We start from the raw sequence: 72,089 nt of genomic DNA on the forward strand, positions 1-72,089 counted from the left end.
ATGGAATTTTTGAACAAATTATAGGTCATCCAAGTAATTGGGAAATACAATATAGTTGGCGAAAGTTGGGGTGAATGGAGATACGTGTCGGCAAAATGTCAGGTGAATTGGGTCCTCCTGGCTAACAAATCTTCACATGCCTATAGGCGAATTATGATCGTCTATTAAGGCAACCTCAAAGAGTGTAGGTGAAAAAATTAAATTTACTGTGTGTCCACCGTATATGGTATTGGCGAAATCATCACATAGAAACATTTAATTGCATAAAACATATGGCGATTGGGTCGTGACTTTGACAGAAATTGATAATGTTCTAGCGACATGGCCAGACCCAGTCGATACAAAATATTTGTCATTTCCAATATGGCTAACATGAAAAATTTGCCATTGGCGAATATTCACCACTAAAGTAATCTCTGATAACAAGTCAACATATCAAAGAAATCAAACAAGTCCAAAATCAAAATCCAACTATGTCAAAACTTCACAAGGATTCAAATGCATCTCCAAAGAAAGGTGGCTCTCTTATGCCAATCTTAAAAAGATCCCTAAAGGATTTTGTTGGGAAAGATCAAAATCGTGCACCTATGTCTAGGAATGGCTCATCCCCCCATAAGAAAATTGACTCTCCAAAGGCATCTATTCCTACACCTCTTAAAAACTTGCAAGAACCTTCCATAGCATCCTCACCAAATAATACACCCAAGGATGAAGTTCCCCAAGGGATATCCATAATGACCATCAAACCTATTTCAAAGGATCCTATTCAAAGCCCATCTCCTTCATATCTAAGCATTGATTCCTTACAACATCCCTATAACGTTCCCTTGCAAATTGAAGTCCTCATTCATAGAACACTCGTTAAATGTGTCCTAATAGATGGTGGAGTTGGCTTAAAAATTTGCTCATTGAGTCTTGTTTGTGCTCTAGGTTATTCAAAAGATGCAGTTGATCCCCAGAAAAAGATCACATTCAAAACATATGATGAGGAAGAGAATTCCTCTAAAGGGATTGTGATATTACCCATTAGAGTGGGACCTTTACAAAAAGAGACAGCATGCCAAGTTCTAGACTTGGACTTACCATACAACATACTCTTTCGAAGACCATGGATACATGACATACAAGCTATTCCATCAACATGTCATCAATGCCTAAAATATCCATACAAAGGGAAGGAAATCACGATCTCAGCAAACTCAAATCCACTGCAGTTTTGTAGTAATCTAAAACCAGCTCAAGAGGTCATTGTTCCACATAACAAAGAGGCATCATCTTCAAGCACACAATCCAAGGAAAAATTATTTGCATCAATTTTGTCAAGCATGGAAAAACAAATGCAGTTAAGAGATCGAGGGAATGTAGAATATTCACTATCATGGAAAAACAAATAAGAGCAACTTGAAATTGAAAGGGAAGAAGCAGATGTAGATGTCAAACTAGTTCATGCGTATGCCGGAAAAACCTTAGGAACTAGCCCACTTGAATTAGAATCACATTCGGTTGACTTGGACTTAATCGAGGACGATCAAGAGCTACTTGCGAGAGGTCATTCTGATAAGAGTATCATTCTAGACATAGAAATGCATATTGAAAGCTCTGACATCTCTATCATGACCCCTAATATCTTTGAAACAACTCACCCTGAGGATCCTTTACCCTTAATCCATCCTAAACTTATGGACTGGGAAAATGAAAGAGATACCACCATTGATACCTTTCCTAATGACCATGCCATATCCTTATATCTTAATGCAATCGAACCCACAACAAATTCCACTAGGAATTTCGCTAATGTATCTTCGAGTCATGTGGGTGCCAAATCTCCTAGTCACAAAAATGAAAATAAAGAAAACAAAATCAGGTCTAATGCTGAAAACCATTTACTAGCAACATTAGATCAAGAAAAAGTAAAAAGAAAGGACGCATCTAACGGTGAAAACCTCCTCGAGGTACCGAAAGATGGGAGATTTGACACCTTACCTGAATTTAATCAAGAGAGGTCATCTATCCTAATAGAACTGATAGAGGCAGTTAACATTGGCACAACTGATCTATATCCAAAAACTTCTCTATCAAAACTAGCAAGGCAAAAATATTCGGAACTCTTCAAAAGGAGGAAAATCAAAAGATGGTCATATGTAGACATTCCAAGGTTGGATCCAGATCTTATAATACATCACCTGAATATCAGTCCAGGAGCAAGAATTAATAATGGAACATAACATGGATCGGGAGAAAGCATACTATTCATCACACCACAAGGTCATACAATTCCAAAAGTGTACAAATTAAGCTTCCCATACACCAACAATATAGAAAAATATGAAACTTTAGTCACAAGAATCAAAATGGCCATAGATGGAACATTACACAACTTTAGGTCTTTGGAGACTCTCAGCTCATCATCAATCAAATCAATGATGATTATCAAACAAAGGATGAAAAGCTAATGCCTTATAAGAAGATGGTTGATGATGTCAAGAAATACTTTATCGAAATAACTTCTCAACAGATTCCAAAGAATGACAACAAAGCAGCAGACGCCATGACAACACTTGCTTCTCTATTGCGGACACAAGAAAATCAAGAGCATTACAAATTCCTGGTAGAAGGGTTGTTTTACCCTACACATAATTGTCCTGATTCCCAAATTATTTGTCACCTTGTTGGACATGATTCCTCCTGCTATGGCTAAACTTACACATACATGAAAGATAATATCCTCCCTCTTGACTTGTCAAAGAACCAAAAGAGAAACTTTATTCACCAATCATCCCATTATACTATTGTCACGGATACCCTTTTTAAACGAGGTCTGGATGGTACTCTCTTAATATGTCTTGAGCAAGAAGAATCTGAGAAGGCCTTAAATGAAGTCCATAATGACATTTGTGGCACTCATTCAAGTAGTCTTACCCTTTCAAAAAAACTCATAAGCTTGGGCTATTATTGGCCAACTATGGAACGAGATTATTTTTTAGATAGCTAAAACATACAAGCAATGTCAGATCCATGGGAATTTGATTCATGCACCAACACAAGAACTTCATGCTTTGGCAACATCTTGGTCTTTCTACCAATGGGGTCTTGATCTAGTAGGCAAGAAGAATCCTTCTTCATCCAATGGTCACAAATTCATCCTTGTAGCTACAAAATATTTCACAAAATGGATTGAGGCAGTACCTCTCACAAATATCATAGAAAGAAAAATTGATGCATTTATCTTGAACTACATCATCTATCACTATGGAATATCCATTACCATTATCACTGATAATTGGTGACCATTTAAGAATTGGGATGTACAAAAGCTCGGTGAGAAATTCAAGATCCAACATAGATTCTCCACACCCTACTATCCACAAGGGAATGGGCAAGTAGAAGCATCAAACAAAACTATTTTGAAAATCCTCAAAAAGATAGTGAATGATGTTGGCAGAGATTGGCATATTCAATTGAACCCTGCTCTATGGGCCTACTGTACTAGTATCTACACACCCACTAGTGCCACACCTTTATCTCTTATTTATGGATCAGAAGAAATACTATCAATAGAAGTAGATATACCTTCTCTACGAGTATCATTAAAAGGTTTTATCCTAGATGAAGAACAACGAGTATCTAGATTCTAGGAGTTAGAATTGATCCATGAATGAAGACAACATGCCTTTGATCCTTTAAAGGTATATCAGCAAAGAATGTGCCACAGTTATAATCACAAGGTCAAACCGAGAACATTTCAAGTTGGAGAACTAGTACTAAAAGAAAATCCATGCAACTAGGTAGATTGCGAAAAGAAAAGAAAGTTTGAACCAAACTGGTTAGGTCCATTTGTGGTCACAGCAGTATTTGGGTTAGGAGCATATCAGCTATCAACACAGGATGGGGATCAGCTCAAGGAACCCATCAATAGCATGCATCTGAAGAAGTTTTATGTCTGAAAAAACAAAAAAATCCAAAAACAGTGAAAAAACGGAAAAATCCAAAAACTGGAAAAGCAAAAAAATCCAAAAAACAGTGGAAAAGCAGAAAATACAAAAATAGTGAAAAAAAAATCAAATATGAGAAAAAGTTCAATAAAAATAGATGGTGAAAACCTGGCAAACAGGCGCTATCTTTCAGCTAGCTCTTCCATCTATTGGTTCATGCATCCTTCTACTTGCATTCCTTTCCATTAGTGTTGTTCATATCCATGAAAAAGCCTTTGTACATATGCAGGCATCCTAGGTGATTTCTCGTCATGGTTTGGATCATTGTATATATCATAATAAAGTTTGTTTCTAGACTGGGGGCAAAATCCTAAACCTAGCTAGGGGCAAAAAAAAAATTCAGCGTTTTGAGCTTAATCAAATAGGTAGAACAACAGTTAGAAAACACTTGTCAAGCGAAAAACTGAGACACGTCCAACATTGAACATAAGATCACATTGTCAACCATTAACTATCACATATCAATCTAAACATGACAAACACATATCAATAGATGATATATCTTGACTCATGATTTTAACACTTTGACAATATTGGTTCAACTATTTTATCTTGATTTTCACTATCATGATTTCTGAGTGACTCCAAGATGTCTTTGACTAGAGGAACAAGGAAGGAACATGATATTTTTCTTGTCTACTATATGTAAATTAATTGTTAATATGTGCAAAGTTGTCTTAAGACATGATCATCGGAGTATCATGGAAGACATTTTGGACTTGCATATAGAAATGATTAATACTATCTATTTTATGCAAGCAACACTCATGTCATCTTGGTTCAATTATACCTCGATGCTTTTGCTAACTCGCAATATCAAAACCTAAGAAAGTAGTGCTCATGTCATCATGGTTCAATTATACCATTGATGTTTGCACTCACTTCCCACATTTTAAAGGCTCAATGATGAAACAAAGCAATGACCACATGACCGGTCCGATCACCGCATTGAATTTCATTCGCATTTGCATTTAGCTTGCATTTCATTCTTGCATGGGATCACAAAATCTCATCTTATCCAAGGCCAAATCTATCGCAGGAATCATAAATGTATAATTATAGGTGTATACGCAATCAAAATGGTGGCTCCCCTCTCTACAGATATTGTCAACCCAAAGAAAATCTTATGCTACTGCCTCAAATATGCCAACATTAGCTTATCTGAATCTTCCTACAACATGATATCAACAAACTGTCAGTTCTTTATCCAATCAATCCTATCAATCAATCTCCTCTGATCTATTATATCATGTCTTATACAAGATGAATCCTTCCTGGAACTAGATGTTTTGATCAAGTCTTATATAGGATACATCATTCCTGAAACCAGATGCTTTGATCATCTTTGTCTTATACAGGAGGTATCATTCCTAAAACCAGACTAAATCTTGATCTTATCAGTCTAATCCATATTATCAATTCAATCAAGCTTTATCAATCATCACATCCAGAACCACATCATAGTGATCAAAGAACTCGCACTTTCATCAAACACAGTTGTAGGATTCATCCAATAATCTATCAGGAAATCAATTCTGCAAAGATCCAAAAACTCCAAAGGTCAATTATCTCAATTGATCTCCCAAGGGGGCATCATCGTATCACAATTTAGCAATCAATGGATAGGGCATCCTATTGAACCAACATCACATCAACATCATCACATTGAGATTATTCTTTGAATCAATGCGTCATCACACATCGCTTCAAATAGGGGCAAAATGTATATACCTAAAAATGGTCTAAAGATAGTTAATTAAATACATAGTTATTTGATTAATCCCCCTTCCCAATTAATTGAATTCACAAGAAATTTGATTAATTTATCTATTCATCTACTGGTAAATAAATCTACATGATGTATTTACATAGTTCATTTCATATCCCCCTTTGATTAATTAATTCTAAATTAATTAATTTCCCCCCATATAAATCAATTCTTCTAATCCCTAATTAAAATTTAACAAAATCTAGTTTGTTGAGATTAATTATCATTTTCCAAATTATTTGAATTTCTAAATTCAAATGAGCACATGGATCCTAATTTCTAACCACCTAACCTAACCATCCCCCTAACCTAATCATCCCCCTAACCTAACCCATTTCACCTAACCCTATTCTATCTTGTACATTCTAACCTCCTTATCCTAACCTCCCATGGTGTGGATGTTCTCCCCTTGAGACATGGCACTTTTGCCACATGTCTTCCCCCTTGGACACTTGCCCTCTCATGAGCAAGACTCCTTGACACTTGTCACCACAGAGATGACAAGTGTCCCTTCCTCCAACTTCCTCTCCAACCTCCTCCAATTTCACCCTTGATATCTTCAAACTCAATATTTACCATTGATTCCTTCCACCTCATCTTTGGCCTTGGAATTCTTATAAATATCCCCCATTTTGGACCAATAAGGATCCTTTGCATTCATATTTTTAGCATCATTACTATAGGCAATTTGCATTTCAATTATCTAGTAATTAGAATTTTGGATTAATCATAGCATGTTAATCTAGTTTCTTAGATCATGCATTTCATATTATTTGCATAATCAATCATGATCAAGTAACTACTCAACTCTTGAGTTGCCACTTTGGAGGTCATTGCTCCATTGAGAACCAATCAATCCAACACCTTCAAGGTCCTCAAAAATAGAGGAAAATGGGACATTTCAAGGAAGGTTTATGGTTTGCATCTTAAATTTAGTGTTGAATTAAGCTTTCCATTATGTTTTTATTGTCTCATTATATGTGTATGCCTTTCTATATACCACATTTTTAGCATCATAGTAATATCTTTAGGGATCCGACCTAATCATGAGGTCTTAGGTTTTGTATAAATAATTGTAAGATCTTATCTAGAAGATGTATGAGTGTATGTGTGAGTGTGTGCGAATATTGAATATCATTGTGAAGAGTGAAAATAAGCAGATCCTTGTGTGAATCACACAGATATTATTTGAAGGTTGAAGGAAAGGTTATGAAGGTGTTTGGCACTCATAGTCAGAGCTTAAACCAGTACTGAATCCAGCATTGTAGATGCTATACTGAAGGAGTACATTGTTATTGGATTTAACCGTCCAATTGTAGTCAGTGTTGGTATTTTGGATATGTTGATATGGTTTTGTCATTGATGTCAACACTTGTCAACATTTATCAACACTTGGAGACTCTTGATTATGTTCAATGGCAAGTCAGTGACTTATGCATAGTCACCAGTATTTGGTTCACTGGTAGGTTATATTGTTCACCGGCACTTGGAATGTCTTGGAAACTACTTGGTTATGTCAAAAACATTGTTTGGACACTTTGTTATGGTGATTTTTTCATTGGTCTATTCAAGTTTGCATATTTTTTGTTACTGGAAAATAGGTCCAGGTTATGCACCGGCAAGCATATCTATTCCAAATCAACACAACATGTTGTGAAGATGATTTGTTATTATTGTAAATGCATTGAGCCGACATGATGCATCAGATATTGATTCATTTGTAAATGATTTTATTGTAATATCTTTAGTGAGCCAACCTACTCAATTGGTCTTAGGTTATGGTCTAAATGTAAGATCTCATTTATGAGACTGATATGGGAATGTAAGTAAGTGCGAATAAGGTATATGCGAAAATAAGCAGAGCTATACACGTAGACATCATTTGAAGATTGAAGGAAGGTTTTGAGAAGATAATCAGAGCTTAACCGGTACTGAATCTAGCATATGAAGATGATATTTTGAGCAATACATTATCATTGTATTTAACCATCCAATTGTAGTCAGTGTGACTCCCATTTTGTGATTGAGTAGTGAGCTCTAGGCAGCTGGCCTTTCTACATGTGCAGACTCCATATTGTACACACATACTATCTGCAGTAGTATCATCTAATTATGGGTAAGGCTTCCCACCATGGTTTTTCCCCTTACAGGGTTTCCACATACAAATATCTGTGTTATGTGTTGTGGATGTTATTGTCTTTTTGTTTCATGCATTAATCTTTACTAGTACTGCAATTAACTGATAAACTGTCTACTAGCATAAAGTTTGGTTTATCAGTATTAAGCATTAAGTTTTGGTTAAGTTAATTTTGGTTTGAATTTATTGGATAACTAATTCACCCCCCCCTCTCAGTTGTCTCTGGGACCTAACAATTGGTATCAGAGTCTAGTCCTCTTTTTGCAGAAGTTTAACAACTTGAGGAGATCCAATGTCTACTAACTATTTCAGGATGGACAGTCCTAAACTTGATGGAACCAACTATGGGATATAGAAGATCGGTATGGAGACACATTTGAATTGCATTGGAAAGGATATATGGGATGTTACAAAGAATGGTTATACTGTTCCTACTCAAGGTCAACCTAATCCACCAACCTTGACTAAAGATAAGGAAAATGATTGCAAAGAAAGAGAAGCACTTTTGAGCGCATTGTCAGATCAGCAAATCATGGGATTATCAGACAAATCTACTGCTAAAGCTATTTGGGATAAGTTGGAAACATTGAATGAAAGTGATACCACAGTCAAAATTCCAAAACTTGAATGCTTTCGGGTCAGGTATTAAAATCTGAAAATGGAAGAAGATGAAAGAATTTCTGCTTTGATGGAAAGAGTAAATGAAATTTTTTGGGGTATACAATATTGTGGAGGAACCTTAAGTGAAGATGAAATTGTTTCTAAAGTTTTAAGATCTTTTCCACCAGCATATAAAATGAAAGTTACTACTATAAATGAATTGAGAACAATGCCTAATGCATCAATATCTAGAGACACTTTGGTTGGAAAACTTTCAGCATTTGAACTTGAGGAATTTGGTCATGTTGCTACAATAAAGACAGATCTAGCTTTTAAAGTATCATCATCATCTGATAAATCTGATTGGAAAGCCTTCTATGCAAGAGAACTTGAAGAAATCAGAAAGGAGAATGAAGAACTGGAAGAGCTTGAAGCACTATTTGCAAGGAAAATGCCTAAAGGCCCAGTTGGAGGTAAGTATAAAGGTAAAGCACCCTTTAAATGTTTTAACTACAATAAGATTGGTCATATGGCTTCTACATGTCCTGATAGACATGCAAGATTAAGAGAAGAAGCTAAAAGAACATATAAGCCGAACCCTGAATATCAGAGATACAAGTTTAAGAAGAATAGAGACAAATCATGTTATTATGTTGATGAAGGAGTTACTGATGATTTTGATGAGGAACTGATAGACAATGGATGGGCTTTTGTTGCTATAATAGAAGATCAACCGACACCTACTGTTCAACCGGTAGAGCAAGCCCTAGCAGCTAAAATTGAAGATAAGGATGAATGGATCATTGACTCAGGATGTTCACATCATATGACTGGTGATAGAAGTAAATTCTTAACCTTTTAGGAATACAATGGAGGTCTAGTGAGATTTGGAGATGATAAAGCTTGTTTGATCAAAGGAAAAGGCACTATATCTTTTGATGGTAAGCATAATACTTATAATGTTTACTATGTTGAAGGTTTTGAATCATAATCTTTTGAGTATTGGTCAATTAGTTGAAAAAGGATTTTAGTTACAATTCAAGAATGGTAAATGCAAAATCTTAAATAGAACTGGTTTGGAAATTGCAACCGGTAATCAAACTAGAGGTAATATATTTCATTTGAATAGCTATGAGAAAACATGTTTGATTGCTCATATTGATGAAAGTTGGTTATGGAATAAGAGACTTTGTCATGTAAATTTTGATTGCATTGTGAAAATCAGTACAACTAAGGCAGTAAGAGATTTACCTAAGATTGTTAAACCTCACAATCTGGTATGTAAGGAATGTCAATTTGGAAAGCAAGTTAGAGCATCTTTTAAGAGTATACCAGATAAATCCAATAATGATCTTGACTTAATTCATACTGATTTATGTGGTCCAGCAAGAACTAGAAGTTTACAAGGAGATAGGTATTTTATGCTAATCATTGATGACTATTTTAGATTGTGTTGGGTTACTTTTCTTGGGGAGAAATCCGAAGCTTTTTGGGAAATTCAAACTATTCAAGGTGATGGTAAAGAATGAAACCGGTAAGAAAATCAAATGTTTGAGATTAGATCAAGGAGGTTAATTCACATCTAAGGAATTCAATACATTTTGTGAAGTGAAGGGGATCTGAAAACAGTTATCAGCACCCTGGACACCTTAGTAGAATGGAGTTGTGGAAAGGAAAAACATAACTATCTTAGATGTAGCTAGAAGCATGATATCAAAAGTAAACCTACCTCACATATATTGGAGAGAAGTAGTGAATACAATAGTTTACACATTCAACAGAGTTCAAATCAAAGGTGAAACTGGTAAGACCCCTCATAAATTATGGTTTGGTAATACTCCCACTCTTAAATATTTGAGAATATTTGGAAGTAAATGCTATATTAGAAGATATGAGTATATTGGAAAATTTGATCCTAGAAGTGATGAAGGAATATTTCTTGGTTATTCATCTAAGAGCAAGGCATATAGATTTTTTAACAAGAGATTGCAGAAAATTGTTGAGAGTGCAAATGTGAAGATTGACGAACAGTTTAGAGGAAATTCAAGGTCAATGGACTCTGAACCGACAATAGAAATACTAGCAAATGAACCTACAATGAGAACACTAGTATAGAATGTTGATCCAGTTACATCGACATCATCTGAGGATTCAATAGTCACTGAAGAACAACAACAAGTAAAAACACCCCGGTATGTAAGATTGAACCACTCTGAAGATCAGATAATTGGAAACAAGTATCAAGGAGTTATGACTAGAGGAAGATTGGCAAATGAAGAGGTATGTCTTATTTCTCAAATTGAACCAACATCAATTAATGAGACATGTGAAGATAAATATTGGATTAAAGTTATGGAAGATGAATTGGAACAAATTGAAAAGAACAATACATGGACATTAGCTCCCCCGCCTAAAGGCAAAAATGTAACTGGAACTAAATGGGTTTTCAGAAATAAACTTAATGAAGATGGTAAGGTAATCAGAAATAAAGTGTGTAAGGAATATTCATAGAAAGAAGGAGTTGATTATAATGAAACCTTTGCACTGGTAGCTATAATTGAGGCAGTCAGATTATTCTTGGTTTTTGCAGCTCACAAGAACTATAAAGTAGATCAAATGGATGTTAAATGTGCATTTCTGAATGGAGATCTTGAAGAAGAAGTTTATATTGAACAACCTGATGGATTTTCATTGACAGATGACAAAGATATGGTTTGCAGGTTAAGGAAAGCTTTATATGGATTAAAGCAAGCTCGTAGAGTTTGGTATGCTAGATTGGACAAATATCTTTTGAAGCTTGGTTACACTAAAGGTAATGCTAACAACAATCTATATTACAAAGTGACTAATGATGACATCTTGGTTATTGAAGTTTTTTTTGATGATATAATCTTTGGAGGAGAAGATGGATTATGTAAAGAATTTTCTAATAAAACGCAGCAAGAATTTGAAATGTCTATGATTGGGGAGATAAAATTCTTTTTAGGAATTACTAAAGAAATTTGGTATGGAAAACTCTAAACCGGTAAGCACACCTATGACTACAACTGATAAATTATCATTGAAGGATGAATCAACACCTGTTAATCCAACTAGATACAAGTCTATGATAGGAAGTTTACTGTATGTGACACAAACAAGACCTCATATTATGAATGCAGTATGTATTGTCTCAAGATTTCAGAGTAATCCTAAAGAAAATCATGAATCAGCAGTAAAAAGGATTTTCTGGGACCTAACAATTGGTATCAGAGCACTACAAATCTTGGTTTATGGTATCCTAGAGATGAAAATTTTGATTTATGTGCATATACAGATGCAAATTGGGCAGGAGATGTAGATGACAGAAAAAGTACCACCAGTGGAGCATTTTTTCTTGGTAGTAGATTAATTTCTTGGTTGATCAAGAAACAAAGTTGCACATGTTTATCAATAGTTCAATTAGAATATGTTGCAACAACAACCAATTGCACACAGATATTGTGGATTAAGCAAATGTTGAAGGACATAAGGTAAAATGCAAGGAACCTATATAACTATTTATTGTGATAATATGGCAGCAATTGATATATCTAAGAATCTGGTATTTCACTCAAAAACTAAGCATGTTTCTATCAAATTCAATTTTCTGAAAGAGAATGTTGAAGCAAAAGAAGTGAAATTGGTTTATGTGAATACTAAACAGCAGATTGCAGATATTTTTACGAAGCATTTTCCTAAGGAGACTTTTGAATATCTCAGAGAGCAGCTTGGGGTTCTACCCCCACCGATAGAGATAGGCAATTGATGTTTGTCATCAACCAACAGAATTAACAGAGAAATCTTTTATTCTGCCTTTGTTGAGGAGAGACACTTCTCAAGGGGAGTAGTTGGTATTTTGTATTTATATTTGGTTTTGTATTGCTTTGGCATTTGATATCAAAGGGGGAGAGATATCTATGGAAAAACACACACATTATCCATTGGGGGAGAGATTGTTACTTTGGAGAGAAATTGTTGGAGAGATTATTACTCTCTGTATTTGTATTTTGGTTTTTGGTTAATGATCTCTTTGGGAGATTGTTGGTTTTTGGTTTTTGGCATTTTTGTTTTGGCACTTTGATGGTTTTTCCATCTTGTGTTGCCATCAATGCCAAAGGGGGAGATTGTTGGTATTTTGGATATGTTGATATGGTTTTGTCATTGATGTCAACACTTGTCAATATTTATCAGCACTTGGAGACTCTTGATTATCTTCACCGGCAAGTCAGTGACTTATGCATAGTCACCAGTATTTGGTTCACCGGCAGGTTATATTGTTCACCGAAACTTGGAATGACTTGGAAACTACTTGGTTATGTCAAAGACATTGTTTGGATACTTTGTTATGGTGATTTGTTCATTGGTATATTCAGGTTTGCATATTTTCTATTACTGGAAAATAGGTCCAAGTTATGCACCGGCAAGCATATCTATTCCAGATCAACACGACACATTATGAAGATGATTTGTTATTATTGTAAATGCATTGAGATGACATGATGCATCGGATATTGATTCATTTGTAAATGATTTTATTGTAATATCTTTAGTGAGCAGACCTACTCAATCGGTCTTAGGTTATGGTATAAATGTAAGATCTCATTTATGAGATTGATATGGGAATGTAAGTAAGTGTGAATAAGGTATATACAAAAATAAGCAGAGCTATACGTACAAACATCATTTGAAGACTGAAGGAAGGTTTTGAGAAGATAATTAGAGCTTAACCGGTAATGAATCCAGCATATGAAGATGCTATTTTGAGCAATACATTATCATTGGATTTAACCATCCAATTGTAGTCAGTGTGACTCCCATTTTGTGATTGAGCAGTAAGATCTAGGCAACTGGCCTTTCTACATGTGCAGACTCCATATTGTACACACATATTATCTGTAGTAGTATCATCTGATTATGGGTAAGGCTTCCCACCATGGTTTTTCCCCTTACAGGGTTTCCACATACAAATATATGTGTTATGTGTTGTGGATGTTATTGTCTTTTTGTTTCATGCATTAATCTTTATCAGTACTACAATTAACTGATAAACTGTCTATCGGCATAAAGTTTGGTTTACCGGTTTTAAGAATTAAGTTTTGGTTAATTTAATTTTGGTTTGAATTTATTGGACAACTGATTCACCCCCCCCCCCCCATCTCAGTTGTCTCTAGGACCTAATAGTCAGTGTTACTCCTATTTTGTGATTGAGCAGTGAGCTCTATGCGGTTGGCCTTTCTGCATGTGTAGACCCCATTATTGTATTCACTTACTATCTGTAGTAGTATCATCTAATTGTGGGTAAGGTTTCCCACCATGGTTTTTCCCCTTACAGGGTTTCCACATCAAAATCTATGTGTCATGTGTTGTGGATGTGTTTTTCTTTCGGTTTCATACATTAAGTTGTATTGGTATTGCTATAACTATTAATCTATTTTACCGGCACTGAGTTTTAAGTTGAAATAACTGGTTTTGGGTTATAACTTATTGTGAACTGATTCACGCTCCCCCTCTCAGTTGTCCTTCCCGATTCCTAACAATTGGTATCAGAGCCTAGTCCTCTTTTTCCAAAAGCCTAATATCTTGAGGAGATCCTATGGCAGCAAATATCTTTAGGAAGGATAGTCCCAAACTTGATGGAACTAACTATGGTATATGGAAGATCATAATAGAAACACATCTAAACTGCATTGGAAGAGATATATGGGATGTTACAAATAATGGGTATGTTGCTCCTACTCCGAATAACCTTAATCCACCAACCTTGGCTAAAGACTTGGAGAATGACTGCAAAGCAAGAGAAGCACTTATAAGCACATTATCATATCAGAAAACCATGGGATTATCAGATAGATCTACTACAAAAGCTATTTGGGATAAACTGGAAACATTGAATGAAGGAGATTCCACTGCCAAAATTGCAAAATTGGAATGTTATCAGGTCATGTATGAAAATTTAAAAATGGAAGAGGATGAAATAATTTCTGCATTTATGGAAAGAGTTAATGAAATTGTTTTAGGAATACAATGTTGTGGAGGATTTTAAATGAAGATGAAATTGTTTCTTAATTTTTAAGAGCTTTGCCACCAGCTTACAAAATGAAAGTGACAGCTATTAATGAGTTGAGAATAATGCCTAATACATCAGTATCTAGAGATACTTTGGTTAGAAAAATTTCATGATTTGAGCTTGAAGAGTTCGGTCCTGTTGCTACAGTCAAGACTGATATAGCCTTCAAAGCATCATCATCATCATCTAACAAATCTGATTGGAAAGCACTTTATGCAAAAGAACTTGAAGATATCAAAAGAGAAAATGAAGAACTTGAAGCATTATTTGCAAGGAAGATGCCTAAAGGTCCAGCAAGAAGTAAGTATGAAGGTAAAGCACCTTTCAAATATTTTAATTAAAATAAAGTTGGTCATATGGCGTCTAAGTGTCTTGATAGACATTCAAGACTAAGAGAGGAGGCAAAAAGAACATATAAACCTAACCCTGAATATCAGAGATACAGATTTAAGAAAATAGAGCTAAGTCATATTGCTATGTAGATGAAGGTATTACAGATGACTCTGATGAAGATCCAACAGATAGTGGATGGGCATTTGTTGCAATAAAATAATATCAACCGACACCTATTGTCAAATTGGTAGAGCAGGCACTAGCAGCAAAAATTGAAGAAAAGGATGAATGGACCATTGATAGTGGTTGCTTGCATCATATGGCTGGTGATAAAAGAAAATTCTTATCATTTTGGAAATGTCATGGAGGTCTAGTAAGATTTGGAGATGATAAATCTTGTTTAATCAAAGGAAGAGGCACTATATCTTTGGATGGTAAGCACAATACTGACAATGTTTATTATGTTGAAGTTTTAAAGCATAATCTTTTGAGTGTTGGTCAGTTAGTGGAAAAAGGATTTCAACTACAATTCAAGAATAGAAAATGCAAAATCATGAACAGAACCGGATTGGAGATTGCAACTGGTAATCAGACTAAAGGTAATATCTTTCATTTGAATACTAGTGATAAGACATGTTTGATTTCACAGATTGATGAAATTTGGTTATGGCATAAAAGACTCTATCATGTGAATTTTGATTGCATTATAAAGATCAGTTCAACCAAGGCAGTAAGGGATTTACCTAAGATTGTGAAACCTAATAATCCGGTATGTAAGGAATGTCAAATGGGAAAGCAAGTTAGAACAACATTTAAGAGCATTTTTGATAAATCCAATAATATTCTTGATTTAATTCATACTGATTTATGTGGTCCAGCAAGAACAAGGAGTCCTCAGGCTGATAGATACTTTATTCTAATAATTGATGATTATTCTAGAATGTGTTGGGTTACTCTTCTTGGGGAGAAATTAGAAGCTTTTGGGAGATTCGAGATATACAAGGCAATGGTAGAGAATGAAACCGACAAGAAAAGCAAATGTTTGAGATCTGATCAAGGAGGGGAATTTAAATCTAGGGAATTCAATGCATTTTGTGAAGAGAATGGAATCAAAAGACAACTATCAACACCTTGGACACCCCAAAAGAATGGAGTTATGGAAAGGAAGAACAAAACTATATTGGATGCAACAAGAACCATGATGATGGAAGAAAATCTACCTCATATGTACTGGAGAGAAGCAGTGAATACATTGGTTTATACTTTCAATAGAGTTCACATCAAAGGTGAAATCGGTAAGACCCCTTATGAATTATGGTTTAGTCATATTCCTACATGTAAATATTTCAGAATATTTGGAAGCAAATGCTATATTAGGAGAGATGAGTCTATTGGCAAATTTGATCCTAGAAGTGATGAAGGAATATTTCTTGGTTATTCAACTAGAAGCAAGGCATATAGATGTTATAATAAAAGACTGTTGAAAATCATTGAAAGTACTAATGTGAAGATAGATGAACATTTTAGAGGAGAATCAAGATCTATAAGTTCTAAACCGGCAGTAGAAATGATTATAAATGAACTGGCATAGATTGCACTGGAATAGAATGAAGAACCAGTCACATCAGCATCCTTAGAAAACTCAACTGTGACTGAAGAACAACAGCCTATAAGTGGAAATCAAAATAAACCCAGGTATGTAAGATTAAATCATTCAAAAAATCAGATAATTGGAAATAAACATCAAGGTGTTATGACAAGATGAAGATTGGCAAATGAAGAGGTATATTTAATTTCTCAAGTTGAACCAACATCAGTTGTTGAAGCATGTCAAGATAAATATTGGATAAAAGAAATGGAAGGTGAATTAGAACATATTGAAAAGAATAATACTTGGACATTAGTTCCCCATCCTAAAGACAAAAATGTAATTGGAACTAAATGGGTATTTAGAAATAAACTTAATGAAGATGGTGAAGTAATTAGAAACAAAGCAAGATTAGTTTGTAAAGGTTATTCTCAGAAAGAAGGAATTGATTATAATGAAACCTTTGCACCGGTAGCCAAAATTGAAGCAGTAAGACTATTTCTTACATTTATAGCTCACAAAAACTATAAAGTTTATCAGATGGATGTAAAATGTGTATTTTTGAATGGAGATCTTGAAGAGGAAGTTTACATTGAACAACCTGATGGATTTTAATTAACAGGTAAAGGTATATTCAAATGTCAAACAAAATACTTGAAGGAACTCTTGAATAAATTTGGAATGGAAAACTCCAAACCGGTAAGAACTCCTATGACTACAACTGATAAATTGACATTAAAGGATGATTTAGCTCCTATAAATCTGACAAGGTAAAAATCTATGATTGGAGGGTTACTATATTTGACACAAACCAGACCTGATATAATGAATGCAGTGTGTATTGTTTCAAGATTTCAAAGCAATCTTAAACAAAATCATGAAACTACAATAAAAGGGATTTTCTGGTACCTACAAGGCACAACAAATCTTGGTTTATGGTATCCTAAGGATGGCAATTTTGAGTTATGTGCATATACAGATGTAAATTGGGCAGGAGATGTGGATGACATAAAGAGTACCACTAGCAGTGCATTCTTGGATCAGCAAGAAGCAAACTTGTACATCATTATCTATAGGAGAAGCAGAATATGTTGTAGCAGCAACTAATTGCACTCAGGTATTATGGATCAAGCAAATGTTGAAGGATATAAAGATAAAATGCAAAGAACCAGTAATTATTTACTATGATAATGCAGCAACAATAGATATATCAAAGAATTTGGTATTTCACTCTAAAACAAAGCATGTTTCTATTAAGTATAATTTTCTAAAAGAAAATGTTGAAGCAAATGAAGTGATATTGGTTTATGTCAATACTAAAGAGAAAATTACAAATATTTTTACAAAGCCTTTTCCTAAGGAAACATTTGAATATCTCATAGAGAAGCTTGGGGTATCACCCCACCGACAGAGACTTGAATGATGAAGATTTCCATCAAACCGGCAGGGACTATCTGAAAAATCTTTTTCCGGTTTTGATGAAGGAGACCTACTGCTCAGGGGGAGTAGTTAGTTGTATGTTATGTTCTGATTTTGATTATTGACTACTTTGGCATTTGATGTCAAAGGGGGAGAGATGTCTATGTAAAAACATTGTACTTGGAGAGATATTTTTTGGTTTTGGTTATATTGTTTTTGTTTTTGGTACAAAACTTTATATTGATCTATTTTGGGAGATTGTTGGTATTTGGCATTTTGTTTTTGGCACTTAGATGTTTTTCCATCTAGTGTTGCCATCAATGCCAAAGGGGGAGATTGTTGGTATTATGGATGAATTTGTCATGTGTTGCATTGGTTTTGCCATTGATGTCAACAATTATCTTTCTAGAGGTCTACATTGTTGATTTGGCACTCTGGTTATATTGGTTTGTTGTTGAACCGGCACATTGTGGTCCCAGTATGGATATTGGCTTATGCACAGTCACCGGTATATGTTTCATCGTCAGCTTATATGTTTCACCGGCAGCTCAGGAAGTTGATGATGACTTGTTATCATCTATAAATAATTTGGTTATTTCAAAGACATGAATTGGATGTTTACATTTGGTGTTTTTCTTATTGGTCTAATCGGGTTCACATATTTGCCTTTACCGGTAGATAGGTCTAGGTTATGGACCAGTACAAGATATCATGTTCCAGATCAGTACGACACATTCTGGAAATGGCTTATTGATTGGATAATGTGCAAATGTATTGAGGTCGACATATTGTATTGCATTAAGACTTATTTTATATGTGTAATATCTTTAGGGAGCCGACCTCATCATGAGGTCTTAGGTTTGTATAAATAATTATAAGATCTTATCTGGAAGATGTACGAGTGTATGTGTGAGTGTGTACGAATATTGAATATCATTGTGAAGAGAAAAAATAAATAGATCCTTGTGTGAATCACACAGATATTCTTTGAAGGTTAAAGGGAAGGTTATGAAGGTGTTTGGCACTCATGGTCAGAGCTTAAACCGGTACTAAATCTAGCATTGTAGATTCTATACTGGAGTAGTACATTGTTATTGGATTTAACCATCCAATTGTAGTCAGTGTGACTCCTATTTTGTGATTAAGTAGTGAGCTCTAGGCGGTTGGCCTTTCTACATGTGCAGACCCCATTATTGTATTAACTTACTATCTATAGTAGTATAATCTAATTGTGGGTAAGGTTTCCCACCGTGGTTTTTCCCCTTACAGGGTTTCCATGTCAAAATCTTTGTGTCATGTGTTGTGGATGTGTTTTTCTTTTTGTTTCATGCATTAAGTTGTACCAATATTGCTATAACTGTTAATCTATTTTACCGGCACTGAGTTTTTAAGTTGAAATAATTGGTTTTGGGTTATAATTTATTGACAACTAATTCATCCCCCCCCTCTCAGTTGTCCTTCCCAGTTCCTAACAAGTTGTTCACATCATATGACTGGAGATAAAGGGAAGTTTCTATCTTTGCAAGAATTTGATGGCGTTCTAGTTAGATTTGGAGATGACAAAGCATGTATGATTAAAGGAAAATGAAATATCATTGGATGGTAAGAATAATATTGACAATGTTTATTATGTTGAAGGTTTAAGGCATAATCTTTTGAGTGTAGGACAATTGGTGGATAAAGGATTTCAATTATAGTTCAAGGATGGAAAATGCAAAATCATTAACAGATCTGGTTTAGAGATTGCAACCGGTACATAAATGAAAGGTAATATATTTCATTTGAATTCTGGTGAGAAGACATGTTTGATTACACAGATTGATGAGAGTTGGCTATGGTATAAAAAGCTATATCATGTGAATTTTGATTGCATTGTAAATATTAGTTCAACTAAGGAAGTTAGGGATATACCTAAGATTATGAAGCCCTATAATCCGGTATGTAAAGAATGTCAATGGGTAAACAAGTCAGAACCTCTTTTAGGAGTATACAAGATAAATCAAATGATGTTCTTGATATTATTCATACTAATTTGTGTGGCCCTGCTAGAGATACTAGTAAGCAATAAAACTTAAGAATGAAACAAAGAATCAACACAATGCAACCATACCACATAACACCATGATTTGTACATGGAAAACCTAGTAAAGGGAAAAACCATGGTGAGAAGCCTACCCACAATCAGATTATACTTCTACAGAAAGTATGTGATACAATAAGGGTCCTGCACATGTAGGGAGGCACACTTCCTAGAGCTTACTTCTCATTACAAAGGAGTCTCACTGACTACAAAGAGGTTATAACCACCTCAATATAATTGGAAAATAGTTGAGAAGAATGAACTACCAATGATGGAATCTACCATGCTTGATTAAAATCCTGGTTAAGCTCAATACCGAAGGCTTTTGACCTCTTACATAAACCCAATTAGATCACCTATGATCGATCTCCTTCGCATATGATATTTCATTCCACGACCATGATCATGATCTACAATGAGATCTTACATCAATTTATACAAACCCTAAGGCCTAAACCAATTAGGTTGGCCACCTAAAAGATATTACAATAATATCATTACATACATCCACATTACAATGATATACCATGTCGGCTTTAGACCAAAACAACATTAACCAATCCATAAATCATCTTGGTAATGTGTAGAGAAGACGTAACATGATACTGGTCCATAACCTGGAACCAAATATATTCACCATGCCAAAGCGATGTCTCTAATTATTCAAGGCACGAACAAAGATTACCTTCTACATCCTGAATTCCATCTAGAAGCCACACCAACACCACTTATGCATCCTTTCAAAGATTCCCAGTGTAAGCTCTGTCAGTAAAACCTTAAACCCTTACTGATATAGGCTTACTAGCGTGTATGATAGCATTTGATCATCAAGTCAATACCAACTGATACTCCAGAAATATCAAACCAAACATATTCCATTGATCCAAACATGTCGGTAGTATCCAATTGATAGTCTCTTCTATCGACAACACTAGTTCTTCTACCAGTAACCAAAATCTATCTGTCGGTAACCAAAATCTGTTTGTCGGTAACCAATCATAACAGATAGTGTTGACATCAATGACAAAACATCAATGCAACAAATAATCAATTCCTTCATATTGCCAACACAAAGTAGATGAGCTAAACAAAAGTCAAATCAGAGTTTATGAGAAGGAACCGGCAGTGGAAATGATAATATCTGAACCGGTAGCACCTTTACCAGAACAGAGTGTTGAACTAGTTACTCCAATAGTATCAGAGAATTCCATAGTGACTGAAGAATAGGAAAGAGGAACAAAGAGTCAGAGGACTCCTAGGTATGTGAGATTGAATCATTCAGAAGATCAAATCATTGGGGATAAGAGAAATGGAGTGATGACAAGAAGAAGACTGGAAACTAATGAGGTATGTTTAATTTCACAAGTTGAACCGATATCAATAATTGAGGCATGTAAAGATGAATATTGGTTGAAAGCTATGGAAGAAGAATTAAATCAGATTGAGAAAAATAACACATGGACTTTGGTTCCCCGGCCTAAAAATTAAAAAAAAAATTGGAACTAAATGGGTTCTTAGAAATAAATTGAATGAGGATGGTCAAGTTATATGGAATAAGGCTAGATTGGTTTGTAAAGGATATTATCAGAAGGAAGGAATTGATTATGGAGAGACTTTTGCACCTATAGCTAGGATTGAAGCTGTAAGATTATTTCTTACCTATGTTGCTTATAAAAACTACAAGGTTTATTAGATGGATATTAAATGTGCATTTTTGAATGGGGATCTTGATGAGGAATTTTATATTGAGCAACCTGATGGTTTTTCACTATCAGATGATACAAACATGGTTTACAGGTTAAGGAAATCTTTATATGGATTGAAACACACACCTAGATCTTGGTATGCAAGGTTGGATAAATATCTTTCGAAACTTGGTTTTACAAAGGGTAGTGCTAACAGTAATTTATATTATAAGATCACTGATGACAATATACTAATTATTGAAGTATTTGTTGATGACATTATTTTTGGAGGTGAAGATAAGTTATGCATAGAATTTTCTAAGAATATGGAGGAAGAATTTGAGATGTCTATGATTGGAGGGATGAAATTCTTCTTATGTTTGCAGATTACTCACACTGACAAAGGTATTTTTATCTGTCAAACTAGATATGCTAAGGAATTGTTGAAGAAATTTGGTATGGGATATTCTAAACCAGTAAGTAATCCTATGGTTACAAGTGAGAAATTGACAAGAAAAGATGTTTTTGCACCGATAAATCCTACAAGATACAAATCTATGATTGGAGGTCTGCTTTATTTGACTCAGACTAGGCCAGCCATTATGAATGTTATTTCTACTGTTTCAAGATTTCAAAGTGATCCTAGAGAAAATCATGAGATTGTGGTAAAAAATATGTTTAGATACTTCCAAGGTACATTAGGATATGGTTTGTGGTACCCTAAGGATGATGACTTTACTTTATGTGCGTATACAGATGTTGATTGGGCTGGAGATGTTGATGAATAGAAAAGTACTTCTAGTGGAGCTTTCTTTCTTGGAAAGAAGTTGGTTTCATGGATCAGCAAGAAACAATCATGTACTTCTTTATCTATTGTTGAAGTTGAGTATGTTGCTGCTACTACTAACTGTACATGGGTTTTATGGATGAAACAAATGTTAAAGGATATAAAGGTGGATTGTGATGCATTGGTATTTATTCACTGTGATAACTCTAGTGCTATTGATATATCAAAGAATCTGATATTTCATTCTAAGACAAAGAACATATCTATCAAGTACAAATTTCTGAAGGAAAAGGTGGAAGCAAATGAAGTTAGACTGGTTTATGTGAACACTAAAGAGAAGATTGTAGATATTATCACTAAGCCTTTGCCCAAGGAATCATTTGAGTACCTGAGAGATAGATTGGGAGTTTTTGCCCTTCCGGTAGAGACTTGATTGATGCGGTTTGGCATGATTCTAGTATGCATTATCATAGATACTATTCATTTCAACACTAATGTGGGGATGCTACTGCTCAAGGGGAGTAGTCAGCTTTGTGATTCAGTGGTTTATATTTTTTCTTTCATATTTTTGTCATATTTTTGGCGTTGATGTCAAAGGGGGAGTGATATTGATGTGAAAAAGGAAGTGAAAAAGAAAAGGAAATAGGGATAAATATAGAGCTTTACAGAGATATTATTCACAAGCGGAGTTTGGTCTTTATTTAAGAGCTATATGTGGGAGATTGTTGGTTGTCTTCCATTGGGGGAGACTTGTTTGGCATTTCTTAGTACTTAGATGTTTTTCACATCTAGTGTTTCCATCAATGCCAAAGGGGGAGACTGTTGTCTATTTGGCGGAATTGATTATGTGTTGCATTGATTTTTTGTCATTGATGCCAACACTAGTTGTTTGGATGCTTTATCAGCACCCTTCTGGTCCTGGTAGGTTGAGTGGTTTATACTTAATTTGGATCCAGCATAATTTGGTAGGCTCCGGTATGATTTGGTTATGGGATTGGAATTTTCATGATACTCATGCTCATATTCAGTAAGTTGGTTTTGGTCTAGTGATCAAATGCTATCCTATTTGCTTAGAAGCTTGGTTTCTAGTTTTAGTGAGGGTTTCACCGGTAGAGCTTTTGATGAATATCTTTGATGAATTTCATAAGTGGTGCTAGTGCAACTTTTGGTGGAGTTTCAGGATGTTGTTGGTGATCATGTTTGAGACTTGGTGGATGGAGATCATTGTTGTAGCGTGTGGACCTATACTGGGTCCCAGTTGATCTAGGTTATGGACTAACTTTAATGTAACGTGTGGATTGGACCTCTTGATGTATTTTTGGGATGTCTTATGTGTTGAATATTATTTGTTTGGTCTAAGGCCGACATGGTTTATAATTATGTAATTGGTTTATTATCTATTGGCCAACCTAATTGTTATGGTCAAGGGTTTATATATATAGATGTAAGATCTCATTGTAGATCATATAGTAGAGATATATGGTTATGGGAAAGGAATGTAATGTGTGAATAATGTAATATCATTCAGACAAAGGATTTGGTTGATCATTGGAGATTGAATTGGGTTTATGTAAGAGGATTTAGTCCTCTGGTATTGAGCTTAACCGGGATTGTACTCAAGCATATGAGATGTTATCTTTTGTAGTTCAACACTTCTCTGGATTGTAGTCTGGATTTCCATGTAGTCAGTGAGGCTCCTTTTGTGATGAGAAGTGCGCTCTAGGCTGGTGGCCTTCTTGCAAGTTTAGGCCCCTCAATTGTAATTCACATACTTACTGCAAAAGTATTATCTGACTCTGGGTAGGCTTCCCACCATGGTTTTTTCCTTTACTGGGTTTTTCACGTATAAATCTTGGTGTCATGTGGATGGTATTTATTCTGTGATTATTGTTTATGCTTAATTATTTTAACTTCTATTCTGGTATTAAGTTTTTGGGTTCTGGTATTAAATTTTAAATTGTTAATAATTTCGGTAATCTATGACAATTGATTCACCCCCCCGTCTCAGTTGTCTTCCGGTTATTTGATTTTTCTAACAATTTTCTCTGTCACATTTTCTTCTATGCAAGGTTCACTAGAATCATTGTCATCACCAACAATTGTATTCATAAACTCAATCAATAATTTTATCAATAATTCTAGAAGAACATCAACAACATTTATGGGAACAAGGTTGTTTCGGAGAAAATACGTTACACAATCCTGTTCAATGTTATCTTAATCATAAGAGGACACAGTGAGATAAAATTCGCCAACACTTTTTAAGCTATCTATTCTCCCAAGCATCTCAAGCACTTTGTCTTCATCAAAATATCCTTCCTCTGAAGAAGTGAGGGAAACAATAACCATCTTTCTTGCTATAGCACTTTTTTGTACACTTTCCTTCTCTAGTTTTTCTTCGTCACTTTCAGAAATAACAACCTCTATAGACACATTTAGCTCTTGACATCTTAGAAGAAGAAGAAAAATAAGCAAAAACTTCTCTAGATGATTTCCTTCCTCTCTTTCTTTTCGACACATTCTCAATCTTGCTAGGTCTCGTTTCAAAAAAATTACCTATAATCTTATCATATGTTCTAAATATTTCTTCATTCACTTCTTTTGGAATAGATTAAGGAATATTTCCATGATACTCACCATACTATCTAGGATACTAAATACAATGCTGGCGTGTTGTCATTTATATCATGGATGTGATTTAGTTTGGCATGCAATTATTTGATCCAATCCGGAAGTTTTCTTCAAGTATATGGTGTTCCTTGTTATGCAATGTATGTATGTTTACTTCATGCATCTTTGAGGTTTGGTATTTACTCTGATCAGAAGATGCTTTGGGTCTAGTCTTATCCGGATGTGTTGAGAGAAGATTCTTTGAGGTTCCTTTGAATTCAATCCTATCTAGATATGGTAAAGGCGTATTCTACAAGTCATTTTGTGATTCAAGTTGGAAGTCGACATCACATGGAAATATTTTGGTTTCTATAGCGTGTGAATAGTCCCATCTCACCCCTTTCGGTTGAGATGACTATTCAAAACAATTGATGCAGATATATACAACCATCTATGATGCATGTTAGAAGTATGGTTGTTGAAAAATAGTTATTTATGTATAGTGTGTATATGCAAAAAAAATTGTGGATGTAAATATCATTGTGCGGATTATGTACAATGAATGTATAAGACACTTTTGTGCACTTCAAAGGAACTATAATCTATGCTTATGTTAGATGAAAGTCTAACAAGTCAAATTTTGTATATTCTAATATCCAGAAGTGAGTTGTTTATATTTGGGCAGTGAGCCCAAATTGACAATGAGCCACCTCTTGTACGGTGTAAATGGTTACATATTGCATCATTCCTGAGAGAACACTCTCTCTGTGGTTTTTCCCATATTGGGTTTTCCATGTACAAATTCGGTGTTATGTGTTGTGTGTTAATTTTCTTTACTGTATTTAAATTATGTTATGTGATTGGTTAGCTAGAAGTTTTAATAAGTTAAAGGGAATACTGATTCACCCCCCCTCTTAATATTTTGGATATCTAGCATACAAGCCATTGGTATTTCATGGGGGTGTCTCTATCAATCATTTCTATCCTACTCCATTAGTATGCTTACTATTGGAATCCAAGAACACTGAGAGGGGGGGTGGATCAGTGTTCTCCCGGTATGATTAATTTTAACCTTGTTAGCACAACAACTTAGCAATTGGTAAGCATAAAAGAAAATAACAACAAGTAATAATGCAGCCACAAATATGAACACCATAACACCACAGATATATCCGTGGAAAACCTCAAAGAGAAAAAACCATGGTGGGATTGGAGACCCACAATATCTATCCATTGATCAAATGAATAAATATTACATATAAGAGGCTTGCACATGCAAGAAGGCACACTTCCTAGAGTGCACTTCTCATCACAAAAGGAGTCTCACTGACTATAGAAATCTTCATATTACACTCCAGAAAAAAGATTGAACTGCAAGAATAGTATCTCCTATGCCTGAGTACAGTTTCGGTTAAGCTCAATGCTAGAGGTCTTAAACATCTTACTCAAACCCAATTCAATCACCTATGATCAACCAAAACCTCTGCATATGATTATAACTGTATCCGCACATAGATAATCCCATAACCCATCCGTGACTGTAACCATCCTATGATCTACAAAGAGATCTTACATCATATTTATACAAACCCGAGACCTAAACAATTAGTTCGGCCACCTAAAAGATAATACAATAATCCATTACATAAAACCCGCAAACCAATGAGAATCCAAGTCGGCCAAAGACTCAAACAACATTAATCAAACAATAAATCCAACTGGTAATGCATTGGGAGCATTCACCAACACAGTACATAAACTGATCCATAACCTAGGAGAATAATACAAAGTAGCACCAGACCTAAAATAGGTTGTCCTAAGCCAAATGCAACACCACCGATCAACTGGAACACAAACATGATAACCTTCAGCATCCAAAGAACCTTCTAGAAGCCGCACCAACACCACTTATCAAATCCATCAAAATATCTTCAACAAAGCTCTATCAGTAAAACCCTTACCAATAACCAAGAGGCTTACTAGAACATATGATAGCTTTTAGATCACCAAATTCCAAACCAACTGAATGTGAGACGCACATGAATGACCGAACCAAACCAATTCCACCAATCTGAATGTATCAGAGAATACCAAAGATAGTCACCAGATGAGCATCACAATCCAACCACTCTACCAGAACCTAGTAGATTTAACCAAACAAGCTAGTGTTGACATCAATGACAAACATGAATGCAACACATAATCAGTTCCTCCAAATTGCCAACACTTACAACTTTGAGGCACTTTTTTTCTTATGGCATATCATTAACTTAAAATAGGTTGCTTGATGCCCTCTTTTGTTGTTCCTTCTTCATCAAATTATATGGTTGCATCCCTACTGGTCTCTCAATAGTTATAGTATGCCTCTATCTATATGCCTTCCTCTTTGGGAGCTAGAGGTAAGAATGCTCACTTGAGTAGACCACTCCTCCCCCAAAATATTTTGTAGCAATAAAAAGAGGAACTAGATTTGCTTCATTAGGAAAAGGAAAACAATCCAATGGTAGTAAATACTTAAGTGAACTATCTATATCTCATGCTTTGCTCGGGCACCTTCAATTCCATTCACTGCCCCAAAGGGAATCAAAGGAAAGAGACTTGTTACAACATATATACCACATACACCTCAGGTACGCCCTGCTCCACTTGTAGAGCCCATTCTTACATCAGATTTAGAAGTGGTGACATTTCCACCTATTAAACGAAGTGTTCCTATTTAATCCCAAACATCTATTCTAGGTTCACATAATCACCAAAACCAACTTGTGCGTCATCCCCAATTTTTTTTATGTAAATATTCTTCCTTTGTATCAATATGAGGATATAAGGACTTAGCTTTAGGATCAATTATGGGAGAAGAAATGTAACATAATTCCAAATCAATTTGTCATTATCATGAAATTATTTACCTCAAACTGATGAATGTCTCAATTCTAGAGTATAACAAAAATTATGCCCATTAATCATGAGCCTTGCGAGTTCACTCTTAACTACCACTATCCTAATTTGATACATAGAATTGATTTATTCCTTACAAAAATGAACTAACAAAATATACACCTATAAATTGTTCACCTTCACCTTTTAGATATCTAAATTTATTAAATTGATGTATAGAGACGCCAATTAGGAGCTTATTGATTTGATGGATGAAGGGGTTGTCTTGGGTAAAAACCTATTGCACCTAATCAATAACAATGAGAAATATCAAAGACAATAATTATTTTTGGTCTATATGATGATACAAATTTGGCTCTTTAGATACTCTTTAGGATTGGTGCGATCTAATTATTTTACTTTTTAGGGGCTTATATTCACTTTTTGTAGTTAAGTGTATAATGAATGTGTATGCAGGAAAAGCGGGTCGATAGAACTCAATATATGAAAATATTCCAAAAGAACTTGTCCACACACACACACAGTACTTCTTGGTGAAAGCTATGGAGTAATGAAGTATCACTCAGCTTCCCAAGGTTGGTCCCATGGTTCTCTATCTTACAATGTCCCTCAAACCAATATTTTTGCTCTCAGATCACTGAGCAAAATGGTTTAGGGATGGCAAATGCAAGAACGAGGGATGCTTTGATAGATTTTAGAATGAAATGCATCCTAAGCTATGCATGATCTTAGAAATGCAATAAACTAGATGATAAGATGACAAGGTTAGTATGAGTACTATCCTAACATGATATATTAGTCCATGATTGAGCTAAATGATAAAGAAAGTATTCTAAACATGCATATTTAGACTAATTCCTGATTTCAAAGAGGCTAAAATGATGAGCATAAAAATGATATATGAAAGCTTGAATGTATTTGAGCATAAGTGTGATACTACAAATTTGGAGGATGATTCAAAATGGAGGAATGAGAACTCTATTTATAGCAAAAATAGGGCAATGGATGGTCAGGATTGAAAGAGTTGATCAATGGTTGAGTTTGAAAGTTGGGGATCCATGTTTGTAATTGGCACCAATGAAATGGTGACAAATGTCAACATAGGGTTGGGTTGAGAGAAGGGGTTGGAGGCATTAAATGTCTAAGAAGACCTTAGGGTTATCTAGAAGGTAAGGGTCAAGTCTAAATTAAGATTATCCATTGGATTAAGAGTTAATCCAACGATAAACCCTTGTGCAAATGATTAAGAGATAATCATGGTCAAAGCATTAAATGCTTGATGAGACCCTTGGGTTGGATGAAGGTTGAGTTAAAAGAAATTCTTTAACCATTTAAGAGGGTTTGAGTTAACCATTAATGGTTATGAAGACTTTGGGGAATTAAGTGGTTGAAGGCTTGAAGCCTTTAATGGTTATCAAAGACTTTGAGGAATTAAGTGGTTGAAGGCTTGAAGCCTTTAATGGTTATCAAAGACTTTGAAGATTTGAGAAGTGACCTCCCCTTGCTTAGTGATGTGACAAAGTTTAGAAGATGGGTTAGGCTAATTGGAAGCGATTAGAAGAGTCTAGAAGGGATTAGAAAGGGGTTTAGGAAGGCAAGTGGGAGATGTAGGATTTTGCAAGTGGATGGAGGGATAATAGGATTTAATTGAATTAAATGATTTATTCAATTTGGTTGTAATTTGGGGAAATTAAATAAATTAGATTTATTCAATTTAGGATAACTATTTAATTAAATTTGAATTTAATTAAAAGTGGATAGGGGGAATTTAATTGAATAAAATGATTTATTCATTAAATGGGTATAGTGAATTTAATTTAAATAAATTGAATAATTTACTTAATTAAATAGAGGAATGCGGGTAATTTAATTAAATTGGATTTAATTAAATAGAGACATGAACATAAAATATTCATTTGGGAATATAGTCATTTTTATATGTCTACAGAATGTTTTTGAATACCATGACATAATAACATATTGAAATGTGTGCTAGTCTGTCTCATAATAGCTACTAAAAGGGGGTGAGAAAAATCAAATTTGAATTCAACATGATTTCATTTCAAATATGATTCTTCCACTCCTTATGATTATCTAAATAAATCATCTCTACTTAAAAATGGTGTGTAGAGATAAAGTGGTGATCTCAAGGTAACAAATGTATGTAAATTAGTGCAATGGAGTGAAATAAGGATAGATAGGGATTAGGTTGTGGAACAAATCTAACATAAGAGTATGCCACTTGTCAATATATTATTAAGTTAAGACATTCTCATCAAAGTAGGCCCAATTACTCTAATCAAAATGTTATTATGTCGAGATGCATTGTACAATGGCAACAAGGGGCGGTGTAGTGGCATGAGTGTGTTAACAAAAATCGTTACCATCAACTTTAAGTTTGACAATGATTTATATTAATATTGAATAATAAACGTAATAGTTAATAACAAAACTAATCTCACCTTCCGCCTACAACTCTCCCACCTGCTTCACATTTGAACCTGCGTCCCTAGATGACCGCCCCCTCTGGGGAGTCCCCCCTCCCCCGCTGGACCCAACACCCGATTCTACGGTCGGTGCACATGCTACTGAGCTTGTTGCGGGGTCCCCACGGCCTGCGAACCATTCAAAAGAAAATGCCAGCCTTCACACCCCTTCCACTTCACCAAGTCTAACTGATTCTAGCCTGAAAGGGGATGAAGGGAATATACCTCATCCCGGACTGAAAACTACTATCGAATAGGCAGATGCGGATCTTGTGAAGGAGAATCCCAAGTCTAGCTGGAAGAACGCCCTCCTTGGGTCAACAAAGTCGACCTCTCAAGATGTTGTGGCCACCTTCTCCCAAATGGAAGACAGAATGGAGATCAATCTCCTAGACAACCTAATGGACAAAATTGCCTCTTCCCTTCACTTGGCAATAGCTGGTTGTTTCTTCTCCTTCCATCCATCTATTGACATGGTCAGGCGCTGGGAAAAATCTCATTGGAAGCTTAAAGGAAGCCTGGAGGTTTCAGCTATGTCACGGGGACTCTTTCTCTTCAAGTTCAACACTGACGAGGATCTGATCTATGTTCTTTCGGGGTCTTGGGCTTATTTAAAGCACTTCCTAACCATGGCTAAATGGAAGCCTGGTTTTGACCCCTCCGCAGAACTAAACCGCATGGCTCCAGTCTGGGTTAGGCTTCTTGGACTCCCTCTGGAATTCTAGGATGAACAAGTCTTCTACTGGATTGGAAACTCATTTGGCAGCTTTGTTGCAGCGGACTTGATCACTCTCAACAAATCCAGGTTGGTGTATGCTCATTTTTGTGTCAATGTCACTATTAACAAGGCTCTCCCAAACTTTATCTCCCTAAAATCAAAATGGGGAAAATGGTCCCAGGATATTGTGTACGAAAATGGGACCTTGTATTGCCAGAAATGCAATAACTAGGGGCATTCATATACTGATTGTAAAGCCCCCATCGCTGCGGAACCCAAACTCAAAAATAAAGCCATCTAGGCTGAACCCATCAACCCTAGTGACCCTTCATCCTCGGCTCCCCTTGAGCTGACTACTGCAAATAAAGTTTCTGATGATTAGCCACACATAGACAAGATCCTTGAGATCTTAAAATCCCCAGCAGACCTAGTCAAAAACTCTAGTTTTCCCCTGGAAGAGGGGGAGATCCCGCAGGAGATGGCCCTCATCTCGGCTCTGGCCAAGCCTCTTTTGAATGGAAATAGCTTACCCACCTCTTCAACCCCTCTCTCTCTTGTAACAGGGAATAGAGATGCACACCCTAGAAATTCCTTGGTAACTCCGCTGAAATTTTCCCATTCGGGCTCCCCCCGGATGGATAATGAAGAATGGATAACCTAGAAGAAGAAAATCAAGGCCAAGAAAACAGATGTGGGGGGTAACAAAAAAAAAGTAGGTAGACCCTCAGAAAGAGTTCTGAGGCACAAGGTTATGGCAAGGGACATTACAAAGGGCAAACAACTGACCCTGGATGAACTTAACAAAAGCAAGAAATGAAGTTCCTCTCTTGGAACATAAGGAGTCTGAACAACCCCCAGAAGCAGTTCGCCATAAAAAAACTCATTCTTGAGATGAAAATTGACATTTGCCTCATTCAAGAAGTCAAGATGCCCTTTCAAACTTTTGCTACAGTTGCTGGTAAAATTTGGCCTGGAGCGGATTATTTGTATGTTGATGCTTTGGGTGCTTCTGGAGGTATTGCTACCCTTTGGGACCCCACTAAAATGAAAGGCAAGCTTTTCGCTAGATCCAAAAATTTCCTAGCAGTTTCCCTTCATTATGGGGAACAATGCTGGCAGATGTTCAATATCTATGCTCCCAACTCAAGACCGGGGAGATGACTCCTGTGGGAAGAAATGTCTAATAGCATTATGACTAACCAGAAGGACCAGTTTATGCTTGCGGGAGATTTCAACTCCCCCCTCTACCCATCCAAAAAATGTGGTGGTTTGGAAGATTTCTCTAATAGCATGGGCGACCTAGCCAGTTTCATCAATGCTACAAACCTTACGGATATTGATCTGCAGGGTGCACCCTTCACCTGATCGAATAATAGGAAAGGCAAACATCTTATTCAAGTCAGGCTAGATAGATTCCTGATTTCTACCAATTGGGACATTGGAAATAACTCTTACCTGAAAACCCTCCCAAGGACTGCATCTGACCACAACCCCCTTCTTCTCCACTAGAAAGACAGACCCTACTAGGGCCTCCCCCCACTTTCGCTATGAGATCATGTGGGCCTCCCACCCGGATTTCAAGGAAATGGTAAGATGTTGGTGGACCACCCCAATCCAAGGGACTGCCATGTTCAAAATTATGGAGAAACTAAAGTTAATTAGCAGGGAAGTCAAAGGGTGGAATAGGACCACTTTTGGAGATATCTTCAAAAGAAAGAATAACCTGGGAGCCAGATTAGAACAATTTCAGAATATTATGGCTATCGGTAACCCCCCGGACCCCATTTTGAAGGAGGAGGAAGATTGCCGCAAGAGCTGGAAAGATACCCTCACCATGGAAGAAGTGTACTGGAAACAAAGATCTAGGATCTAGTGGTTGAAAGAAGGGGACAAAAATTCTGCCTTCTTCCACATATCGACTTCAATCCACAAGAGGAGGAACTATATTAAAAGCATTAAGGATGATACTGGCCAAGAGATCTCTGAGGACTCTCTGCTTGGATAGAATGTGGTGGACTTTTTCACCAGACTATATGCAGATGGTGGAAGGGATAATCCGCTCTAGGATTGCCTTGTTAGTAAGTTGCCGATGGCCATCAATGAGGATGACAACCGACAACTTTTGGCACCCATCTCAATCGATGAAGTCCACAGGGCTATCTTTGCTATGGGAGCCTACAAGACACCGGGCCCAGATGGTTTCCCCCCGGTGTTCTTCCAGGACTTTTGGGACATTGTTAGTTATGATGTTACCAAAGTTGTTCAAGATTTCTTCAAAATGGGGAGATTGCTGAAAAATATCAGCAACACCTTCATTGTCCTCATCCCCAAGACCTCTACCCCTAGCTGCTTGAAGGAGTATCGACTCATAAGCCTCTGCAATACCATTTATAAGATACTCTCCAAGGTCCTTGTGAATAGGATTAAACCCTTCCTAGAAAAATTTATCAGTCCATCTCAGAAAGGCTTTGTCCCGGGACGCCAAATTTTGGATGTTGTCATTGCAACTCATGAGATAATCCATTGCATGGATAGGAGCAAACTGCCAGGTATGGCCTTTAAACTTGATATATCAAAAGCTTATGATAAGGTTAATTGGGAGTTCCTTTTCAAAGTGCTTCTAAAACTAGGATTTAACCAAAAAATAGTGAATATGATTCGAGAATGTGTGACCATGTTTCAATTCTTAGTACTAATTAATGGGACTCCTAGGGGATGCTTCAAAGCTGAGAAAGGTATCTGGCAGGGTGATCCTCTATCCCCTTATCTGTTTATCATGATATTTGAAGTCTTAAAAAAAAATGTGACCCACTTGGTCACCAATGGTAGGCTTCAAGGATTAAAAGCGGCATCCACACTCCCCCCCTCTAATATTCAACAGTTCATGGATGACACTTTCCTTTTTGGTAGGACTTCTGTCATGGAGGCTAAAGGATGGAAGATCCTTCTAGCGGCCTATGCTAAGGCATCGGGACAATGCATCAACTATGAGAAGAGTAATCTCTACTTCTTCAACACTCCAAATGACCTCCAACTCAAAATTCTCTCCATCCTCGGATGCAAAGTGGAAACTCTCTCGAGGACCTACTTGGGTCTCCCCCTCACGATCAAGGAAGTCACCCCCACTTTCTAGAACTCTATCTTGGAATGAATGCAGAAAAACTTGCGGGATGGAAAGGGAAATTCCTCAGTAGTGCGGGAAAGTTCCAGCTTCTCGTAGCCTCCCTATAGGGAATTCCAGTGTTCTTCCTCTCCATGTTTAAAATATCAGGGACCATGGGAGAAAAACTTGAAAAAATCCAAAGAAAGTTTTTATGGACTGACTTAGAGGAAAAAAAACCCCTTGCTCTAGTTAATTGGGATATTGTGTGTCTACCCAAACCTCTGGGAGGTTTGGGCATAAGAAATATTAATGCCCTCAATAAGGTGCTAATTGCCAAGATTGGATGGACCCTAGCTAAAGGTGAGGCGGACTGGTGGAACATCATCAAAGCTAAGTACTTGGACCAGGAGCATTTCTTTTATAATTTGAATACAACTGACCTTCCCCAAGGTTCTAAGTTGTGGAACAATATCCTGAAGAACATAGTGATGGTTAGAGAGGGTCTGAAATGGCAGCTGGGAGACGGTAAAAAGATAAGATTTATGGGAGGATTTTTAGACGGAGGACAGGATTTTGGCCAACACTCGTTTCCATCAAATCATGAATCAGTTGCAGATTATTTGGTCCCAGGAAGGGGCTGGAAGGACATTGTCACCTGCTGTAATAGACCTAATCTGGTCCCCCTAGCTCAAGATCTGCAACTCATATTGTCGAAAACCAAAATCCCCTTGGCCCCAAATGAAGATAGCTTCATCTGGAAAGAGACACGATCGGGCTATTTCTTGGTCAAATTTGCTTACAATCAGCTCCTTAAGTACCCTGTGGACGCGGAATGCTGGAAGAAAGTTTGGAACCCTCAACTAATCCCTAAAATTAATTTCTTTTGGTGGGTCCTCATGCATGGTAAAACCCTCATGCTTGATAACCTAAAAAAGAGGGGATTCCATCTCCCCAATAGATGTAGCTTGTGTAAAGCTAATGAGGAATCTATTGACCACCTTTTTGTGCTCTGTCCCATTGCGACTCATATTTGGTCTATCACTCTTCAGAAATACGGTCTTTGTTGGGTCTTCCAGAAGAATATAATTTTTTTTGCTTTTGATTGGACCCCCCCTCCCATCATCCCCTCATCATTCAACTCTGGAAACAAATTCCATCACACATCTACTGGGCCTTGTGGAAAGAAAGAAATAACAAAATTTTCAGAGACACTAAGACCCCCTCGGACTCTATGGCTCACATCTTCTTTAAGAGGATTTCTGAAAATTTAGAAAACAAAAAATGGAAAATCCCCCCTATCTTACCAATGAGGCGGATAAGAAGATCATTGTTTGCTGGAAGCTCCCCCCTGGCTTGGATCGCGTCAACAACAACACCAAGATTAAGAGATGGATGACTAGATGGTCAACCCCCAGGCTTCACTGGTTTAAATTGAATTTTGATGGCTCTTCTCAATGCAACTGTCAGGCAAGTGGTGGAGTCATCAGGGATCATCTCAGGAACATGGTTGTAGCCTATGCTGGCAACCTAAGGGATAATACGGTCACTCAAGCTGAAGGAATGGCCCTCCTTTGGGGTCTGAAAATGGCTAACTCCATAGGAATAAAACACCTAGAAATTGAAGTAGACTCTCAAATCATTATTGAGTCTATCAAAGGAAACGCTTCAGCGGGATGGAGAGTGGAACCTATTCTGAGGGACATTAGGTGCAATCTGGTCAAAATGGAGGACTTCACAATATGCCACATCTTCAGAGAAGGAAACAAAGCTGCTGATTCCATGGCAGCTGAAGGAAGGCTGCGGAATGGCTTACGATGCTGGAGGGACTCCAATCTACTGCCAATCACCATTAAGGAAATCTTGGAAAAGGAAAAGGCCTTTTTCAAGGAAAGAACAACCCCTTCCGCTCAATGAGGAAGGAAACCTTTTTGCAATTTTTAAATTGGTGCGGAGATCCCGCCAATTTCTACCCTAGACAGCCACGCATCAAGGGTGGGCTAAGTCACCACTACCACATGGGATGGATTTATGATGAAAGTACAGACATCGTGAATGATTGCACTCTAATTATTACCCGGAAGGAGCCAACTGGTGACAATAAAGGCAGCATTGGGGATCTGTCAACTCACATTGGCCTGAATGAAGGCTCACATGCTCCGAGTAGATCTTCAGCCATCGATATCTACAGGATCTTAAGGGATAATAATCACTTTGATTATTATAACCATTTATTTCAAATCCGGCACACTTTTCTCATCCATTCCGTCTTGAGTTTGCTTCGGCTCTATGTTCTAGTTTTTTGTCATTCTCAAACTGTGAAACTGGAGGATTCTAGAATGGGGGGGATAGGCTCAAACTAGAACCCAACAAAGTGGATGAGTTCAAAGCCAAACCAGTGGCCTGATTTGTGTGCACTGAAGGTGGTATTGACAAATTCATGGAAAATATGAAGGGCAATGATGAGAGACTCTCCAAACAATTCGTGACTTCCTGGGAGGACAGAAGGGTGACCATGGGGGGAATCTCTTTCGAAATCAATGAAGAGGATATTGCTTAGGTGACGGGCCTTTCAATGGAGGGCAGAAAATAGAAAATGTAGAGCCGCATTGCGGACTCTACCAGCCTCAACCAATTTTTCCGCCATGGTGAGAATCCTATCAAGAGGGCTGGAGGATTCAACAGGGAGGAGCTTCCCACCCGTGGGACGAAGTCTGCTACATCGTGATGAAGTATTTCATGCTGGAGGGCAAGTATGGCATTTTCTACTACTACCATCTCCCATTCCTGAACCATTTGAGGAACAAAGACCTCATTTCCATTCCATTCTTTTTACTGCATTCGATGGATGCTAACATTAAAGATATTGCTAAAGCTAAGAAGAAAGGGAAAGATTTTCCCATCTTGCATCAGGGCCTCATGCTCTGCCTGTATAACTTTCACCCTACCCTCTGCCTGCCCTGTTCCATTTCTATGCAGAATGTCAGCCCTTCGACCCATCCCTTGGCCATTAATGATTCAAGCCCTCGGTGCCCGGAGTTTGGATCCTCCAGCAAGAAAACCAAGAATCACTCCCCGGAGGATGTTGTCATGTCCCCTCTTTAGTATGACATGTCACTTTACGTGGGTTTGCCTATTCCAGACTCTCGTAGGCAGATGGTTGTGATGAGAGAGTCATTTTGGCGTTTATTTGGTGATTGGATGGCTCATTATGCTCTTGGAGACATTATATTTATTATATTTTATTATTTAGGGCCAAAATGTTATTGAGGTGCACTTTTTATCTAAAAAGTGCAATGAGGTTTTAAAAGACTATTATGGATACTTCTAGAAAGCTAAGAAGGCTTCTAGAAGATTCTATTATGGATACTTCTAGAAAGACTAAGAGGCTTCTAGAAGATTCTATTATGGATACTTCTAGAAAGTTATGGATACTTCTAGAGGAAGATTCTAAAAGTGTATAAATAGACCCCATGGGTCTCTCATTTGGCATCGAAGTCTATTTTCTCTAGTGCATCTACTTGAGCATTTGTGGAGCTTGAAGGTCTGCAAATATCATTGATCTTTGGGAATGATAACTCCCTTAGATTAGCATAAATGAGGAAGTGAAATATCTTCTAAAGGGTTGCATTATTGGAGATGGTACTCAGCCATTTCATGTTGGATTTCAATTGAAGGTTGATTTGAGGGCTTGTAATTGGTGAATAAGGGTTTTGAATTCATCCCAGCTCAAAATTTGGTACTGCAGCCGCACAGTATGACCCAAGTACGGCCTGCAGCAGGGACAGTATGGTAGTGACAGTAGGGCATTCTTGGGACAGTCCAGTCCTCCTTTCATCAGCATTTCATAATCGGAGTTCAAGGAGCGATTTCCAGGTTCCATTGCATGGTTTTTGTTGTCAATTTTTATGATAGAAGTGCACAGTTGTAATAGTCATATATGTATTCAGAAAACAGTCCATTGTAATCAGACATTGCTATCTTGTAGTTGGATTGATATAGTAGAGAAGGTGCATTGCAAGGTCATTGTTCATGTGTGATAGTTCATACATTCTCTTGTCTTAAATTCAGTGCTCATGTGTAAGAGTTTGTAACAGTCATACATTTTTAGAAAATTAGTCTACTGAACAATGCAATCAGAATTTGGGAAATTCATGATATATTAGCATTGAAGTCCTTGCATGAATATTTAGAGTTTCATTATTGTTTATTGTGTTACATTTCAATATTGGTATTGTTATCTCAATTGTACTTGATGCTCAAAACAACTATCATATTGAAACACTACATCACAAACAAAACAATTCAGTGCATGCTAAGTGTTTGACAAATTGTCTCAGTTCAGATTTGGGGTTTATTAGTGGCCTTTATAGTAAGGGTCATTACAGTGGTATCAAAGCGGTGTTCTTGCCATCCTATTGGGTAAGAAACATTTATGCATCCATCAGCATTGGGGCATCACAGGTACTACACACGCAGAAGAGCAGCACTACAGGGTGAATAGGAGTACAGAAACATTCTTACCATGGGTGAGAGACAGTCACAGAGTCCACCTAGAGTTCCCAGGAATGAGGATGATGAGGCTAGGGACTTTTTCAGAACCATGGCTACTGGACAGCAGGAGATAGTCCAGTCATTGCGTGCTTTGACCACTATGATGGAGAGAGTGGTTCAACCCAGAGTTCAGAAGCAGGGTAGAGTTACACATGATCATGACAATAGGAGTGTAGCAGGTTCACAGGGTGCTCCTAGGCACAGGTCTTGGACAGCAGATAGACCTACTCATCCTATTTTCCTTAGAGAGGAGGCTCGGGAGGCAGGAGAGGGCGATGTACAAGATGAGTTTCAGGATGATCTTAGAGCTGCTACTGCAGAGTGGCAGGCATTACCACCACATGTACATGAGTTACTTAATTTTGATCGTTACCTGAATCAGAGTAGAGAGCACATGAGGAGTACTCAGCAGAACAGGAGACCTAGAGGCCATGACAGTGAGTTGCAGTGAGCTGCTAGCAAGCTCACTTTACCTTCCTTTGATGGTAGTGGATGGATGACAGTACAGGCATGGATACATAAGTTGGATACCTTCTTAGCATTGAGGCCCATGTCGGAGATAGATGCCATCAGATATGCCACCTTGCATTTGGAGGGCACAGCTCATGACTAGTGGTCACATGGTATGGTTACTTTACAACACAACCAGGTGACTTCATACCAGGATTTTGTAGACAGATTGGTGGAGCATTTTGATAGGAAGGATCCTGAGATATTCTTTCGTGATCTTGCATAGTTGAGACAGATAGGCAGCTTGGAGATGTATATCAGTGAGTTTCAACGGTTGTCAGTTATGGTATAGGATGTATCAGAAAGACGGTTGGTCATACTATTCACTGAGGGATTGCCTGAACCCCTCAAGGGTTGGATCAAGGCATTTGAACCATCGACATTACAGGAGGCCATGAGGAAAGCTCGCAGTATGGAGCTTACAGCACCTTCTAGCAAATTCACCCCTAGGAGTTCTACTTCTTTTAGAGATAATAAGAAGTTTGATAAGGAGAAAGGGAGGAAGGTTGATACCAAGGGGAAATCCACCACACCCTTGGATACTGAGGCACTTAATGACCTACACAGGAAGAAGCTATCCTTCTATTGCAAAGGTCCTTATGACAAGGAACATGACTATCCGTTGAAGCCTAAGGGGAAGGCCAATAGAGTTATGTGGGCATACTATGAGGACTCAGATTCAGATAGCGCAGTACATGAGGATGAGCACAGTGACATAGAGCCAGAGGTAGAGGCAGAGGCTACAGAGCCTAAGGATGAGATGGAGTTACATTTGCAGTAGGCACGCTTGTCCAGTATTCAGCAGGAGGGGTCCTTTAGATTGCGTGGGGTTCTAGCAGGACAGAAGGTGATTACCCTAGTTGACATAGGTGCTACGCACAATTTCATTGATGCATGATTGGTTGAGCGTCGTGGCATTGAGACAGAGGAGTTTGAGGGTCTCCAAGTACAGGTTGTTGATGGTTACACTCTTAGTGTAACAGGATGATTAGAAACATGCCTCTACGCTTGAACAATTATGAGTTCAAAGCGGATTACCATGTAGTTAACATGGGTGACCTAGACATTGTATTGGGGATGACTTGGTTACATTCATTGGGTGAGGTCACTCTCAGACTCAGAGACATGGAGATTAAGTTTGAGGTTGATGGGAGACAACATGTATTGAGGGCTATCAGAAATAGTGATGTTAGAACTATTTCTTTCAGGTGCATGGAGAGGTTGGTTAGACACGATGGGATTGGATGGGCAGCCATGTGTACTCTCATGCCTACACAGGAGGAGCATCAGAAGGCAAAGTATCACCCTGACATTCAGAGATTGAGAGAACGGTATGATAGGGTGTTCAGTGACATTCCACCTGGTGCACCACCTGACAGGGGAATAGAGCACATCATTGAGTTAGAGGAGGGTGCTAAACCCATGATGATCACACCATACAGGCATCCTAAGAGACTCAAGGATGAGATTGAGAAAACCATCAAGGAGCTGCTTGAGATGGGGCATATTAGACCGAGCAAGTCTCCTTTTGCTTCTTCAGTAGTGTTGGTGAAGAAGAAGGATGGCTCGTTACGTATGTGCATTGACTATCGGGTGTTGAACAAGAGGACTATTAAGAATAGATACCCTATCCCACGGATTGATGAGCTGATAGATGAGCTTCATGGGGCATGCTACTTCAGCAAGATAGATTTGAGATTAGGATATCATCAGATCAAAGTTAGAGAGCAGGATGTGGAGAAGACGACATTTAGATGTCATTGTGGACACTTTGAGTTTGTGGTCATGCCATTTGGGTTGACCAATGCACCAGCTAATTTTCAGTCTATGATGAATAAGGTCTTCCATCATCAGTTGAGGAGATTTGTATTGGTTTTCTTCGATGACATTTTGGTATACAGCAGATCATGGTAGGAACATCTTGAGCATCTGGAGACAGTATTAAGCATATTGCAGAAGGAGTCCTTGTATGCCAAGGAGTCCAAGTGTGATTTGGGTATGATTGAGCTCTTGTATTTAGGACATATTATCAGTGTAGAGGGAGTAAGGATGGATCCTGATAAGATCTGTGCTATAGTAGAGTGGCCTATTCCTGAGAACTTGACACAGTTGAGAAGGTTCCTGGGCCTATGTGGCTTCTACCGCAAATTTGTTAGTGGATACTCACGACATGCAGCCCCTATGATAGATTTTCTAAAGAAGGGGGCCTTTGTTTGGACACCGGAGGCACAGACTTGCTTTGACAGGTTCAAGGAGATCATGACCTCATGCCCGGTGTTAGCCTTGCCTGATTTCTCGAAGCCATTTGAGCTTCAATGTGATGCATCCAGCGATGGTATAGGTGTTGTGTTGATGCAGGACAAGCACCCTATTGCATATGAGAGAAGGGAACTCCGTGGTCCAGAGAGATCTTTTAGCATCTATGACAAGGAGATGTTAGCCATCATGCACGCATTGGCTAAGTTTAGACAGTATCTAGTGGGTGGTAAGTTTTGTATTAAAACTGACCACAACAGTTTGAGGCATTTCCTTAGTCAAAGAGATTTCAACGATAGACAGCAGAAGTGGGTGAGTAAGCTACAAGCTTATGATTTTGACATATCATATGTGAGAGGGACTCAGAATGTGGTAGCGGATGCATTGTCACGTAGACCACATCTCAGTGCATTGATTGAAATATCAGAGGATTGGAGACATATGATAGTGGCAGAGTATGCTAGAGACCCATGGGCGTCAGGGATAGTTGATGGGTCAGTTATTGATACCCGGTATACACTTGTAGATGATTTGATTATCTACAAGAGCAGGATATTTCTAGTCCCAGGATCGAAGGTGAAGCAATCTATATTGAGGGCTCTTCATGATTCACCTACAGTTGGTCACCCCGGGTACTTCAAGACATATAGACAGGTTCGGGAGCGGTTCACTTGGAAAGGGCTTAAGTCAGATGTTTTGCAGTATGTTCATGAGTGCCCTGTTTGTCAGTAGAACAAACAAGAGCACACCTTTCCAGCTGGGCTCCTACAGCCACTTCCCATTCCGGATCAGAAGTGGGAATGCATATCTATGGACTTCATTACGGGCTTGCCCAAGGCTCAAGGGCATGATTGCATCTACGTAGTAGTAGATAGACTGACGAAGTATGCACACTTCTTTCCCATCACTACTACTTACACAGCAGTACAGGTAGCTGAGGTCTTCTTTAGAGGGGTCTTCAGATTGCATGGGATACCCTGCAGCATAGTGAGTGACAGGGACAGTAGATTTTTGAGTCACTTTTGGCAGGAGGTATTCAGACTTTGTGGCACTGAGCTTACACCTAGCACTAGTTATCACCCACAGACGGATGGACAGACGGAGATAGTGAACAAGTGGGTGGAAGGTTATTTGAGGAATTACGTGGTTGGTCAACAGAGGGCATGGGTGAGATGGATTCATTTGTGTGAGTATTGTTACAATACCACATTCAACATGTCGATTCAGATGACACCTTTTAGAGCTCTATATGGGTATGATGTGCCTAACTTCATTGATTTGCTGATGTCTGATGTTAGAGTTCCATGTGCCGGGGATTTGCTTCAGGAGAGCAAGGACATTATTGATTCTCTCAAGGATAATATGGCCAGGGCACAAAATCAGTACAAGCAGTACGCAGATCAGAAGCGGATTGAGAGGAGTTTTGAGGTTGGTGATATGGTTTACCTCATGCTTCAGCCCTACAGATAGTCTACTCTTAAGAAGAGTGGGTCAGAAAAGCTTAAGCCACACTATTATGGGCCTTTCAGGATTATCAGGCGGGTAGGAGAGTTGGCTTATGAGCTTGAGCTTCCAGCAGATAGCAGGGTGCACAATATGTTCCATGTGTCGCGCCTCAAGAAGGCATTAGGACAGCATGTTGTGCCTTCCACAGTGCTACCACCCTTGGATGATGAGAGGAAGTTGATATTGGTGCCAGAGTCTATTTTGGATAGTAGGGAGAAACAGCTTCGTAGGAGAGTTATCAGGGAGTATTTGGTGAAGTGGAGAGATCTTCCTGTTGAGGATGCCACTTGGGAGACTGAAGCCATTCTGCAGCATCCTGCATTGAGATTGCTTGAGGCCAAGCAATTTAAGGAAGGGTGGACTGTCATGTCCCCTCTTTAGTATGACATGTCACTTTACGTGGATTTGCCTATTCCAGACTCTCGTAGGAAGATGGTTGTGATGAGAGAGTCATTTTGGTGTTTATTTGGTGATTGGATGGCTCATTATGCTCTTGGAGACATTATATTTATTATATTTTATTATTTAGGCCAAAATGTTATTGAGGTGCACTTTTTATCTAAAAAGTGCAATGAGGTTTTAAAAGACTATTATGGATACTTCTAGAAAGCTAAGAAGGCTTCTAGAAGATTCTATTATGGATACTTCTAGAAAGTCATGGATACTTCTAGAAAGACTAAGAGGCTTCTAGAAGATTCTATTATGGATACTTCTAGAAAGTTATGGATACTTCTAGAGGAAGATTCTAAAAGTGTATAAATAGACCCCATGGGTCTCTCATTTGGCATCGAAGTCTATTTTCTCTAGTGCATCTACTTGAGCATTTGTGGAGCTTGAAGGTCTGCAAATATCATTGATCTTTGGGAACGATAACTCCCTTAGATTAGCATAACTAAGGAAGTGAAATATCTTCTGAAGGGTTGCGTTATTGGAGATGGTACTCAGCCATTTCATGTTGGATTTCAATTAAAGGTTGATTTGAGGGCTTGTATTTGGTGAATAAGGGTTTTGAGTTCATCCCAGCTCAAAATTTGCTACTGCAGCCGCACAGTATGACCCAGGTACAGCCTGCAGTAGGGACAGTACGGTAGTGACAGCAGGGCATTCTTGGGACAGTCCAGTCCTCCTTTCATCAACATTTCATAATCAGAGTTCAAGGAGCGATTTCCAGGTTCCATTGCATGGTTTTTGTTGTCAATTTTTATGATAGAAGTGCACAGTTGTAACAGTCATATATGTATTCAGAAAACAGTCCATTGTAATTAGACATTGCTATCTTGTAGTTGGATTGATATAGTAGAGAAGGTGCATTGCAAGGTCATTGTTCATGTGTGATAGTTCATACATTCTCTTGTCATAAATTCAATGCTCATGTGTAAGAGTTTGTAACAGTCATACATTTTTAGAAAATTAGTCTACTAAACAATGCAATCAAAATTTGGGAAATTCATGATATATTAGCATTGAAGTCCTTGCATGAATATTTAGAGTTTCATTATTGTTTATTGTGTTACATTTCAATATTGGTATTGTTATCTCAATTGTACTTGATGCTCAAAACAACTATCATATTGAAACACTACATCACAAACAAAACAATTCAGTGCATGCCAAGTGTTTGACAAATTGTCTCAGTTCAGATTTGGGGTTTATTAGTGGCCTTTATAGTAAGGGTCATTACAGATGTAATAACCCCTAAAAGGGTCAAAATTTAGGAGATTGACTTTGATTTGGACATTACTAAAGAAGACAACACCCCCCGCCACTCTAGCAGATTGGCCTCTAAACCCTCAGATAAATCCCTGCGTGACCCCTCCTCTTCGCATGACATAGGCAACTCCATTCTGAATGTCATAGTGCCCCTGACCCAGCACAAACAAACCCCCCATTGTGTGAGCTCCACCCGGATTTTTGAAAGCCCCGTCTCCTCCATGAATCTGGAGCCAGCCAATTTCCCTTCCCCGACCTTCAGGATTGAAAAAATGATGGTTGTTGAAGAGGCTAGTAGTGTGAAGGAAGAAGATCCCAACTTGGTTGAGCTTGAGAAAAAGATAGAGGCCCTCTGACAATGTGCAGGTGATCACCAGTAGACTAGAGGTGACGGAGTCCAAGATGCATGATGTGTCCAAGTTTATGCTAAATGTCATGAGATGCTCGACTACTACGCTATGCCTGTTGCAGGTGTAGACACCCAAAAATGGTCAACGCTTGCGAAGTCATACTTTAACAATTGCTCATTGCCTCATTTTAGGTTTTTGCATCGCATTAACATTTCTCCTATGTCACGCACTTGGTCTTTATCATTTGCGAACATCGATTCATTCTTCTACATTCTTCAATCATCTCGTCCTCGAATTTGGTCTTGTCGACAACAATATCCAGTCATGATTTTGATCGATTTTATCTTATTGCATCAATGAGCATGCTTATTTGTCATCATTTTGGACATCGTCAATCCTAATTAGGATTTTGTCCTTCTGTCAATCTTATCAATTTTATCATCAATCTTATCATTTTGGACATCGTCAATCCTAATTAGGGTTTTGTCCTCTTTTCAATCTTGTCATTTTGCGATCAATTTGTCATTGATCGTGGTCGTTATCAATCTTGTCATTTTGCAATCTATTGTCATCGATTTTTGTCCTCTTTTCAATCTTGTCATTTTGCGACCGATTTGTCATCGATCATGGTCATTTCCAATTATGTCATCTTGCAATCTATTTGTCATCAGTTCTTGTCCTCTTGTCGATCTTGTCATTTTGCGACCGATTTGTCATAAATCATTGTCTATCTCAATTATGTCAATTTGGATCAATTTGTCATTGTTCCTCGTCAATTGGCGCGTCTATCAATCAAATCATTTTGTCACATTGGTCATTTATCAATCCAAAATCAAATCATGATCAAGTCAATTATCTTTGATCAAGACCTAATTCATCTCTTTAGGGTTTTATGATTTATTCATTTAACCTAATTTGTCATTTCTTCCTCTAGGATTACTAAATTATTTATTAATCCTAAGTCTTCTCATTACAATTAAATCTTTATTTAATTGGCTAATTATTCTTCCTCTTGTAAATTAATTAATAAATGACAAATTGTTAATTAATTTACCTAATTTCTTCTAATTCCTAATTTCCTATTTTTTTCATCAATTTCTAATTCCTAATTGTCATCAATTTCAATTTCCTAATTTTCTTAATTTCTAATTCATTTTCCTCCTATTTCATCTCCTAATTCCATGGGAATGGCATGTCAATTTGTCATAATTTGTCATAATTGATAATCAATCAATTTTGACATGGAATGTGTCATAATTTGTCATCAATTATCAATCAATCAAAAATTGTGCATGGAAAGTGCATAATTTGTCATAATTTGTCATATTGATTTGCAATTTCCATTTGAATTGCATCATGCTAATCTTGTCATTTCTCCAATTTCTCTATAAATTGGATGATCTTCATCAATCAAATCCCTTCGAATCCTTCATGAATCCCGAATTTCTATCAAACTACCGAACTTTCGTTTCTAGTACTCATGAACTTTCTTGCTTTCAATTGTATGTGCACTTGTAGGTGAGATCCACAAACCCATTGAAGAGGAAAGAACAACAATGGAGCTGCATGGAAGGAGTGTTCAATTCTACGTCTGGTTTGCATAATTTTCATTTTGAATACTTTGTTTTCATACCTCCATTGAATGTGCTTTGGAATTAGGTTCATTTCAATGAGTATTCTTATGATTGAGCTATCATGTCTTGTGTTTTGATTGATCTACTTATTTTGATGATTCCTAATTTCTACGCCACATTAATTGGTGAACCCAATGTGAATACTAACCTTCTAACCATCTTACTGTGTTTTGGAGTGCTTCTAAGTTGATTTGCAGGTCAAAAAACTCAAAAATAGGGCCGTGCAGTGCATTCTGGACACTTCTGCGCTTGTGTGAAGCATTATGTGCCTGTGTTGAGACATCTTGCGCCTGTGTTGAAACATTTTGCGCCTGTGTTAGACATCCTGCGCTTGTGTCCTAACTTCTGCGCCTGTGTAAAGTCCAGATTAGAGGTGAAAAATGCAGTTTTTACTTGAAAATTTTTATATGTTTTAGTAAATTGCAATTTTGAGGGTCTTCGGTTCTAGATTATTTGAATACCTTTCCAACGCATCAAACGGTTTGTAATTTGGAGCTAGGATGAGAAAGTTATGCCTTCTCAAAGTGGACTGAAATTGTAATCTAGTTTTCATAAATCAGATCATCCGTGCTTTGGATTTTGGTACTGATTATTTGTGCAGGATCTTGGCATACGCATGACAAAGACTACAAATCAAACTACTAACATGTGTTATGCAGATTCGATGGTCAAAGACAACAAATCAAACATCTAACTAGGGTTTTGCAGGTTGCCTTGGAGAAACAACCAAATTGTGTGTTTGAGATTTTTAATTAGGCACTTAGTGATTTATAAATAGGAGGAAATGAACCCTTGTTTGCTTTGATTGTTAAGTATGACATTGGAGTAGGAGAGTATGCTCTCATCCTTCTTAGGGTGATCAGAAATCCAGATCTTTGGTACCATACTTGTGTTGTTGATTGTTTGTCTCCATTAGAGGGCCTGCCTTCCCGACCACTTTGCTTTTGCAAGCAAGTGATAATCGTGAGAAGGGGACAACCCAAAGTGAGTATGGCTAGAATTCCTTGGCATTCTAACTCACTATAAAAAAATACCTGATGGGCGAAAGCTTTGAAGGAAGTGTTACGTGGGAATTGCAGTTACTTGGGAAGTGATGCCCCTTGAACTCTTTCTCATATTAGCATCTAAGTAGGGCCTCTTGTTCTAAATCGCGCTTGCGCGACTACATTTGTTTGGTATCTTGATGGGCTTAATGTCTCAATCATGCTTGCATGACATCAAGGAGTAATGCTTAACAGAAATCCTTACTACACACCTTGTTTTTAGAGGCCAAAAACCCTTCTAGTTGCTTGAGAAGGACAAATTCGGATACTTGGAAGAGATACTAAGTTCGCCATGGGGAGATTCCATGGGGACTGATGCTTGGCTGCCCTGAGAAGTGAGTGCCGTGGAGGGGAGCCCGTGGGGTCAAGCATCTATGTATTCTCCTTGAATCTCATAATGAGTCTACCTCTCAAGTACCTAATGTCTTTGCCTACCATAAGGAATGTGGAAATGAGCATGATTGTCTTGAGTCTAAGTTATAACATCTTGTATTCTTTGATTTTCAAAAGTTGAATGTTATCCCATTTCAAGAGCAAAGCAAATTGATCTAACATAAGATTTAAACACAAGAGACATTCATCCAACAAAAGTTCAACAAGATTCAAAGATCATCTTCTTCAAACATGGTTATCCAACATTTATGTCACTTACATTTAGGTTCATCCTAGGTTGCATTTTGCAAAGTCATTGTCAAATATCAAGGTTAGGTTTCACCTAAGTCATGCTCCTTTTGCATATCAATAAGAGTCATCCACTTGCATGTGTCCTCTTGCATTAAAGTCATATCATTGTCATACATTTATATTTGCATACCCTAAGTCTCTTCACTAAGCTTAGGTCATTATCATATCATATTAGGGTCATTTGCATAGTAATTGTCCCTTAGCATATAGTGTCAAAACTAGGTCTTGTCATACTTGAGTAATCCAAATCTTTGGTAAAGCCCTAAGTCATTGTTAGGAGGTCTAGACCTTATCAAATCTTTTGTCCTTTTGTCATCAATATCATTTCGTCAAACCTAGCTTAGTATCCAAGCATATAGGGGAGACATTGTCATCTTGTCCTTTGTCATTTAAGTCCTTTTGTCCTTTGAGGCCTAGACATCATTTCAATTTCCTAAAGGTCCATCTCTTAGATTTGCATTTCAAAAGTTTGTCAAAATCTTCAAAAACAACCAAAAACATAGATTGCATTTTCATATATTTAGTTTGCATTTAGTTACATATCATATATTGTCTTTGAAAAATTCCAAAAAAAATTGCATTTGCATAAGTGACATGCCTGTTAAGACAAGATCAAGATCTAAGAAGATGAGTGAACCAATGTATCAATCCATGGATAACATAGTAAATTCGCAGTTTCAAACCAGTCAAACAGTGCAAGTTGAAGGTTCATTTTAAACACATCTCTACCACCATATGGAACGGTTCAACTTGGACCACCTCCATTATATGAACCAGTGTTTGTACCCATGAAACCAGGACATGGGAGTGTTCCACCAACTCCAAGAGGAAGTGCGCCTTTCAATTCGAACCAACCAAATTTGCAACATGACATTCAAACTCAAACATTATATGAAGAACAAACCCTCTCACAAGGATTTGGTTCAGATCAAGGCATTCAGCAAGAAACAAATCCAAATATTTTACTAGATTCTTCATCAGATTTCGATGCCTCTGATGATATTGTTATGTTCCTTAAGGATCCAAAGTTGACAAAAAAGATGGATAAATTCTTGAATAAGGTCTTTAAGAGGTTCCCACAAAAATATCTTGACATGATGAGTAATGTGACCTCCTCGAGTAAGCAAATTAATGTGCAAAAACAACAAGGCGGTGAGTTGTTAGGTTTCTCTCCGCATCCAAATGAAGAACATGTGCAACAAGAAACCCAACCCACCTTGATGAGTAAACATGCTTCAAAGGCATTGACAGTGACTATTTCTCAAAAGTCCACATTCAAAATAATAAACAATCCATTGTTTAATGCAACACCTTTAACACCAGATCAAATGAAGGCCACACAAATGTTGATGATAGGTGTCCCTCAACAAGAAGTGACTCCTCGAATACTAAAAAGTGGACCCAAATCTAAGATGCAGGAAAGCTTTACGATTGGAATGTCTGATCTTACAAATGTTCAAATTGCCTTTCCTTCATGCCAAAACTTTGATTTCTTGTCAGAATCCCCCATGCATATCCAAAGTCCAACCTCATGTCAAGAGGATAACTTAGCGTGCGAAGAAATGAGTCCTAAAGAAGATCAAGATCAAGATCCCAAAACCTTATCATCCCATCCAATTGTTGACCAGGACCCCATCTTCCCACACATTCATAATGATCTTCCTATCACTATCCATTCTATCCAAGAGAACAACACCTTTTCAAGTCCTATTGACACTCCATTCTCCGAGCAAGATCAAGATATCTTAGTCCATCCAATCCCAAATGATCCCCTTCCATTTCACAAACACAATGTCCTTTCAAATCCCATTGACATTCCACTTCCTAAGAAGGATCAAGATATCCCTTCCATTCTTTCCAATGATTCCATTAAAAGTCAAGAGCAAAGCACCTTTAAAGAGGATTCCAATGATCTTCCTCCTTGTCAAGATCAAATTATTCCTTCAGATCCTCCACAAGATCCACTTGTTCCTCCATCTCCACGTCCTAATCCAGCATATCCACTCCAAGAGTGCATTTCTTTTGGTGATCCCATTATTTCTCCCATTCCATCTCTTGAAGAGCCTATCATTGAACCATGCCCACTACATGATCCTAATCCCCCTCATGATTCTAACGTGTCAGTGCAAGATGTTCATGAACCCCCTACATGCATAATGGGTTCTTCCACTTTGGTGCAATCCAATCCACTTCAAGATCTCCTTATTTCTCTCATATCACATCCACCTCATAATGGACTCTCGTCTTCTTCCCAAAGAAAAGAGTATCCTACAAGTCAAGATATTCATAAAGGCAAAGGGGTAGACCTTCATAAGCAAGAACCCCTTCATATCAAAGAGTATACCAATGGTCATGGCTACAGAGCTCACACTCAAGGCGTTGGTATTCCTTCAAAGTCAAAATCCAAATGTCCACCTTCCCCATCATTGCTTCCATCCATTCTAGGTCCCTATATCCCTCCATCTCCTATGCAACATCAACAAAGGCACACATCTTGGAGAACCTTCCATCCATCCCGCATGCCTCCATATCATTCCCATCCACACCGACATTCATTCCCTCCTCCAAGCAATTTGGATGCCAAGCATAAAAGTCATAAGTCTAGAAATCCACATGTATTCAAGGATCAGCATGTCCAATATAATCGACATGTCAAAACAAAGAACAAATTGATCTATAAAGAAAAAGAAATATCCAAAAGGCCACAAAGGCCCACTGAGCAAAATAAAGCAAAGTCAAAATATATATGGGTTCCTAAATCCCTTGTGCAAGCAATGCACTCCAAAGAACCACAAAAGCATGAAAAATCAAAAACTATGTGGATCCCTAAGAAGCTCCTTGAAGCACAAAAGCCTAAAGAAACATCAAACTTGGCATCCAAAGTTTCTATTCATCCATCCAAACCTTCCAAGTCTATTGCTCCACCACCTTATTCATCCATTTTGGGCCCTTATGTCCCAGAATCCCAAGTTGTTCCTCCATCCAAATCTCAATATCCAAAATACATCTTTCCTCTATCAGTCCATCACCTCTCAAGGTGTGTGCCAATGTCGATCTTGCCAACATTTCCATCCACTGAAGCCCAATTCTTCCAATACCCTATCCATTATCCAATGCATATTTTCCATCCTTCCATCCCTTTGATCCAATCCTTTGCATAAATCCTTGCCTTCGTTTCATCTCATTTTCCATGTCCTTATCCTACCAACGTCTTTGAGCATACTTTTAAAGGTCATGGTCCATTCTTTTCAAGGCTACTATCCAAATAAAAAGACGGTTGAGTCCTTCTTCCATCCCCTATCATGTGTCCATCTTCTTCTGAAAAAGTCAAAATACAAAAAAAGAAAAAAAATTGAAAAAAAAATTGAAAAAAAGAAAAAAGAAAAAGAAAAAAAAAATAGTAAAAGAAAAATAATTCGTCCACTGGTGAAAACCTGGCAAACAGGCGCCTTGGGCAAGTACCGTGATGAAAACCTGGCAAACAGGTGTCATGCGTAATTTATGAACTTCTTGCACACCACATTTGGGGGCAAATCTCTTCCTTCATATCCTATTGCCCTTCATTATCCTATCGTCATTACCATCCATTATCCTATTGTCCCTCATGTCCAGTTTCCCTTTCCACCTTGGATCTTGACAAGGCTGACGATCGTCATGAGCATCATGCATCTTGTTTGTAGCTTTTAGTCTATCATAGCTTTTTGTTTTTATCCATTTGCTTATTATAACCTTTCATCCATATTCCCTAGCTTATTGCAACTTTTTGCCACTATCCCTTAGCCAATCCCGACCTTCAGTCCATGTCCTTTATCCATTCTTGGTCTTGCTTATCCTATCCATATCTTATCGCTATCCATACACTCTTTTTGTCCCTTGATCTTGATCTAACATAAGGACATGAAATGCAAAACATATTTTTCAAACACCTCTTGACATGTCCCTCATGCCATGTCACTGCTTTACATTGTCATATCCAGTTTCTTGTCCCATCACGCAATAGCCCTTGAAAATTGCATCCATATTGTCTCCATCATAAAAGGCCTTTGTCTTCCCTCTATCCACCATCATTTCAACAAGCCTATTTATCCATTTGTCATATTCCTTGCCTTGCTAGACATTGGGGGCAAAATTTGAAAAAATCATAAAAATTGAAAAAAGTCCTGAAAAAATATCATAAAAATTGAAAAAAGTCCTGAAAAAAAAGTCTTAAACATTGAAAAAAGTCCTGAAAAAAGTCATAAAAATCCAAAAATGTCCTGAAAAAAAAGTCATAAAAATCCAATAAAAATATCATAAAAATTGAAAAATGTCCTGAAATAAGATAATAAAAAAATTAAATAATGTCCTGAAAAAAATCTCTAAAAATCAAATAAAGTCTTGAAAAAAACACAAAAAAAATTATAAAACTCAAAAACACGCATTTTGCAATAAAGTATTCCCTTTATGCATCGACAAATCACTGAGCATTCATCCAACGACACTCGCAATCTATTTCACACTGTGCTTTAATGAAATCATGCTTTAACCAGATGAACTCTTTCAATCAAACAATGAGATCAACATTGTCATATCAATCGAACGTTACCATCAAAATCATTTGTCCTTGTTCTTATTATCATGGGTCTTATACAGGGTGTGGTATACTCGAAACCAGACTATGTCCTGTCTTAGACGGGATACCGCATTTCCTGAAACCAGACAGCATGATCGTCCTATCAGCACTTTCAACTTTTGACAATGAAGATCAAGATGTTTGTTTGATTTGTTTGAATTTGTGCATCTTATCTTTTTATTGATTTATCTTTGGCTTCGGTCATGTTCCTATGTTGCTCGATGATGTCACTGAGTGATTTAGAGTGACCGGGATGGATCATGGTCCTTTTCTTTTTTATTGTGATTGTTGTTTGTCTGTCATGTGTCTGTCTTATGCAAAAGGATTGCATTATCGCTCTAGCCTTCATTGCCATGTTGCGCTGCATCCATTTTGCCATATCAAATAAAGGTTCTCACCTACTTCTGTGCATTAGTGAAAGCAAGTTTTTCTCCATCTCTAATTGTCCTTTGTCTAATTTCTTCTTACTAACATTTCTTCCGTCAGTCTTGGCAGTCCGTTCGATCCTATCGTCTCCTATCATTCTTATCGATCAACTGGCCTATTTTCTGCATGTTTCCGGCCAATTCCTCGAGGGGGCATGCATATGCCATTATTATTGTCTGGGGCATTTTCATTACTGTTCTTTGAAACAACGCTTAAAATCGCATTGTCTCAAAGAGGGGCAAAATGTAGACACCCAAAAATGGTCAACGCTTGCGAAGTCATACTTTAACAATTGCTCATTGCCTCATTTTAGGTTTTTGCGTCGCATTAACATTTCTCCTATGTCACGCACTTGGTCTTTATCATTTGCGAACATCAAGTCATTCTTCTACATTCTTCAATCATCTCGTCCTCGAATTTGGTCTTGTCGACAACAATATCCAGTCATGATTTTGATCGATTTTATCTTATTGCATCAATGAGCATGCTTATTTGTCATCATTTTGGACATCGTCAATCCTAATTAGGATTTTGTCCTTCTGTCAATCTTATCAATTTTATCATCAATCTTATCATTTTGGACATCGTCAATCCTAATTAGGGTTTTGTCCTCTTTTCAATCTTGTCATTTTGCGATCAATTTGTCATTGATCGTGGTCGTTATCAATCTTGTCATTTTGCAATCTATTTGTCATCGATTTTTGTCCTCTTTTCAATCTTGTCATTTTGGGACCAATTTGTCATCGATCGTGGTCATTTCCAATTATGTCGTCTTGCAATCTATTTGTCATCAGTTCTTGTCCTCTTGTCGATCTTGTCATTTTGCGACCGATTTGTCATAAATCATTGTCTATCTCAATTATGTCAATTTGGATCAATTTGTCATTGTTCCTCATCAATTGGCGTGTCTATCAATCAAATCATTTTGTCGCATTGGTCATTTATCAATCCAAAATCAAATCATGATCAAGTCAATTATCTTTGATCAAGACCTAATTCATCTCTTTAGGGTTTTATGATTTATTCATTTAACCTAATTTGTCATTTCTTCCTCTAGGATTACTAAATTATTTATTAATCCTAAGTCTTCTCATTACAATTAAATCTTTATTTAATTGGCTAATTATTCTTCCTCTTGTAAATTAATTAATAAATGACAAATTGTTAATTAATTTACCTAATTTCTTCTAATTCCTAATTTCCTATTTTTTTCATCAATTTCTAATTCCTAATTGTCATCAATTTCAATTTCCTAATTTTCTTAATTTCTAATTCATTTTCCTCCTATTTCATCTCCTAATTCCATGGGAATGGCATGTCAATTTGTCATAATTTGTCATAATTGATAATCAATCAATTTTGACATGGAATGTGTCATAATTTGTCATCAATTATCAATCAATCAAAAATTGTGCATGGAAAGTGCATAATTTGTCATAATTTGTCATATTGATTTGCAATTTCCATTTGAATTGCATCATGCTAATCTTGTCATTTCTCCAATTTCTCTATAAATTGGATGATCTTCATCAATCAAATCCCTTCGAATCCTTCATGAATCCCGAATTTCTATCAAACTACCGAACTTTCGTTTCTAGTACTCATGAACTTTCTTGCTTTCAATTGTATGTGCACTTATAGGTGAGATCCACAAACCCATTGAAGAGGAAAGAACAACAATGGAGCCGCATGGAAGGAGTGTTCAATTCTACGTCTGGTTTGCATAATTTTCATTTTGAATACTTTGTTTTCATACCTTCATTGAATGTGCTTTGGAATTAGGTTCATTTCAATGAGTATTCTTATGATTGAGCTATCATGTCTTGTGTTTTGATTGATCTACTTATTTTGATGATTCCTAATTTCTACGCCACAGCAGGATACCACGACCAAAGGGAAAGGCAAGGAGGACGACGACTACAAAGGCCTGTTCAAGTTCCTCATGAAGGAATGGGCTAGAAAGATGCTCCCTAAGAAGAGCCAAGGGAAAAAGAAATAACTGTTTGCATGTGGTGGTGTTTTTGTCTATGTTGTGTAGTTGTAGGCCGGATAAGCCCAGTTTAGGCTTATGTTTATATTTTGCTGGTTATAGCCCTGCGTGGCATATGAATTACACTCTGACTGGTAGTTTTTTATTGCTGATTAACTCTCGTAGTATGGTTTTTGTTTTTGATAGAGGTAAAAGGCTGCTACTTTGCTGATTTTATGAGAACAATGGTCCTGCCACTGTTCTCTTAATTGTACCTATGGGTCAGTCCCCTCGTTTTTGGCTGCTTTTTCTATCAAAAATAAAACATAATATTCAATAATAAATATACAATATACAATATACATTTATTTTTGTTTTCCTTCACATTGTTTGTCTTCCTTTAAAAACAAGTTTGAAAACAAAAACAATAGAAATATATTTAATCTGTTAGAATAAAAGAAGATAATTTTAGAAAATGATTCACTTGCTCATATTTCCTCAGTTCACTATAACTTAGTTTCAAAGTAAAATAAACTAGTTTGTGTCATTTATTTAATTATCTATATGACAATGTTGTAGGTTAATTTAATAGATTTCTTACGTAATTAACATATTGTTATACTTTTCTTTAAGTTTTTCAAAAATAATACATAATGTTATTAAAATAATTTATTTTCATAAAACATTGACATATAATTATATATTTAAAATGAGTAAATAATTATTAAAATTGTAGATAAAAATATCTTAAATACATCTATCTAAAACTCACCTAACTTAGAAAATATATCTCTCAACATCTTCTAGATATTTATTTATAATATTTATAGAAGATATATCTCTCAACATCTTGTATATAAATTTATTTAAAATATCCATACTAACTATATTTAAACATTCTATCAAGTAAACCCAAAACTATATTAAAACTAACATAGGCAATGTCATAGATTTTATTATATTCAATTTTTATTTATCATATACACACAAAACGTATGAAGCATAAAAACTATAAATAAAATGAACCAAATTTCTAAGCTTTAGTAGTTCATTTGTTAAGTTATGCTTAAAATGTGTTGTCCTCAATATAAAACTTAGTTTGAGCTATCTAATCTAAGCTTGTTAGGTATTGTAATAAACATCTAGAAACTCTATAAAACCCGCACAGTACAAGCTATCTATTTCCTTCTAGAAGTTTTAGCCGCCGCAATTATAGGAGTGTACTTGTACAATCTATATTTGATGATTTTATAGTTATGTTACAAGTCACCAATACTTTTACTATACTCTATTTGGATAGATCAGAATTTAAGGTCAATGCTTGGACACGTTGCCAAATCTGATGGAAAGTGATGGAGATTTCATTAAAAAAAAAATTTATAAGCCTTCCTTCACAAGATGTTAATTTTTTGTATAGTTTATTTGATACCTTGGGAAGGAAGCATCTTAGACTTGTTTAATCATTATACATATAGAACAGCATGTTATATAGAAAATTAGATAACAATTTTGGTAGATGATTTTAGAGGGGTGCTAATTTTCAGTATTGGAGTTATGAGAGATAAAATATTTTAGAAATAATATTAAAGTATTTATGTTGAAGGTTTGGTAAAGTTTTTTTTTTTTATTATTAGGATTATGTGCTTGTTGTTAGGAAATTAAATTTGTAAAAGGAATATCAATGATGTATATGTCTCGTGGATATTGGCATAGTGTTATAGTAATATTGTAGTATTGTTGTTGCCATCAAGGTTCAAATTCAATTGAGTTGTAATTGTTGAATGGTTATATTGGGGATGAGGTCCCTCATTTGTGACCTCACAAGTTCATAACTCTAAGTCAAAAGTGTTTGCCCCTAATAAAATGGTGTATACGCTTGTGTACGATGAGAAAGAATTATATAATCATGGTAAAAATATGTAAACATATGGTTCAAATCATCTCGAGTTGCGTATAATATCCAAAAAAATAATAATATATAAACATTGTAAAAGATATTATCATGTGATAAACATGAAGAACATACACATAGCATAAGAACGGATAAAATATCCTAATGTTACCTTAAATGAAATCAATTAATGGGAGCTATAACTACTAAATAATGATCATGTGTAAGCACACATAAGTCTATGTAAAATATGTGAGCATTATAAAGGTCATAAATATGTAAGCATAAGATACAAGCATGATAAGGATCATACACATATAATATAAACACAATATCATACGTATGTGTTCACATCATAATAAGCATGACATGTAAATAGCACAATGTTAGACATCAGAAGTGTGAAATACAAGAAGCAAAGGAACACGCATAAATAATGTGACATAAGGAACATATAAGGTCACAAGGAACATGTGAGAATAAAGTTGTAAATTATAAAACTTTTGTTGATGAAGGAGTCACACAAGGAAGATAAAAAACATAAAATCTAGACATGGAGTATAAGAAAATATAGGAGTTGAACAAGGAATATAAGAAAAGCATAGGAGGAAAATAAGGAACATAGGAAAGGATAGGAGCAAAAGGAAGCATGCTCCTGTTGGAAACTTGAGTTGTGTTACTTATGTTGTCATTGATGTCAACCTGTCTAATGTTGTCAATAATGTCACCGTGTGTGGTAGTTGTAGTTGTTCAACTTTGTGGATTTTGTAGATGGTTCAAAAATGAGTGTTCGAATGTTGTTATGTTGTTTGGTGGTGATGTTGAGTACGTATGAGGTATTTCCAAAAGGCTAAATTAGTAAAAGTTAAAATATGCAGGAAAGAGTATTCAATGCCTTTATGGAAGAATTCTCTCCATTCCTCTGATTCTTGATGATGATGGCTTGCGATTCTAGATATAATGTGTACACTATATGGATGTTGCACTATCATGTTTTTAGGTTCTCAACTGCTCAGTTTATGAAGTTGTGGCAGTTTGCTAATATTGAGGTTGTCTGTTAGGACCGGTCCAGATAATGCTCTGCATTTCTCTACTATATTGATTCAAATATTGCATCTTGGTGGACATGTTCATATGGTTCGCATAGTGTTCTAGTTTAGATTCTACTATTCGTTTGATCAACAAGTGAAGTTATGTTGTTCTGTGTTCAGTGTTTTCAATTGTGTTGATCTCCGGCTAACTTAGGTGGTGTATCTTATTTGGATCATACCTTTTTGGTCTAGATATGCATTGGAGGTTGAGTTAGAATGTTGATATGGGTCTCACTATGGCTTATGTAGATCCATATTGAGTATTTTGTATTGGGTGATGCTTTTGGGCTGACTGGTTAATGTGTTTCATTATTGTTCTACACATTACAATTGATGTCAATTTTAGAGGATGTTCTAGCATGTGCAGTTTGATGAAACTAGCTTAGGAGGATGTGGTGTGATGTAATTGGGTCCTCTTTATCTCCTAGAGTGGATTGCATTGTATGTTTTTGGTCTGGGTGGTTGACTTTATGTAATTTATGTCTATTTTGTATATGGATGACCTAGTTGAGGGTTTTAATGTATAAGCTTGTATAAATGGAAGTGTGGATGTGTGATTTGATAGAGTGGTTTTTTTGTGAATTGGATGTGAATGATATGTAAGTAGAAGAAATGTGTATTTCAGTTTATGATAAGCTTTAATGATCATATCTTCAATGCAATGAGATAGTGAATGAAGTCAGAGACATTTGTCATGATATTGTTTGCTTGAAATGGTTTCATGATCAGGCGACCTTGTTCATTACAATTCATTATTCCTTGTACCTATCGAAAGACAATGATTCCTTTGGCAACCTATGTAGTTCTTTGTATCTTTCCATGAGATTGTGCATCTCAGTACTGCAAGTCCCTTGTATCTTGCCCTAGGTTGTGAGCCTTAGTTTGGTAAGTCTAATCAAGTGTAGTGAGCTCCTTGTCCTTGAGTCTAAAACTTTGTAATTAGATATACATATTGTGAGCATGATTCTTATCATGGTTTTTCCCTTATTGGGTTTTCCACATAAATCTAGTGTTCTTGTGTGTGTAGTGCTTTGTGGTTTCATGTTTTATAATTGCATAAATAAGTTAATTATGATTTGAAGTTTAAGGGATTATAATTAAGTCGTTTTAAGGTCCAGACTGATTCACCCCCTCTCAACCTTTCAATGTGAACTCAACAATTGGTATCAGAGTGGGGTACCTCTAAGATAAGCTAAACCACTTGAGGTAGGTTTGGGATGGCGCAGGACATCTATTTGAAGACACCAAGGTTTGATGGCGCAAATTACTCTACTTGGTAGTCATAGATGGAATATCATTTGAACTCTTTGCCATTTGGAATATGAGGCATCATCAAGACTAGTTATATTGCTCTGCAAGGTTGTCCTACTACTCTAGATGAGATCAAGAATCATGAAAATAATGACAAGGAAAGCAATATACTTGTTATAAGTTTGATTGACTCAAGAGTTTTTAAGATCAATGGATGCACAAGTGAAAAGAAAATTTGCGAGAAATTGAGTAGTATTTATGAAGGAGATGAGAAGACCAAGTAAGTCAAACTACAAAAATTAAAGCACAGATTTGAGACACTAAGGATGTCTGAAGATAAGAACATTGAAAGTTACATGTTATGAGTGAATGAGGTAGTCAATTCAATTAGAGATATTGGTGGAGCAATGGAAGAAATTGAAGTTGTGGGAAAAGTAATGAGAACATTGTCTAGAAGCTATAAGCCTAAGAAGTTTTCCATTGAAGAAAGTCGTGATATGAATAAGTATACTTTGGATCAGTTCTATGGGTCGCTCTCTACCTTTGAGATTGTAGAACTTAGTGAACAATGCAATGAGAAGAAGGAAGAGGCATTTAAAGTTACCAAGAAGATTGAAGATGAACATGAATCAAGAAATTTCAATGACATGGATGAAGTGGAAGAAAACTTTGTGAGAAGACTGAAGAAAGGATTTGAGAAATACAAAGGTAAACTGTTACACTTTGAATGTTTTAAATGTGGAAGAATTGGCCATTATGCTTCTAGATGTACTTTCAAGGAGGATAACTATAAGAGATCATATGATGATAACAAGAGAAAAGATAATTATGGGAGAGAGGACAAAAACAAAAAGGTAGATGATAGAGACAAGTCTAAAAGGATTTATTGTTCAATGGAGACCTAATCCTATAAAATAGGAAGATGGTGATGACTCAGATGAAGAATCATTGTTTTAAGCCATAGAAGAAAAGGATAGTGAAAGGTCTTGTACTCCACATGGTGAGAATAATAGTAAAAGATCAATGACTATGAAAACAACGTTGCATGCAAAAGTGGAACCTAAAGCTTTGATAATTGATTTTGGATACTTACTCATATGACAGGTGACAAAAAGAAGTTCATATATACTATGAAAAATATGATGGTGGATCAATAAATTTTTCTACTGAGGAGGAAACACCTATCTACGACAAAGGAACTATAACTGTTGATAGTAAGCATAAGACATATCATGTTTATTATGTTAAACCTTTGAGAAATAATCTTTTGAGTGTGAGTTACATGTGTAGTAAAGGCTACAAGCTCATATTTCATAGGTCCGAATTTGAGATCAAAAAAGGAGGTTCGAGAAGATTGGTTGTAAAATGCATAAGAACAAGTGGGAATGTCTACTATGTGAAGGAAAACGGAGGAAGAAGATGTTTGTTGGTGTAGAGAAATGAATGTTACTTATGGCACAAAAGATAGGGACATGTTAACTTTGAAAACATAGTGAAAATTAGTTCAAATCATTCTCTAAGAGATTTACCAAAGATTATCAAACCCACTAATACAATTTGCAAGGAATGTCAGATGGTAAAACAAACAAGGAACATGTTGAAGGACAAGGAATATTCTGCTACAAAGCCCTTGGAGTTGATTCATGCATATCTATGTGGACCTACAAGGACAAGAGGACTAAATGGTGAAAGGTATTTTATGTTGCTTATTGATGATTAATCTAGTATGACATGCGTTAATTTCTTAAAAGAAAAGTCTAAATAATTTGATAGATTTAAGATATTCAAATCCACGGTTGAGAATCAAATAAATGCTAAAATCAAGTGTTTGATTTCTAAGGAGAAGAGTTTAAATCAAATGAGTTTGATAGATTTTGTGAAGAACATGGTATCAGAACCCAACTATCTATATCTAGGAATCCTCAATAGAATAGATTTGTTGAGAGGAAGAATAGGACTGTTGTTGAGATGTCTAGAACTATGTTGAAAGATGCTAACCTACCTAATGTGTGTCAGAAAGAAGTTGTGCATATAGTTGTATATATTCTTAACAAGGTATGAGTGAGATTGAATCACACAAATACACCTTATGAGTTATGGCATGGAAGAGCATCTATTATCAAGTATTTCAAGATTTTTGGAAGCAAGTGCTACATAAGAAGAGATGCAAAAGACTTGGGAAAGTTTGATGCAAGATCAAACGAAGAAATATTCTTAGGATATTTTATAAAGAGAAAGGCTTGTCGATGTTACAACAAGAGGCTCAAGAAGATTGTGGAAAGTATGAATGTTAGAGTGAGCGAAGAATGGAATCATATTGCACTTGAACTCGAGGTTGAGATAAAGGATTCTCCCTTTTCCACGAAAGAGAAGGAATATTTAGAAGACAAAGAAGAGACAAATGTAGAAGAGAATGAACTTGAACAAACACCTAATACACCTACAAAGTATGTGCGAAAGATCCATTCAGAAGGCTAGATCATTGAAAACAAAGACAAGGAGTTCAAACAAGAAGAAGACTTGCTAAGACCAGTGAACAAGCAAATTTCTATTTTCTATCTTGGGTGGAGCCAATTTTTTTTGCATAAGCTATAAAATATGAAGGTTTGATGAAAGCAATGGAAGAGGAGCTGAATCAAGTAGAAAAGAACCAGACATGGGAATTGGGTACCTAGACCAATGGACAAGAATGTGATAGGAACAAAGTGGGTAAACTGGAATAAGATGAATGAGGATGGAAAAGTCACACAGAACAAGGAGAGACTATTTTTTAAAGTTTATTCACAAGTTGAAAGTATAGACTTTGAGTCTGAGAATTTTTCTCTAGTAGCTAGGATAGAATCTATAAGTATTTTTCTTGCATTTGGTGCATATAAGAAATTTAAGGTATATCAAATGGAGGTAAAGTCAACATTCTTGAATGTAGAACTTGAAGAAGAGGTGTATATTGAACAACCAGATGGGTTTCAATTGTCAAAAGATCGTGATATGGTCTATAGACTCAAGAAAGCTCCTAGAGCTTGGCATGCAAGGTTGGACAGATATTTGTTGCAACAAAACTTCAAGAAAGGTACAACAGATAGTAATCTCTATTTCAATGTTGAAGGTGATAAACTGTTAATAGTTGTCGTGTATGTTGATAATATTATTTTTGGAGGAGATGATAATGTTTACAAGAGATTTGCAGAAGAAATGCAAAAAGAATTTGAGATGTCAATGACTGGTGAGTTATCATTTTTCCTTGGTCTTTAAATGACACAGTATGGAGGATTGTAAACTAGTTGAAACTCCTATGACTACTAGTTGCGAGCTAAGTAAGGATGATGGATCTTTGGAAGTTTATTAGAAATGATATAGGTCTATGATCGGAGGATTATTGTATTTGATTGCTTCAAGGCCGGATTTTGTGCATGTTCTTCAACATTCTTAAAATGTTCTGAATGTAAACATCGTTTGGTGAATTTGATAGGATTCTAAATTTATTACAATAGTTTTTAGTAAACCACTAAGCCATACTACTTTCAACAGGCGGATGGGAGGACCTGGAGGAGTAGGAGGTGGCAATGGGAGGATTCAAAATTCAAATTCTCTATTAGGCGGGAACTCTGGTTCCAATGGTGGGAGTAGCTAGAACAATGTAGTTGGCCCCATAGGAGAGAAGGATAAGCCTCCGGACATTCCGAAGGTTGTAGTCATCCTGCAGATTGGAGGTACTCTGCCAGAAAAGATTGAGGGTTCTTCTGGGCTTTTGGGGGAGGGGTCCAGGGGGGGCCCATCCCACGTGATGAATCCTTGGATAGCGGAATAAAAAAATGGTCTTCCCTCTTCGGAACTAAGCCATCTGGTAAATCCTCTTTACCTCTTGTCAAGAATATTTTTGATCCTTCTGCTGGTAAGTTTGCTATATCTATTCCTGATCTAGTTTTAGATCATAATATAAATAGCATGTCGAACTCCTTGGTTGGAAAATTTATGGGTTCAAGTCCTAATATTGAAGTTGTAAGGGCTTTTGTGAACTGAAATGAAAATGTGCCTTGAAGGGTAATGTTGAAGTCTCAGCTTTACCTAAAGGCCTCTTGTCTTTTACTTTCTCATGTGAAGAAGAAAAATCTAGGATTCTATGTGGGAGTCCCTAGATGGTAGGAAAGACAACTTTGGTCCTTCGAAAATGGCATTCGAACTTGAACATGAATGAATCTCTCTTAGCACAAGTTCCAGTTTGGGTAAAGTTACCAGGTTTGCCTCTTGAATATTGGGCAGAAAGCATCTTCCCAGGAATTGCAAACTCTTTTGGTGAACTCCTCTCCATAGACCCAGTCACAACTTCAAAAAGAAGACTCACTCATGCTAGGTTCTGCGTAGGGATAGCCCATGATGCAGATATGCCAAAACAGATAGATCTGGTATCAAAGTTGGGAACATGGAAACAAAATATTGAATATGAATCTATCCCCTTTGCCTTCTTCCATTGCAAAAAAGAAGGTCACTGGGCAAAATCATGTCCAACAAAGCTGAAGGTAGAATCCAAGCAGTCTAAATCCTAGACTGAAAACCAAAAAGCTACTGAAAAAATGGTATGACAAGTTAAAAAATTAGAGAATAAGGGAGAAGACTACAACCACTTCAATCCTTTGGGGGAGGTTAAGGAAGTGTCATCAAATTCCATCTCCAGCCCTTTAACCCAGGATGTATTAAGAAACAAGTCAACCAAAGTCAACACCTTGGTCGCTACTCGAATAGAGGAACTGAAAGATCAAACCGAATCTTCAAAAGACACAGCTATAGTAGTTGCTGACACTTATGTGGGAGAGGAACTACAAGAGAAAAATAACCAACCTGAGGAGGGGGAGATCCCTGACCTCCAAGAAGAAAAGACTGACTCTTCACTGCTCATGCCAAGCTCTGAAATTCAAGAAGCCCAAAAATGTGCAATACTGGGTATGAACCTTTCAGACTCAGACTAGAGTTCAAAAATAGTAAATAGTGATTTAAATACTTCCAGAACCCCTAACTGGGGCAACGAGGAAGAAATTTCCAAAATCCTCAGTCACCCGGAAGCGGTTCCTGAAACAGATGCTGAATGGAAAATCCCAAAACATAGGAATAAGAAAGGAACCACTCCCTTGGCTTCTCTTCCAAGGAAATCTAGTAGAATAGCTCAAGTTTATGTTGGGTATATCTCCTCTTCCCCAAGGCAACCCTCTAACCACAAAGTCAGAGACAAGGAGGCCAACAAGAACATTGCAGATGGGACCCAGAAGACTCTTAAGGAGTTAGGAATTGGTAAGTAACTATGAAGATTATCTCTTGGAATATAAGGGGACTCAATAATCCCCACAAGCATGACATAATTAGGAATATGATAAGGGACAATAAACCTGATGTTTTCCTAATCCAAGAAACCAAAATGAGTAAAGAAAAAGTTGAATCTTTGAAGTTTTTCAATAATGGTAATGTTATTGGTGGTAGCTCGGAAGGTGCTTCAGAAGGCATAGCTACCATCTGGAACCTTAATACTGTCAAAGGACATGTTCTTATCCAGGAAAACAATTTCTCTTGTATAAAATTTGAGCATTTAAAAGATGGCACTTCTTGGTTCCTCACCAACATTTATGCTCCCAACACTTTGAAGGCTAGAAATTCCTTCTTTAAAAAACTCATACAAGCTAGGGATAGCTTCAAAAATCTTATTTGGATGGTTATGGGAGATTTTAATACTCCTTTGAGAGAGGAGGAAAAATTTGGAGGAAGCCCCTCTCAGCTGGAAAGCAGGCTGGCCCTTATGGATTTCAGTAATTCTTACGCTCTCAATGATGTGGAAATTCAGGGATGCAATTACACATGGACCAATAGGAGAACTGGTAACGATCTTATCCAAGTTCATCTTGACATGACTCTTATCTCTGATGATTGGTAGAGTCACTATTTTTGTTCTCTAATGGCCCATATTAGGGTTGGGTCAGATCACTTTCCTGTTACCTTAATTGCTGATTCAATTAATAGAAGAAGACACTTCCCTTTCAGATTTGAAAAAATGTGGACCCTACACCTAGATATCAAAAGTAATATTCAGAAATGGTGGAGTATCCAAGTTGAGGGAACAACTATGTATAAAGTTGTTAAGAAGCTCAAAAGTGTAAAGGATAACATAAGACCCTGGAACAAATCCAACTTTGGGAATATCTTTGAGGCCAAAGGCAAAATCCAGGAAGACCTTAAGACAATACAAGACCAAATTTAGAAGGACAGTTTCAATACAGTATCCATTGCTGATGAAAATGAAAATCTCAAAAAATACCATGATATCATCACTAAAGAGGAAGCTTTCTGGAAGCAGAGATCAAGATGCATTTGGCTTAAGGAAGGAGATAGGAACACTAGATTCTTTCACATGACGACGATCAAGCACAAAGTAGCTAATAGGATAACCAAACTTAAGGTGAACAATGGGGAGTTGGTTGAGGAGGAAGGAATTAGGATCGAAGCTAAAAGGTATTTCTCAGAACTGCTCAAAAGGGATCACAGTTTGGACGTTGAAGCTCAATCCTCTTTTCTTCATAACATCCCTTGTCTCATTGATGATCAATTGAATGTCTCCCTCTCTTCCATCCCCTCAACCTTGGAAATAAAAAATGTTGTTTTCTCTTTTGATGGTAATAAAGCGTCAGGCCCAGATGGTTTCCCCATGTTCTTCTTTCAATATTTTTGTGATATTATCGGGAAAGATGTCTCCAACGGAGTCAAGGAATTCTTTGGGGCTAGAAAACTTTTGAAAGAAATCAATGGCACTTTCATTGCTCTCATTCCCAAAACCTAAGGTGCTGACTCTATGGAAAAATTTAGACCCATCAGTTTATGCAATTCTTTTTATAAGATTATCTCCAAGGTTCTTACTACTAGACTTTTGTCTGTCCTTCCTTCTTTGATTAATCACCAGTAGAATGGTTTTGTCCCTGGAAGAAAAATTCTTGACTCTATTATAACTTTCCATAAGAATATCCACTCTTTTGTTAGAGAAAAGAAGCAGGGTCTCATTCTAAAGCTTGATCTCTCCAAAGCCTATGATAGGATTGACTGGCCTTTTTTAGTAAAGGTTCTTATGGCTTTTGGTTTCTCCACTAGACTTATTGACCTCCTCAGCCAGCTTATCACCTCTGCCTCTTTTGTTGTTCTTGTCAATGGTTCACCTTCCCCCTTTTTCCAAGCTTCTAGAGGATTAAGGCAAGGGGATCCCATATCTCCCATCCTCTTCATCATCATGGCAGAATGTTTTGGAAGGTCAATGGAAAACATGGTTCTGCAAGGCTCCTTTAAGGGACTCCAACCCTCTTCTGCTGACCTCATTTTCTCCCACCAATAGTTTGTCAATGATACTATCATCATGGGGGATTCGAGCATCTCTGAAGCTAAAATTTTGAAGAGCACTCTTTGTAACTTTGCCTCAGCTTCTGGCCAGCTTATTAATTGGGTCAAAAGTGAAGTTTTCTTCATTAATACTCCTGAGAGAAGACAATAGAGAATCAACAGAATCCTAGATTGTAGGATTGCTGATCTTCCAGCTACCTATCTGGGCCTCCCCATGGGCATCACACCTCCTGATATTTTTTGGAGTTCTCTAGTGGATAAGTTTCATTAAAAACTAGCTGGTTGGAAAGGAGCCCTTTTAAGTCAGGCTGGAAAGCTCCAACTTCTTAAAGCCTCTCTTCAAAGTATTCCGATCTATGCATTAAGTCTCTTCAGAATTCCAGTAAAGTATGCTGACGCTATCGAGAAAATTCAAAGAAAATTCCTATGGTCTGGGGTTGAGGACAAAAAAAGAATGTCTTTGGTGGCTTGGGACCAAGTTTGTAGATTGAAAAGCAGAGGTGGTTTGGGCTTGAGGAAAATCTGAACCTTAAATGAAGCCCTCCTATCAAAACAGGTTTGGAGAATGTTCCATGCAGATACTGAATGGTGCAAAATATGGCAAAGTAAGTACTCTCTTATGTCCTCTTCTCTATCTTCTTTTATTAATTTGGACCTCAGTATTAATGGATCCCATATATGGAACTATGCCTCTAAGTGTAAAGAAATCATTGCTAAAGGAGTGATCTGGAAAGTAGGAAATGGCAGGAAAGTCAAATTCTGGGAGGATCCTTGGCTTTTTGATAAACCCTTGACAAAATTCAATGAATGGGCCCCCCTTGCTCCCTCCTGTATTAAAACTTTTGGCTCCTCAGTTACTGATTACTGGACTAGTAACAAATGGCAAAACATTGAAAGTATCCATTCTAGCCTTTCTAAGCTCAAGATTCATCTGTCTTCGGTCTGGCTGAATAAAGAGGAAGACTCCCTTATTTGGAAATATGAACCCAAAGGTTCTCTTACTGTTTCTTCTATGTACTATGTCCTTTCCTCCATCCCTCATGGTAATCCATATTGGTCTAAAGCCTGGATTAAGGGTCTTACCCCCAAAATCAATCTTTTACTGGACCATCCTTCAAAATAAGATCTTAACCCTAGACAACCTTAAGAGCAGAGGCTTTGCCTTCCCTAATAGATGTGCTTTGTGCCTCCAAGAGGAAGAGTCTGTGGACCACTTGGCCATTCACTGTTCCTATTCTACCTCTGTCTGGGAAAGATTTCTAAAGAGTTTTAGCATTGACTGGGTGTTTCCTAACACAATCAGTGACCTGTTTTCCTCCTGGAATTTTCATTGAACTAACTCCTTGAGATCTCTATGGAAGCTATCTCTCCCTCACATCCTATGGGGATTATGGAAAGAAAGAAACAATCGTATCTTCAGAGATCTATCCCTCAATCGAGACATTGTGTTCCAGAAAATTCAATGGGCGATTGTGGAAAATATTGGGATCATGGAGGGCCCCTGTTTCTCGAACAACCTTTTGGAATCTATCATCTTAAGCTCATGGAATTTGAAGGTTGTTGACAGCCCTGACCCCAACCACAATAAAAGACTTGAAGCTAGATGGCAAACCCCTCCTCATGGTTGGTTCAAAGTTAAATTTGATGGTGCTGCAAAAGGAAACCCGGGCCCAGCTAGTTGTGGAGCTATTCTTAGAGATGAGAAAGGAAATTGCAAGGAAATGGTTGCTGTCCCTATTGGAAGCCAAACAAATCATAAAGCTGAAGCCATGGCAGCTCTCCAAGGCTTAATCCTTGCTAAAAAATGGAACTTCCCTTACTTATGGCTTGAAGGGGACTCAAACAATATTATTAAATGTCTAAAGGGGACCTCAAAGCCATCATGGTCTATCAACAATATTATTGAAGCCGCTAAAGACGTCATCAACACTTTCAAAAAATGCCACATATCCCACATCTACCGAGAGGCCACGACTCTGCTGACTAGGCTGCTAATGCAGCGGTTAACAAGGATGAAATGATTATGTGGACGGGAGAGCAAGCACTCCCTGAAAATGTCAGACAAATCATCTTTAAGGACCGATACACAAGCACTCCTAAGATTTTTGATGTACCGAATAATAATTAAAATGTCTAATTGGAGTACTTCGAGTTATTATAATAATAAGAGCCTCATTTATCATAATAGCCTATCCATCAATTCCCATGCTTTCTGGGTTAATTTGATAGTTTCGAAAAGCTTTCTGGCTAATCCATTCTGCAAGTTTCAAAATCTAGCCCTTAATAGAGAAAAAATGGGTGGTAACAGGAGGCGATATGAGCCAAGCAGTTGCAAAGAATGGAAACAGAAGGAGGAGGTCTGGAGTATTCTATAGAAGGGTGGCTTTTCAAAATTTATGGAAAAGCTCCACGGATAGGATGGCACGGTTACCAGTTTTTTCTGCAAAAAATGGAGAAAGGGTATGCTGAAAATGGGAGACCAGACTATAGAAATTGATGAAGACCTCATTTCCCAAGCCACGGGCCTCAGAAGGGAAGGGTGCAACTTCTATAGAGATAGGAAAGTCAGTAAGGAGGCCATCGACAGATACCCAGAAACTGAGAAGGAGAGAAAAACGACTGGTTAAGTAAAACTTACTACCCACCCAGAGCTTTTTTTAAACCTTGGCGGGATGTCCTCTTTGTTTTAATGCGCTATATTACATTAGATGGTAGGTTTACAATAGTTTATGGGTACCATTTTGTCTTGCTGAATCACTTTAGGCATGACGAGAAGGTTAATTTTCCTTATTTTCTGCTCTGTTCGATGAATGCAACCATAAAGGCCTATAGAGAAAACCCTATGGGGGATACTGCCATGCACCAAGGCTTGATGATCCTCATTTATGACCATCTCAAGGCCAATCAAATTGGTCGCATGCAGCCCTCTGTAGAGTCTGTGGAGGATGGGTCTGATTCTGCCTTTTCAGTGGATGAGGAGACTGATAGTGACCCGTCAAGCGATTCTGAGGAGAGTATGGATGTTTCAGATTATGAAACTGGTAAGAAGAGGAAACACATTAAAACAAGACCTTCTTCCTCCAAAGGAAAAAAACCTAAAGGAAAAATCTGGATTAGCCTTTCCTCGGAGGAGGAGGTCTCTGAAGACTCAAAGAAGGAGAATCCTCAAGGGTAGCTGAAAAAGAAATCCAAAGTACACACCCAGACTAGAAACAAGCAAAAGAGGAAGGAGGAGAATGTCAAGGAGATGGAGGTTTGTAAGCAGGAAAGGACCTTAGAAGCTAAACAAAACTCGAAGAAGGTCACCATGGGTGAGGCTCTTAGGGTGGAAGACACAACTACTATTTGGGACACCCCTAAAAAGGAACAAGAAACCCTTGGTAAGGCTGATCCTCCCCATATCCCTCCTCCAGAGGGTATGCAAGGTTTCATTGACATTATGGAGTGGCTTATAACTGGTTACAAGAAAGTCGTGGACGACAACAAAAAACTCAGTAACAGAATTCAAATATTGGAAACTATCAACACCGGGGAAGGGAAGACCATGGTGGATTACATAGAGGACCTCAAAAATACCATTGCAAAGGCTGAAAAATATAAGAGACTCTTTCAACCCTAGGTTTGAAAAAATAGAGAAAGATATGCTGGAAAGGAAAAACTTTGCTGACGCTAATGAGCAAACTGTCTCGGACACTACTAGCAAAGTTAGTAAAATTGAGGAGTGCCTAAAGAGTATTGCTGAATAGAGCTTAAGTATCTTGAAGATTTCTGCAAACAATACAAACACCCTCATCAGTAAAATGGACGAAGAGAAGGAGATACTGGATATTGAACCGGACACTGAAGGTACAGGGGAAGCTCAAGGTCCCAGAACCCAGACCAGAGGAAAAAAGAAAGAAAAGAAACCCAACAAGGACCTGGAAGATCTCAAAGTTGTTGGGGCCACATATGACCAGCTGGTGAAGAAGGCAGAGGATCTGTTGAAGGCTATAGCTGTGTAGTGCTTTCTTTATTTCCTTGTTGTTTTTTTTATTAGTTGTCGTTTTGGTTTGCTGGCCCTTTTGCCAGTCATTCTACTAGTGGTTCTTATGCTTTGGACTCTTAATGTTTTATATTACTCTCTTTTGTTAAAGGTTTCGGGTCCTTAAAACCCATTTTTCTCAATTAATCAGAACAAGGAATTTGGAGCTAAAAATAATTTAATTTGATTACATTTAAATTGTTGGATCAACTTGGTGTTCTCATTTGTTTCCTTTTTTCATTTCTTATCAATTGAGACTTTGTACACCTTGGATTAGCACCAATCTCCATCATTTTTGTTTCAATTGTTAATTAAATAAATAAAATCATTAAACATTAATTTAGTTTGGTTCCATTCAATTCATGATATCACAATATAGGGAATAAAGAGTAATAAAAGAATTGCGAATCATGTATCTTGCTCTCATTCTTATTGGCAATATCAAGCTAGTAAGCTAACTAGTTGCTCTTGTGGTTAATGAAAAATATTTGGAGTTATATCAACAATTTGGGGTTGGTTACTAGCATCCCTAATTGTCTTTTATTTACACAAGCCTCTAGGAATACCCTCTCAAGTTTAATCTGAGCTCGAAGCATAGGAAAGAGAATCCACTCTCCTTGACTTGTCCTTAAATGATCCATTATTTTTTTAATGAAACTTTTTACTCACTTGATGACAATCTGGGCTTTGTGAGTGGAATTTAGTTCTAGAAGTGGAGCAGTGGTTTTTGGACCCAACAAAAAGCCATAATGGTTGTTCACTATTACAAAAGGTTTTGCGTAATATGGTTTTATTTCTTAGTTAAGGATGTTGATTCCATGTTAAGACTTGGGGCCTAATATTGTATTGTAGTTATTTTATTGGGGGAAATACATTGGTTTCTGTGCCTTAGGGGCTAGGTTTCCCTAAAAGGGCTCCCTGTCTCTC

Source organism: Cryptomeria japonica, chromosome 7, assembly GCF_030272615.1.
Source record: "Cryptomeria japonica chromosome 7, Sugi_1.0, whole genome shotgun sequence".
Taxonomy (NCBI): domain Eukaryota; kingdom Viridiplantae; phylum Streptophyta; class Pinopsida; order Cupressales; family Cupressaceae; genus Cryptomeria; species Cryptomeria japonica.